This window comes from Ctenopharyngodon idella, chromosome 18 (assembly GCF_019924925.1).
Source record: "Ctenopharyngodon idella isolate HZGC_01 chromosome 18, HZGC01, whole genome shotgun sequence".
NCBI classification, from domain to species: Eukaryota; Metazoa; Chordata; class Actinopteri; order Cypriniformes; family Xenocyprididae; genus Ctenopharyngodon; species Ctenopharyngodon idella.
Window position 1 is genome coordinate 17,364,572 of NC_067237.1, and position 53,347 is coordinate 17,417,918.

At 36.9% G+C, this 53,347-nt stretch overlaps 3 protein-coding genes across 4 annotated transcripts; 2 read left to right on the forward strand and 1 right to left on the reverse strand.

Moving 5' to 3' along the window:
- Positions 1 to 6,661: 6,661 nt before the first annotated feature.
- On the forward strand, positions 6,662 to 36,203 carry tmem91 (transmembrane protein 91). 2 transcript variants are annotated; one of them, XM_051869946.1, is made up of 5 exons: positions 6,662 to 6,884; positions 7,031 to 7,195; positions 22,728 to 24,143; positions 29,647 to 29,793; positions 32,403 to 36,203. In XM_051869946.1, exons 3-5 carry the CDS (start codon positions 23,730 to 23,732, stop codon positions 32,556 to 32,558), a joined length of 717 nt encoding a protein of 238 aa, XP_051725906.1. In that variant the 5' UTR covers positions 6,662 to 6,884; positions 7,031 to 7,195; positions 22,728 to 23,729; the 3' UTR covers positions 32,559 to 36,203. The 2 variants fall into 2 exon arrangements, with proteins under 2 accessions (XP_051725906.1, XP_051725905.1); XM_051869945.1 differs by having other exon boundaries at positions 6,662 to 7,195.
- Positions 36,204 to 38,067: 1,864 nt separating this feature from the next.
- Positions 38,068 to 41,267, reverse strand: exosc5 (exosome component 5). The gene is made up of 6 exons (XM_051869947.1): positions 41,101 to 41,267; positions 40,854 to 40,967; positions 39,037 to 39,158; positions 38,509 to 38,649; positions 38,329 to 38,418; positions 38,068 to 38,185 (listed from the first exon to the last, which is right to left on the reverse strand). The coding sequence occupies exons 1-6, from the start codon at positions 41,237 to 41,239 to the stop codon at positions 38,090 to 38,092; spliced, it is 702 nt and encodes a 233-aa protein (XP_051725907.1). The 5' UTR covers positions 41,240 to 41,267; the 3' UTR covers positions 38,068 to 38,089.
- Positions 41,268 to 41,508: 241 nt separating this feature from the next.
- Positions 41,509 to 51,656, forward strand: bckdha (branched chain keto acid dehydrogenase E1 subunit alpha). Its single transcript, XM_051869935.1, has 8 exons — positions 41,509 to 41,676; positions 44,390 to 44,566; positions 44,674 to 44,760; positions 44,859 to 44,967; positions 46,151 to 46,312; positions 48,024 to 48,230; positions 48,316 to 48,457; positions 50,526 to 51,656. Exons 1-8 carry the CDS (start codon positions 41,563 to 41,565, stop codon positions 50,866 to 50,868), a joined length of 1,341 nt encoding a protein of 446 aa, XP_051725895.1. The 5' UTR covers positions 41,509 to 41,562; the 3' UTR covers positions 50,869 to 51,656.
- The last annotated feature ends 1,691 nt before the right edge of the window (positions 51,657 to 53,347 follow it).

The following is a 53,347-nucleotide window of genomic DNA, read 5'->3' on the forward strand; positions in this document are numbered from 1 at the left end:
TATGTGTTGAGTAAGTTGGTTCAGCTGCTGATTCGGTAATGAGCTTGGTGAGGTTGGACGGTCTTTGTGCTGCTGAGGTCGCTGTTTGTGTGTGTGTGGGTGTAACGCTAGACAACAGGGTCAGGAAATCAGTGGGAAACGAGCCGGATTCGGCTCAGCTTCCTTAAGAGGATTGTAATGTGACAAGTCATTAACTGGAGCTACTCTGAGCTGCAGCATGTGCTGACTAAGAGACGGCACTGTACTCTTAAAAGCAATGATGAACTGGTACAGAGCACTGTGTACGCTGTCAGAAATTCATTTTAAATTCTAAAGTCTTGTTTCTTTCATTTGAGAGGTTAATTGAGGTGAATGGTCAGCTATTAGCAGGCCCACAACTCCATGGATAGAAGATTTTTTTAAATGCATGCCATTCAAAAGATAGCAAATATCCTGTGTTCATTTTTTAAATATTTTGGCTAATTTGATAAGGCTTTCAGTTGTCCATACAGCCCTGTTCACACTCTCAGAGGGTATTTTTATCATTGTATGTTGCTGGCTTGCCGAACTGTTGTTCACTAGTAGGTGTTTATACAGAAGCCCATTTCCACCACATAAGAGAAAAAGAATGTCATAATTATGAGATAATTCGAAATGAGATTTGAGTCAAATTTGAAATTGACAAAAAAATCTAAATTATAGATATAAGATAAAAAGTGGAAATTAAGAAAAAAAAGTTCTAAGAAATTTTGAGATACTAGGTCATATTATGAGGTAAAAAGACCAAAATTTGTGATATAAAAATCCATAATTGACATATGACATATGACATAAAAAGTCAGACTTATCATAATTTTGTCCTTTTCTTCTTTGTCATAATTTTGACTCTATGTCATGAACTTTATTTTTAACTTAATCTCAGAAATATGACTTTTAACATTTATGCTAAAATTTTGACTTTTTATGTCAATTTTTTATATCCAATCTAAATACAAAGCATGTTTTTTTTTTTTCTTAAGTGGCGGAAATGGGCTTACATGTTCCTGCTGTTTGATACCATAACTATGATAACTGGTCATAGCTTTTGAAAATCTGATCACAAATGAGATGTATGCGTTGATGCAAATTTTTTTTAATGTTTCTATAAATTACAGCAGTGCATAATACATCATATCATGAACAAGATGAATGATTGTCAAATTATAAATCAAACTCAACATACCAACAATATCTGATTTCTGGTTGTCAATGCATCATTGCAGTTTATTGGCATAAATTTAAACTTTTCTCAACTTGACAAGATGCTGGACACTCTCAAATCTCATCACTTACAGCAATAATCATCAGCTGTCGTTGAAAATGAATAATGCTTGGTCGCTTTGGCGTTGTCAAAAAGGCTTAAAGGTGCAGTAAGCAATTTCTGAGAAACGCTGTTGATAGTGGATCGGACCTTGTAGCTAATCAGCAGTAAGGGGTGTGTCCACTCATTAGAGGGGAGGTGCCTGTGTTGCATAGCGTGTTCATGAATTTGGGGGCGGAGCTATAAAGGTAGGGGTGTGATCCTTTTGGGTAGGGGCGTGTTTGTTTTGGTGATTACAAATATCAACAGCGTTTCTCTGAAATCACTTACTGCACCTTTAAGTTACATAGATTTATGTCCAAAATAGTGCAGAAAATGTGACATTAATGTTGCAGTATAAAGAGAATATTTTGTGCTTTTCGCCATCCTTTGGCTCTTGATGTCCTGTTTTTTTTATTCAATTTAATTAGATTTTACAGAAAAACACAAAGTGTACTGATCATATTATTATTTCATTTTCTGCGTTCCAAGAATTTCCACATTTTCATACGCATTCACAGTTTTTCATGTGCATATTATAGTCTTTTTTAGGCTTGTGCGTGCGGTTCTGTGTGTCCAAATGTAATGAGCAGGAGCGGAGCTGAGCGCTGAGCTCATTTGTCTGGGTGTTGTCAGGTGCGTGAGCTCTCTCTGCTGTCACTGGGGATTATTTCAGGCTTTCTGCTCTCTGTGTGCCCGAATAAACAGCATGTGCACTCACATATGCCAACGCCATACATTTCAATATATGCAGGCTGTGCGTGTGTATATGTGTGTGCGTGATCTTTTGCGTTTGAGAGTGAGGTCAATTAATTTGAACCCCTCTATTCCCCATGATCCTCCTGCATATAAAAACATCAGAGATTTCCCATATGGATTACTGCTTTAATCACCTGAATAAATGGCCTTGACCTCTTCAGATGGGTGGGTGAGATGGGTCAGCGTTCCACCGCATACGTCATGACATTGACCTTCTGCTGCAGGATGGATTAGAGTTCAGTGTGATCTTTGCACTTTGCTGCTTTGCATGATGGGAATCCTGGACTAGGAGTACCATTCTAGGTTTACTAGACTGGTTTGACCTGTTAGCACTTGCCGAGCTACAAGCTACTAATAATTTAATGTAAGTAAACTATACTTAGGCTCATTTGAAAATGTAGTTTCAGTATTAGGCACACATTTATTATTCATTGGACATTGGATTGCATATTTAAAAATATGCTTCAGGTAGTATTCAAATCTTTTATCAAATATTTTTTTTAAATTGTTTTGATTAGTGTGCTTTTATTTGTTTGTTTAATGGTTTTAACACAATTAAATTATGACATAAAAGTTGAAATTCTAAGATAAAAAGTGGAAATTGAGACAGTCAAAAGAAAGATGAAAAGAACAATGAACAAAGAATGAGATGAAAGTCATTATTATGAAAAAATTGATGAGATACTATGTCATATTAAGAGATGCTAAGTCATATTATGAGATAAAAAGACAAAAAATTACCAAAAGTAATAATAATATATATATATTAGAGATACACCGATATTAAATTTCTCTGCCGATACCGATAGCCGATTATTCAGAATGATATTGGCCAATGCCAATATATATATATATATATATATATATATATATATATATAAATATACTGTATATAAATATGTGTGTGTGTGTGTATAAATATGTGAACACGCACACATATATACACACACATACACGAAAACAAACTTTTATGTTAAATGTGATTTATTGCGGTTAATCGATTTGACTAATTTGAACTAATTTGCACTAATTAAATATTAAATAAATTAGTGGAATAAAATACAACCATATTTTTCTGGCACCAAATTTCTGAATGAATAAACAAAAATTAATCTCAGTTAGGGTGACAGCATTAAACATAATAAATTTATATGAAATACAACAGCAACAATTAGACTACACCCTTCTACCCATATATTCTTTTATTAAGTGAAAATATAGTAAAAAAGAAAAGAAAGTTGTATTTAGGAATACAGCTTATTTAGGAATTAAAATAACATGCAGGGATTTGAATCAGTGACTTTTTTTTTAATTGATTCAATTCACTTTGAGAGAGATTTTGATTTACTGGCTCAGTTGGCTTGGCTATAAAATGCATGTATCAAAAGCAGCAATGTAGCATTTTTGCTCGTTGAACTTCTGCAACTGAAAATTGTAGTTAAGTAGCATTGATACTTTTAGTTAATTGCTCTCCAACACTATCTATCATACATGATACACGTCACATATTTTTAACAGGAGTCTATCTCTCTGTCTTTCTCTCTGCCATTTTGAATTTCTATATGTTGCTCTCTAGTTCTATTTTGTTTCCCCCAGTGATCTGCACCTCTTCATCTGTCTGCCCTTGTCCTCCTGATTTGTGTGTGAGGTAAATGGTGTGCGTGTTTGTTGTCAGCAAGGGTGCAGCGAGCAAGAGGAAAGGCTATTGATCCATGCTGACCATACACTCAACCAAACGGCTGTCGTCCTGACAGCACAAGACAAATGAAGCATCAGATTCACCGTGTTGACTGACCTATTCCCATCAACAACACCGCCACATGAAAGACTCCAGCGGCGGAGGGAGGGGGTTGGAGCACACCTCATGAAACAGACCGCATAAGCCCAGAGGATTTTTATTGATTACTAATGTCCATCCCCTGCACTCGGCTTTATCTCAGTCGGGGTCCCATGAGGTCCTTCGTATTAATGTTAAAATCCAGGACAGAACACAATGTTTTTCTCCTGCTTCTTTCTCTATATTGAACAGAAATCCTAATTTCACAAAACGAAGAAGTGGGTCAGATGGCTGAAAACAACACGATGAGCTTACTGCCACAGATTAAACAATTCTGGCTGGATTTTCAATATGAACATGAATAATAGCACGGTACAGCACTGTTCACTTATAGTCTACATCAAATCCAAATTGACCCTGTTTACTTACCTAAGGTTTTGATTTTGTACACTGGGATTTGATTGCATTGTAAAAAAAACGAGCGTTTTACCAAAATGGTGCTAAAACTGAGTTTGAGTTTGCTAAAGCAATGCTTAAATATCTGTTAGTTATTAGCTTATATTATTCAATAGCCACTAGCTATGTTTCCATTTACATATTTTTATGGGCATTTTGGGATATTGCATTAAAAACACTGGATGGAAATGGCAAGATGTGCATAAATTCTAAAAAAAAAAAATTGAGATGGATCAATTTTTTTATCCGATAAGAAGGCATGTGCATAGACTACGATGGGAACACATTTATCGAATAAATCCCTCAATGCACAACGAAACACTCACGTGACTTTGCCTCAACAGTGGATGTGATTGGATAACTGGAGTAACCAGCAGACCAATCACATCGCACAGCAGCTCAAATGTTGGTTTGGTCTTTCTGAAATGCCTGAGCCAGAGTCTGTCATCAGAATGATTTGGTTTAATTCCCTCTCAGAAGCGTCTCACATGATTGTGTTCCCAAACACCAGCATCCGAACGCAAGATAACGACAGCGTTTATTGCATTTCATCTGCGAGCTCTGAAACGCAAGTCATTTATGACTTTAATTTGATTCAGTTCTGATTCATTATAGTATGTTTCTGTTGTAGTCCATTTTGCTTACATATGAAAGAAATTCTCTGCTCAGACTCATCTTTTTGAACTATTCATAAAAAAAATTGGATCATACGATTAGTTCGGGATTTGGGCTGCATTGGTCACACTGTTGAAAACGCATGCTGTGTAGTAGGTACTACATTTGGTTTGAAACTTACTTTGCGACCGTTAAAAAAGTATGTTCTTATCTAGTATGAATACAACCCTCTGCTTTATTAGTACTATGAATTCAGAAATATTACTTGTCTCATACTGTGTTTCGCCTTATATAGTAGGTGAAACACAGTATGAGAAGTAGTATTTCTGAATTCATAGTATTATTATACTTAATATTATATTATAATATTATACTTAATATTTATTTAACAACAATATTTAAATGAACAATAATAGCCATTATAAATGACAATAGGAAATACACAATTGTACAATTCAGTCAAACACACAAAAGCAGTACTCTACAGGATGTAAGTTAAATATAGCCTTAATATTAAATTATTACATTTAACATAGCCCAATTTGATTTGCTCAGGAACAAGTAATAGATTAATAAGACCAAAGATCACCCGTTTTATGTACCCAAAATGAATTATATCTCCTGTTTAACCACTATAAGAGCCAGCGGCAAATCTCCAAATCGCTGTTCTCGGCGGGTACACGAGCACTGAATGGCCGCTGACGGCCTGGAGATCGCATCTCTGAAAACTTCTAAGCAAATTGTAAAATAGGCATATTTCAGGTCTAAACAACTACATTCTCGCTTAAAAAACTCTTTGTTTGTGGTACAACAAGTGTAGTATTTGTAAAAAATATGGTGGATTTGCTCAGCCGCCATGACAGTCGCTTCAAACAGAGTGATAAATAACAGTGAAAAGGTAGGAGTGCTGTTATCAGCCAATCAGATTCGAGAACCAGAAAGAACTGTTGTATAAAATATATTATATTATGTAATTTAAATAATACCATATAAAAAGAACCAGCTGATAAGAGTCAAGAGTTAATGTTTTTGAAAGAAGTCCCTGATGCTCACCAAGGCTGCATTTATTTGATCAGAAATACAATAAAAACAGCAATATTTTGAAATATTATTACAATTTAAAATAACGGTTTTCTATTTTAATATATGTTAAAATGTAATTTATTCCTGTGATCAAAGCTGAATTTTCAGCATCATTACACCAGTCTTAAGTGTCACATGATCCTTCAGAAATCATTCTAATATGCTGCTTTGATTTTTTTTTTGTTCAGGACTCTTTGAATAGACAGTTCAAAGGAACAGCTTTTATTTGAAATAGAATGCATCCTTGAGGCCACTTTTTACAATCCAAACAATTCCTGATTGAGAAAATCAAGGACCACCCGGAATATAGTAGTAGATGTTTTCATGTTGAATTTAAACTTTCTTTGATCAGTTATATTGTCTCTCTGTAGGATCTCTCAGTGACAGTCCACTCTGTCCATATTTTGAGTGAGAACAATGCTTCACAAGAAGACCTCATGCCAACATTCCAACTGTTCTGAAGCACCTTCAGGAAAAAAGAGCAAGAAAGGTAGTGAGAGAGAGCAGGCTTGAGTCATACTGATGTGTTTACAGTAGCAGGGATACACACAAACACGCCACTAAACACCGTCAGGCTCTAGGACCCTGCGATACACTGATGCTCTAATGAGAAGAGCCAAGGAGAGAGGGGGAAATGTGGGGGGTGGATTGGAGCGCAAAAAGACAGTGGAGGAGGGAAAGAGAGATGTGGAGAGAAAAGAGGAGAGGAAGATGCAAAGAGCCGCTTCGCTGCTGTAGTTTGGAAGTCTCGCCAGGGGGACTTAGAAGAGCATTGGTGGTATAAATACCCAGCATAAACAGGATTAAAAGAGCAACTACTGACTCCATCAGAGAAGTGTGAAGTGAGAGAGACAGGCAGAGAGAGAAGTGTAAAGTGTAAGCATCAGCAGCGGTGTGTACTGCAGTGTGTCTCTACACACTACAACGCTCAACTTGGGAGACAACAACTGTCACTTCTCAACCAGCTTCAAGTGAACTCTTTTACTCTAACACCATCCCGTCTCTCTCTCTCTCTCTATCAGACACGCTTGTACACACAAATGGAGAATATATCATGGTGCTAAAGCATTGCTGAAGTTCAATCTGGGCCGCTGGATTCATCTGTGTGTGTTCAGCAGCACTGTGGGACACTAGACACACACACACTTCACGGACACCAGCGCAGAGTTCAGCATCAAATGAAAGAGGTAGGTTTTACTCATCTTTTGTGATTAAAATGCTTTTTAATCAGTATTGTCTAGTGTATTCATACCATACAGTTTCTTTATTTCTGCATTTCTCTTTGGATATATAATATTTTATGTCACATTCTGGACGAACAGATGTGTGGGACGTTTCTTCAGTTTTGCTGTGCTGTTATTCAGACCTTTTGCTGCCCCCCAAAAATTCAATCACAAATTATGGTGCCAAACTCTTCTGTGTCTCTTGCATGGCGTGTGATGATATTCCTGGCAATCATCATAACACACACAAGCTTTGCCGTTATTATTGTGTCACAGACTTCACTGATACGAAAACGATATTGCTCAGCAGTACACGGGCTGGTTTGGCCAAGGACGCACTTTCGGCTATTGTTAAAGAGAACTGCAGCAGTTCCCATTAGAGAGACATTTCTATTGTTAGTCACTGTATCTGCAGTCCTCTGTAGTGATTCATGTAGTAGATGCCCCCAAGAGATTGCGGGAATTAATTAATTCTCATGTTTAGATGTGCATTAAGACAATTACTCAAAGTAAAGGGGACATATAATGCCCAAGATGTAATATAAGTCTCTGGTGTCCCCAGAATGTGTCTGTGAAGTTTCAGCTCAAAATACCCCACAGATCATTTATTATAGTTTGTCAAATTTGCCCCTATTTGGGTGTGAGCAAAAACACGCAGTTTTTGTGTGTGTCCCTTTAAATGTAAATGAGCTGCTGCTCCCGGCCTCCTTTTCAAAAAAGTGCAGAGCTTTAACAGCTCACGCTTCGGTTGCTCAACAACAACAAATCTGGAGAATCTCACGCAGCCAAAATGAGGATTGTCAGTAACGGTGTTCAATTGTGCATAAGAGGGGGGTGCACAGAGACTTTGAGGGATAATAATGCACAAGACCGTATGTCATGAAGTAATCTCCCTTTTATTGTAATCTGGAAGTATGATTTGTAGAGAACGAATTTAATAGTTTGTGTGTGGGTGAAGGGTGTCACGAGGGTGTCACGAGGGTGAGGAGCATTGTAAAATGACGGCATGGCAACAACACTCTACAACAACTCTTCCTCTTCTCTAAAGCAGCCCAACATGGCCTCACCCCCTTTGTTACGTGTTCTCGGGGGCGGGGTTTATGTAAATTTTAGGGTTAGTGATATCACCAACCTGGGAAGAAGCTTGTTGTAGTCCTTAAAAGCGATTTCTGTAAAAGAAAATATCTCCCTTTGCATTGAACTTTGAGCGTCGTAACTTTGCAGATGTTGTTTATGCTCAAACAGCAACATTACACGCTAACTAAAGTTAAAAAAGTGAAATCATAATCAACCACCCCTTTAATAAAAAGCGACACCCTCTTTGCTCCTCACCCTCGTGACACCCTTCACCCACACACAAACTATTAAATTCGTTCTCTACAAATCATACTTCCAGATTACAATAAAAGGGAGATTACTTCATGACATACGGTCTTGTGCATTATTATCCCTCAAAGTCTCTGTGCACCCCCCTCTTATGCACAAATCTCACTACTAATCTAAACTGTCCTGTAGACACACACACACACACGACAGCTCCTCTTGTTTATCAGCACTGTGCTGTCACATGCGGCGTGTTGCCATATTCCCCTGCCTGCTGCATGCTGCTGAGATAACCTTTTACTTAGCATGAGTAATAAACAATTAGCCAGTGATTATGTGCGACATGTGAGAGGAATTCTCATTTGATTAAATGTGTTCTCAGTGATGCAGAGCATCTCACAGACAAGTTGACATATTTGTGTCTGCTGTATTGGTATTATGAAGTGTTTTTTTTTGCATGTATTGAATTGCGTGTCAGTGGGATGGGCGCTCTTTATGGGTGTGTGTGTGTGTTCTCTGATCTCTGACTCAGATGATGGAGGAGAAGGCCAGTAAAGGGTCAGGCCACTGAGAGCTCTTTCATTCTTTCCTCTGGGTCTGTTTCACAACGTTCGCTTAAGAGAAGCTGCTGCAGGCTCGTGTTGTGCTTTCACATTGTGTAACCAAACTGTGTCCTTATACCGCAAACCAAGTGATTTCTAGATCACAGCTTTGAATATTTTGAGTATTTTCAACATTTAATAGTGACTGTGTGGTATAGTATTGTAAGGAACTACATTGCCAATGAATCCTAAAGTATCAGAGAATTTGTTATTATAATATATAGTTTTTATTTCAATATTTTTTTATTTTAAGTTGCTATTGTATACATTTGCATATGACTGCCTCCAGAGCAATACATCGACGAATAGTTATACATCATCGTACCGTAGTCCCCGCCCACTGGCATTCAGTCACTTAACGGCTGACATTTAACGGCTAACGGCTACACTGGATGTGAGCGTCCCGCCAAAAGCAATTAGAACCCATTATAATCACTGACACTGTCTACACTGATACAGTATACAGATGTGCGTTCAGTTTCTGACGTACTCCACACACTCGAGTCTGTCGACAACAGGACAAATTGAAGAGTGAAAGAACGTTCGCTTTGACGCGTCCAGTTTAAACAGCTCGCTTGCGTCTCTGTACAGACTTCAGAGGGATCCCAGTGTCAGAAACAAGTGGATGATTTATTTGAATTGGCATTTCGGCTCATGTTGGAGGACTGTATGTTTGTTTGGAGCATTTTCTTTTGTAAACGAGGCACAGTGTAATGGAGAGTTCACAAAGAAAAGTTTTTTTGTTTAAAGATGAAGCAGCAACTGAATTGGATCTGACAGCAGCTGCATCACAAACCATAAGTAAATGATTGTCTTGGTTGAAAATAATAGTTTTTTCCGCATATTTTTTTTTTTTTTGTACAAAAAAAATTATTAAAGTCCCCCTGTAGTCAATAATTTTATTCCTTAAAACTTATCTTTGATCACCAAAATGACATATTTAAACATTTTTTCCTGTGAAAAAAATTTCTTCATGCCTTAAAATAGATTGAATGTAACTCTACACCCTACACTGTTGAACACAAAAGAAGATATTTTGAAGAATGTTGGTAACCAGACAGTTAATGGTAGCCATTGACTTCCATAGTAGGAAAAAAATACTATGGAAGTCAATAATGGGTTCCATCAATTGTTTGGTTACCGATATTCTTCAAAATATCTTCTCTTGTGTTCAGCAGAAGAAAGAAACTCATACAGGTTTGGAACAACTTTAGGATAAATAAATGATGACAAAATTTTCATTTTTGGGTGAACTATCCCTTTAATAGGTTTATAGTACATTTTCAACACAAAAATATCATTTATTTTGCTGAATTTAGCATACACGCAGTATGCTAAATTCAGCAAAATAAATGATATTTTTGTGTTGAAAATGTACTATAAACCTATTAAAGGGATAGTTCACCCAAAAATGAAAATAACAAACATAGGCTTAGCATTGAAACTCTACTTGCAGCTACACTTCTGCTACCAATGTTGTGCTGGTTACACTGGCAGCATGAGTGCTACAACCTGTTAATATGAGACTGATATAAATGTGTCGCTTATACGAGCAGTGCGAAACAGGCCTATAAGCTAGATCTGAAATATGGTCCCCTACGACATCCAACTCGAGCGTCAGCAAAATGCCTGGAGGCTTGTTTGGTTCCTTGTTTGCACCATAAGACTTTTAATTTTAAAAATTGCCCTCTGGCAATAGAAAGCTGCTTGTGTAGTACAGTACATACACCTCAACTACTTTACCACATAAAGATGGATGTGCCATAAGAGCACAAAACACCAGCAGTTCTGATTGATCGTATTTTGCTCCCTATGCGCAGCACAGCTATCATGTTTTGTAGTCGTCTCGGTTAACAAGCACTGGCATGAGATGAGAAGACCCATCTCACACTAAATGAGAATGAAATGGAGGTCTGAACCAGTGGCTGTGTCTGAAACCCTAGACAGCTGCTTCGCTGCCCAGTCAGTCAGTGATTAATCAGGCAACATTATTTGTATAAAGGTTACTTTGAACTGGAACATCACATGCATTTTGGGAAAGCAATATGTGCCGACCATCTTCCCAATCTTATAATGAGAAGCTCTTATAAACTGGCTGTGGTTTTCAGCCAAAATAAAAGCTGTTTGTTTAATGTTTGAAAATGAATTAAGACAGCCATAAATATTAGTATTGTAATTTTACAGTTGTACTGTAAAATATTTTTTTTCTTAAATACTCCATTTTTATATTTTACATGGAAATACTACTATAGTAATATTTCACTATAAAATAATAATAATGAAATATGAAACAAAATATTTTATTTTATTTTATTTTATTTATGGGCCAAATTGTGCAGCCCTATAAACAAGCACAGCAAACCTAAAGCTTTTTTTTTAATCGCCATCGCAATTTTTATTTATGGAAGCTTGTTTTTGCCATGAAATATTTTTTTTTTTTAACTTTTTCTCACAATTCTGACTTTTTTTCTCACAGTTGAGTTTATATCTCACAATTCTGACTTTTTTTCTCAGAATTGCGAGATATAAACTCAAATAGCGAGTTATAAAGACAGAATTTCATAATATAAAGTCAGAATTGCAACTTATAAAGTCAGAATTGCATGATATAAACTCGCAATTGTGAAGGAAAAAATAAGACGTAATTGTGAAATTATATCATGCAATTCTGACTTTATAACTCGCAATTGTGAGTTTTTTTCTAGGTCAGAATTGTGTGATAAATACTTGCGATTGCTAGAAAAATATATAAAAAGTCAAAAGTATATAAAGTCAGAATTGCGTGTTAGTCAGAATTGCAAGATATAAAGTCGCAATTCTGATTATAACACGCAATTCTGACTTTATATAATGCAATTCTGACTTTATTACTCGCAATTCTGACTTTATAACTCCAATTGCGAGTTTAAATCCCGCAGTTCTGAGAAAAAAAGTCAGAATTGTGAGATAAGTCACAATTACCTTTTTTATTTTTGTATTTAATGGTGGAAACAAGCTTCCTTATTTATCAGACAAATCATGCAGCCCTTGTAGAAAAGTTGAAAAATATACATAAAAATAAACATTATAAGTATTTATTTTACTGAACATCATTTTTATCAATGTTTGTTCAATCATCCCTCGAATTGCATGCCCAGGTTTGTGAGATATCATAGGCAGCGAAGGATATCTGTGTTTCCTTCAACCAGCATTATGAAGGCATCTCTGTCAACAGGATGTTGTGCAAACATTGCATTCGGACATGACTTGATGCCTTCCAACCTCCGGATACTGCCTGCGAAAGCAGCATTTTTCATCCTTTGGACACAACAGCAACTATAGCAACATGCACAAAGATTTCAGACGCACAAACGGAAATCAAACCCAAACAGAAGAAATTCAGTGCAATTAGATGAAAGAAGACTTCCATTCTTTATTGTCACCAGTATAGATCTGTCAAGCCCTGGTGCCCTTTTCTGCACCCAAGTGGATGAACAAGAATAATGAGATGTCCCATTATAAACAGATTATAGATAATGAGAAAGAGTCAGACACATAGACACACAGAGTTCATGGCTCATAGACAAACATGCAAAGTCTCCAACACACACAGCGTGCTAAGGCTCAGTCATACCCCTACAGCGTCTGTATGTTCACTGTCTGTCTCCCTCTCTCAGGCACAGCTGGTGTGAGGCACAATGGGGCCTGAGGGATGAGAGAAATCACCCAGCTAAGATATGTGCAAATGGCTCCTCTGAAACACTGAGTGCTCTCCCCAACTCAAGGGAGAGAATGAGATAGAGAGTGTCGGGGGAGAGAAGCGGAAATGACAGGGAAAAGAATGGAGGAGAGGCAGAGAAAAGGTACTAGTGAAGGCGTTAACACTTTGGGCCCTATGTTAATGATCTAAGCGCAGGTTCACTTAGGGCAGGTACGAATCCACTTTTGCTAGTTTAACGATTGGAAAAAATGGTCCAAAAGGGTTGTATCTAGTCTCTTAATGAGTCATGGGTGTGTTTTGGGCGTAACGTACAATAAACCAATCAGAGTGTCATCTCCCATTCCCTTTAAAAGCAAGTTGCGCTTGATCCATGGCGGATTGATATTTACAGTACATGGCGGAATATAGACACCCTCAACCTGGCGAGTCAGTTTAAATACATGTGTGTATTGCCACGATTGGTCAAATAATTAGCCAATTTCATTCGTCATTACTGCAAATAGGTCATTTTAAAACATGCAATAACTATCCATTATGACATTTAGGCATTTTTATCTTTATGCACACAATAATAATCTTTTACATTGTAATCCTTTTATTTTTAATATTTGGCATGTTTGTGTGCTGCTGCGCATCCCTGTGTGTGTAACAAGCAGAGTGTACGCTCGTTGTACACCCGCCTACAGGCACATATTACTAACGTGCCCTTTAAGTAACAAAAAAAAAAATACCGCGCAGTCGTTTTCAGTTGCCTCAAAATAGCAACACGCCAACAATGCACCTGAACACACCTTGTTTTCAGACCAGCACGCCCATGGGCGAACAGATGGACATGAGTGCATTTGCTATTTAAACAACGTGGGTGCTGGATGTGAAAATGATAACTGCGTCAGGCTGAAACTAGCAAAAAACACTTGCGTCGCGCCTGGCGTCGCATTGCGCCGGGTGTATGATAGGGCCCTTTATTTTGATGGTGCCCTTTAGACTATAAGTAACATTGCACCTACATGTCAACTAACTCTCATTACAGTATTAGTAGACTGTCTGCTTAATATCTGCTTACACTTTAATGTGATGCTCCCCAACAGACAGTAAGTAACTTTTCAAGTAGTTGTGAACTTATTCTCTTAACCCTAACCCTAACCTAACAGTCTAATATACTCAACTAATGCTCTATTGAGAGTTAGATGATATGTCAGTATAAAACTGATTCACTATACCATAGTGCAGCCATAGTACTTTTTGTAACCCTAGTTACAATAACAGCGAGCTAGACAGAAAGAGAAAGAAAGTAGAAACAATTGGACTTGAAAGATGACTGATAAATTAGCTCATTTCTAAACACACACACAGAATGCTGGGATGTAAAAACACCCCTCCCTCAGTGGAGCTGAATTCCTTTTTCCATTATAATGTCATTTAGGAAGGAATTATGTATCTTTCCATCCTGAATATAATGTGACATTGCTGGGCTCAAGGAATTATTGTGCTGGAATTATCAAGCTCACTTATATAAGCAGAGACGTACAGCACAGAAATGACGAATCAGACTTTAGCTCATTAATCTTCGGAAGTACATGTCAATATGTTTTCATTTAGACCTATAGACTGAGTTAATTTCTGCTTTAATTAACAAAACGCAGCTGTTCTCCATCATACTTTATTTCAGTCATGGAGGGTGAATAGTGAAGGGTGAGTGTGTACTGTATACTGCGGTCGGTCTGTGTGCTTGAGATTGCTTTTCCACTCAGCGCGCCTCTCTTGTGCTATCAGTGCAATATCTGTCGTCCATCAGCGTGTTCATTGGCACTTAGCAGCTTCCTCCTGCTGCCGTTTACAGAGTCTGGACTGTATCCTCTTTTGCTTTGTTTGTATGAAAGATTTAAAGACAGAAATACATTAAATATTAGCAAATATGTTTTCTCCTTAGCAGTGGGTTTCCTGTCTGAACTTAATCATGAAAAAATACAAATAATGACAAATTATAAATGATAGTATTGCAGATTTTTTAAAGAAATTTATGTTTTTGTTCAGCAAGGACACATTAAATTGATCAAAAAAGATGTTTATGATGTTATAAAAAATATATATATTTCAAATAAATGCTGTTTATTTGAACTGTCTGTTCATCAAAGAATCCTGTATTAGGTTTTCCACAAAAATATGAAGCTGTTTTCAACATTGATAATAATCATAAATGTTTCTTGAGTATCAAATCAGCATATTAGAATGATTTCTGAAGGATCATGTGACACTGAAGTAATGATGCTGAAAATTCAGCTTTGTGATCACACGAATAAATTACATTTGAAAACATATTTTACATATATATTTTTTTAAATTGTAATAATATTTCACAATATGACTGCATTTTTGATAAAATTAATGCAGCTTTGGTATTAATAAGAGACTTCCTTCAAAAACAGTTTTAAAAAATCTTACCAAGTTTTGATCAGTAAAACAGATTTGAAATATGTATTCAAGCTATATCAAATAGTATATGATTAATAGATTAAATTAATCAACTTTAAAAATGATGATAAAGTCACAGTGGAGACATCAAAACACTGCTGTAAACATTGTTTTGTTCGTCTGACATACACACAGCAACACTGGCTCAACCAACGGCGTGAATTTGGGGCGTGTTTTTTTTTTTTTTTTTGCTATTTTTCTTATTTTTTGATAATAGTGGTGAAGAAATGACTTAAAACAGTTTAAAAGCTACTATAAAACCTCTGTCCCTTTATAAGAAAGCCCATTTACATTAATGCCAAATGTTCATCCACAGTGGACACACATTACTGTCTTATGATAGATTTTTTGGCTTTGGAATCACATTTATAAAAGGACCCTGAGATTGTCGGTTAAGCGGAAATAATGCTGAACCGGCTAAAGGAATCAAATAAAAGACAGAGGTCAGTACTAAACAACGCAAAAAGAAGTAGCCAACGTGTGCAAGAGTTATAGAAAAAGAAAACGGAGCAAAGGAGAGAGAAGTGGTTCTCTATAAAAGTGCTGGTGCTGATTTGCTGTGCTGTCCTTGTAGAGATCTGTCCAACTGACCGGGTGTTTTATGTGTGAGGCAGAATTCAGAAAGGGAGGCAGGCTTATAATGCAGCTGACAGCAGTCCTTTTATGGTGACTGGATGAGGTTGGGGGGTTAGCAATAAAGCTGAGTGCGTCTCCTCTGGAATCAAGCCGTCATAGCTTAAAGGGATAGTTCACCCAAAAATTAAAATAATGCCATCATTTACTCTGATTTACTGACTTTTTTTTTCTTCTATGGAGCACAAAAGAAGATATTTTGGTTACACTTTATTTTAAGGTGACGTATTTACATTGTACTTGATTATATTGTACTGAGTAATATTAATTAACTATATGTACTTACTATAGAGTTACGGTTAGGGTTTGGTATAGGGTTAGTTGTAATTATGCATAACTTACTGTTATTACTATAGTAAGTACATAACATGTAACTACGTCACCTTAAATTAAAGTGTTACCGATATTTTGAATAATGTGCTGGTTCCTCTTTCCATTTAATGACAACAAATGGAGATTTTAAGCTTCAAAAAGCTCCACAAAAACATCATAAAAGTAGTCCATTTAAATCTTGCACTATATTTTGTGTCTTCTGAAGGCATATGATAGAAAAAGATCTATTTAAAGACTGAAAACATGTTATGTGACTCAAAAGAATGATTTAATCAGGAATTAAACATCATGTACACGTCTAGTCAAAAGTTTGGAATAATTAAGTTTTTGAAAGAAGTCTCTTATGCTTACCAAGGTTGCATTTATTTGATAAAAAATACAGTAAAAACACTAATATTTTGAAATATTTTTACAATTTAAAATAACTGGTTTCTATTTAAATATATTGTAAAATGTAATTTATTTCTGTGATCAAAGCTGAATTTTCAGCATCATTACTCCAGTCTTCAGTGTCACATGATCCTTCAGAAATCATTCTAATATGATGATTTGCTGCTCAAGAAATATTTCTCATTATTATCAATGTTGAAAACAGTTGTGAGACTCAATATTTTTGTGGAAACCGTGATAAACTAATATTCAAAAGTAAGAAATCCCAGCAAGGATACATTAAATTGATCTAAAGTGACAGTAAAGACATTTATAATGTCACAAAATATTTCTATTTTTAAACAAATGCTGTTTTTTAAGAAGAATCCAGAAAAAAATGTATCATGATTTCCATACAAAAATTAAGCAGCACAACTGTTTTCATCATTGATAACTCCAGACTTCTCCAGTCATTTAGTCCGCTTAAACCCCACCACTATAAATTGCAAATTATGTCTTTAAATCAAAATGAGTAGAACCAAGTCTCCGCCCTACTGTTTTTTGTTTTGTTTTTTTGTTTTTTCTTGATAATCTGTTGTTGCATTCCATTTCACTGCATATTCCACTTAAGAAAGAAAGTCATGCAGGTTTGGAATGACATGAGGGTGAGTAAATAATGACAGAATTCTCATTTTTTGGTGAACTGTCTCTTTAAGAGCCATACACAGTGTGAATGTGTGTGGGTGTAGGTCTGTCCATATTTTTTTTCTCTGATGTTTGTGGCCCTCTCCATCCTGCCTGTTCTCTTGGTGTCAGTTGTGTTCAGAGGTGCACTGCAGTAATGTTGATGTCAGGGAGAGCAGAATTATCACCCTGCCGTTCTGTCTGAACTCAAGTGCACGACCACAAGTGGAGGAGGAGAAAGACAGGAGAGCAGAGCAAAGCAATATGAAGCAGAGTAATGCAGGCTTCAGCACTCGATGCCACTATCCAGACCACCATTATGTTGGCAGATCTGCACTCGACCGGAACAGTCTCATACGGTGCTCCATATATCTTCATGATGCTCTGTACGGTAATGGATAGTGTATAAAATCAGATGCAATTCAATTTTGCTTCTACTTTATTGATCTAAGTGCACCACTATAGAGTCAATTTCTTTCTTTATCATGCCACTCTATGTGCTGCTGAAATCAGATTTCCTTTTTGACTTTATATTTGAAGCAAAGCACATGAATATATGGATAGAAAACTGTTGGCAGGGACTGTTTTTGATTGAAAAATAGTATGAAATATTCCTTGCCAATTAAAATATGCTGTACTGTGGGCGGTTAAATCAAAACAAAAACAGTGTCAAAACCTTTAACCAGAACTGACCATCATCTTTTAAGCCTTCCAAAAAAGGATCTAATGAGGCAACTGTATGAATCAATTTATATATATATATATATATATACCAAATACTAAATGCTACTGTGTGTGTGTATATATATATATATATATATATACACACACACACACACACAGTGTATATATATATATATATATATATTAGTGCTGTCAAATGATTAATCCCATCCAAAATAAATTTGTTTACATAGTATGTGTGTACCTTGTTTAATTATGTATAAATAAATAAACAAACACACAAACATGAATAGAAATAGACACATGTAAGACATATTTACGTGTGTGTATGTGTGTGTATAGCCTACATAATAGTTTTGTTTATAATATATTTTGTGTTTATATATACATAATTATAATGTATTTTATAATATAATATAATATATTTTGTGTAATTATATATACATAATATACACAGTACACACACATATTTTATGTAAACAAAATTTTGTTTTGGATGCAATTAATCGTTTGACAGCACTTTTCAGCAGCCATGATCTCATAATCATTCTAATATGAAACAGACATGCATTTTTTTCAAGATTATTTAATGAATAGAAAGTTCAAAAGAACAGAATTTGTAACGTTGTAAAAGTCTTTACTGTCATTTTAGGTAATTTAATGCATCCTTCTACAAATATTAGGCAGAATGTTCAAGCTGCTCTCTTCAATATAATGAAATGGGGACCAAAAAAAAAAAAAAGTGAATGAAAGAATCTGGAAAGTTATCCGTATGCTTTGTGCACAATATTCACAATATAACTTTGTGTGAGGATGATGCAGAAATTATTCACTGAAAATCTTGCTTGATAGCTTTGGCCATCATTCACTTTCATTATATGGCAAAGAAGAGCATTCGGCTAAACTTCATTTGTGTTCCAAAGAACGTTTCGAAAGCTGAGTAACTGATGGCAGATTGCTTTATAGCATAATCCTTTATATTATATTCACACACACTCTGTAGAGGGCAAATGATTGCCTTGAGCAAATTGTTAAAATCAAAATTTAAATTGAATTTAAATAGCTTTTTTTCTAATGCAGTATTCTTGCATATCATTAATATTAAGTATGCTACCTCGTTTTATCAAAGTTTCAATTAACACTTAGTAGAATCCATTAGCAACTTGTTTAAAGGATGCATCCTAGACCTAAATCCATTTACATACTAAATTACAAAATAATCAACAATGCCTCAGGTAAATCTCTAACAGCTACATATGCCATTGACAGAGATGATGTCAGGTGTGTCAGACTGGTGCAGACAGGCATGTAGAGGACTGATTGAAAACAGCACAAGGTTAGCAATGAGAGACAGACGCTCACCTGCACCAGATGCCTATCATTCTGCGACCGTCATTCTGGTTTTTCAGGGGCTGACTGACTGACAGAGAGGCCCCTGGGAAATGTGACAGCAGACTGTGATCGGACCAAGTTGCTCTCTTTAACACTCACTGACTGAGACTCTTCAGCCAATGAATGATGAAATAAAGAGACTCTTAAAGGGTCCTTGATTATGATTTCACTTTTTTAACTTTAGTTAGTGTGTAATCTGCAAAGTTACGACGCTCAAAGTTCAATGCAAAGGGAGATATTTTCTTTTACAGAAATCGCTTTTTAAGGAAAACAACAAACAGCTGGTAGGGACAACAGCGAGATTCTTTCCAGGTTGGTGACATCACAAACCCCAAAATTTACATAAACCCCGCCCCCAGGAACATGCAACAAAGGGGGTGAGGCCATGTTGGACTGCTTTAGAGAAGAGGAAGAGTTGTTGTAGTAGAGTGTTGTTGCCATGCCATCATTTTACGTCAGACTGCTTCACAAACGAGGGTCAATTCAACGCTGGATTTGCACAAAAGATTAACATGACGGCACATGCTAGTCCATGAGTTGAATCAACTCCACAGCAACTACATAAATTTATCCACTAACCATTCAGAAAAGTCCAGTTTCATTCTAAAAGTTGTAACTTCTTCCTGAGTCTCTCCATCAGTGTCGACTCCGGTTTGAACAATGTAAGGCTGAACACCGTTACTGACAATCCTCATTTTGGCTGCGTGAGATTCTCCCGATTTGTTGTTGTTGAGCAACCGAAGCGCAAGATTCTTCTTTTGGAAAGGGGGCCGGGAGCAGCAGCTCATTTGCATTTAAAGGGACACACACAAAAACGGCGTGTTTTTTCCTCACACCCAAATAGGGGCAAATTTGACAAGCTATAATAAATGATCTGTGGAGTATTTTGAGCTGAAACTTCACAGACACATTCTGGGGACACCAGAGACTTATATTACATCTTGTGAAAAGGGGCATTAAGCCCATAACAAACCAAGCAGACGGTCGGCTGTCGGGCAGTTTATGTTTGTCGGCCAACTAAGTTTTCTCAGTGTGTCGCACCGTCGGCTGAAGTTGGTCCTTGTTGGCTTTTTTTTTTTGGCCGATTCGAATCGGCGTCGGAGCTCGTTGGTCCGTCGGGCCATCTGATCATTCTGATTGGCTGTTCAGCTACTGCCACCTGCTGGTACGGAAAGGCATTTCATCTTGCGCAGGTGCAGAATGGACGTGCTACTTGGCCGTCGGCTGTCGAGCGTTGGTTTGGTGTGTCAGGCCGACTTTGGACCCAGACGCTGCCGACGTGAGCCAACCCCGCAGTCTGCTTTCGTCGCCACTTTTGGTGTGTTCCTGCCTTTACAGGTCCCCTTTAATACAAACTGTCAAATGGCACTTTTTTCACCCTTAAAGGTCACTGCAGTAAGGGGACACTACTCATAAGTGAGCAACTGAAGCTCTTCACGAAGGCTTCTTTCACAAGGCTGTTACTGAAATGTAAAGATGATAGTCATTTTAAGGTAATTGTTGCTTTTATGATCATCATTTTGAATCCTGACCTAATTTTTTTGGCTTTTCTAAACCCTCAATATTTCTTACATCACAATCTTAACCCTATACCTACTGTATCATATTTGATATGCAAATTTCTAAGGCCTCTAAATGATTAACATTATCAAAACTTTGCTGTAAAACATGTTGTACACAATCTACTACATACCTTTTGTCATCTGATTGATTTCATACTTTTTTAGCGTCTAAAAATGTCCCCCTTCAGGTTGTGGTGCACATATAATTTTGCTGTACAATCTTTACTTATTTTTATAAAGTAAATGTTTGAATAACTTTAATGTTGTTATTTCAGGATAAAAATGTACTGAACTAAAGCAACTTAGATTTACTTGATTATCCATACATCATTTTTTTTTTTTTTAGAAAAATCGTGTTAAAATGTGAGTATCAAATACAATACAACAATCATCATTGTATTGCATTCCAGTATGTTTTGAAATAATGACAATAAAAACCAAGCATTTAAATATCAGCTTGCTAAGACATATTATTAGGAGATGATAATATAATATGATAACTGATTTCTGTGCATTTTATGTAAGCAGTGTGCTATACTTTTATAAACATCTCATCTTACATCTTACAAGTATCTTACTTTTTGGCCATATAAATATCAGCTGCACCAAATTGCATATTTTTGCTCAATTTGGGCAATATTTTTTTTCCCTCTTTGAATGTGAGCTCCATATTGTCATATTTTAAAAAGCCTGATATATCAAATATGACACTCAACAAATATGATACTTTTTATTAAGTATATAAGTACGGTCATCTCTATATTTAAACACACTATTGAATATGTTGTTTATAGTGAAACATTAATTGATGTTGGAGCAGCAAGCTTCTCTCCAATTCTTCTGGTTTAATAAAATGTCAAATTTTCAGTAAAAGCCCAAATTTTTTATTTTATTTCTCTTTTATTTGTCAGTACGTGTGAGTGACCATAATTTACTTTGGTCACATTCTGTTCAACATGCAACAATAGATACTGTCACAATAAATGCATGACAATATACACATTACAACATACAATGTATTCAAATGTAGAGGCTATCATGGGGAAAAAAAGCAGTCAGCTGTTGATAAATAATCAAAATGGCTCACATCCTGATTACAAATAATGAGTCTGACTGACAGATTAAACAAGGTGAAGTGAATATCGTCACATCATATGCTCCATTTCACCCTGACGGTCTTATATAACTAGGCATTCGTCCAGGTGTTTACACTGGAAATATCTTTTTATGAATACACCGCCTGGAGCAGCAGACCTCTGCTGGATCTCAATTTCTCTCCGGCGATAGATTCAGATGGCAGTTCTGAGGCTGTTTTTAGGTGAGGGCCACAGAGATTTGTATGCAGAGCGAGTAAGTGGACCAGATGACGTGTAACGCATCATGAGGGTGTGCTGCAGCAGTGGCTCTTGAACCATCATGCCCATCTAACATTTTTAAAGGGAACTTGGGCCGCTGCCCTTTCACTGCAGACCATATTTCCAAACCAACGAGCCTTCTGCTCTCTCACTGATGCTCTTTGCCTTTGAGACAGACGTGCTCCTTGGAATAGACCGCTTAGAAGTGTTCAGAGGCAGATGTCGAGTTCATTAGTGACCGTTCCTTGGCACATACCATCCTGCCACTCAAGCATTACAGCAGACTGGCCTTATAAAATAGAGACACTTGGGGATCACTTATCGAGAGCTTTTCTGTGTGCGCTAAAGCTAAACGCTATTTCTGACTCTGTTTTCTTCTTTTGGCAGCCCAGTCCAAGTGCCAACATGAGAGGTGAGAGGTGCCAGACACGGCTCTGAAAGACTTCATTCGGCTGGGAGAGCGTGGCGCATAAAAAATACAGGTCCCCACAAGAGCTTTCTGGTCTCGGCTAGTGCTATAAATCAATACCCAAGCACTCTGATTTCTTCATCAAGACATTTCTACTCGGCTACAAACGGAATGGGTTTCTTGAGCACTTGCTGACCAGAAGCTGCACTCCAGAGGATACTATTTTTGTGGACGTCTGAAGTCTATTTCACACTGCGGCTCTGAAAACACACCGGGAGACAAAAACGATATATTTATATATAGGTGCATAGCTGTTAAAACTGATACGTCTTTCAACCACCTGTCAATGTTCTTATTTTGAACTTCTTTCCTCAAAGCTTTTGGCACTTCAGAGAATATTCCTATCAGCTTTGGTCTGTCTAAATCGCAGCTATTTTTATTCCACTACATATTTAGATAAAAAGTCTCCCATTACAGAATTTTGTTCAAAACATTTCGGTCCTCTCATCTGAATAGGTGAGAGCAGAAGGGAGGTTCACGCTTAAAATCCTCACAATTTCACAACCTGTCTACAGTGGGTTGCTAATCACGGTGTTCCATCATCAGGAATGACTTCCATCTTTTTTTCATGCAAAATGAAGCACATTAGCATATTTATGGGCTGAGATATAACCAATCGTGTACAGCGTGCTACATGGATCTGGCATTCAGTCATCAAGTGAAGGAACAAATGGCTTCTGACATGTGAAGAAAATGGAATATTCAAGAGCTCCACACATTTAAACACATGCACTAGATGGAGGAGATGGAGGAGCATATGAGTTAATTTCCTCGCTTGTATCTGTGTGAAATCAACCAAAAAGTCTTCAATTTAAACTGCTGTGTTACTGCTTTCATATAAATGACATATTCTTAAGAATACAACTGTGGGCCAGATCAGCCAGAAAGCATTAGTTGATGTCAAATCCAGAACTCTCAAAATGGAGAATTTGGATGAACTAGAACATCCATTATTGGGCGACAGCCCCAAAAACTCAAGAGGAACAGGCACCAGTGGTGGTGGACTGTTCAAAGGCATATTGGTGAGAAATGAGGAGGACAAAAGGCCGCCCCCTCTGGACTGGAGGAATTATTGCAGTTCAACAGATATTCAACAGCAGCAGCTACTGGATCCGTGTTCATTGCCTAGCACTCTAGAGGCTCTTTATCCTCCAACTACCATTTGGGCTGCCGCTGACTCCCTGGGCATCCACAGTAAGGAGTATCTGGAAACCACCTTTGTGGACATTGGTCCTGGTTCACCATTGGAAAGGAAGTTGCTGGCAGAGACAAGAGATGTTCATAGTGTATCCTACAGCATGGAAGATGGGGATGACCTTTTGCCGGACTTCGAGGTAAGGCTTTTCCTCCAGAATACAATACATGGATGTTTCTTAAACTACAGACAGTGCACTTACACTGCCCGGCCAAAAACAAAGTCACTGTTTGGATTTAAATAGGCAAAAGAGTCTATGACTGGATCATTATTGCAGTGATTATTATGTTTCTAGCATGTTATATGATTGGGATCAGTTCTTCTAACCTAGTCATCCTTCTAATTGAAGGAGCGTGTATCTTTTCATTTCTTTAACAACCATGTAAGAAGACACATCATGGCCATATTCCAGGATGAAAATGTCAAGATTCACCAGGCTCAAATTGTGAAAGAAGGTTGGGAGGAAGCATGAAGAATCATTTTCACACATGAATTGGCACCTCTGAGTTCAGACCTTAAATTCATTGAAAGTCTTTGGGATGTGCTGGAGGAGACTTTACAGAGTGCTCACCTCTTGCCTTGTCAATACAAGATCTTGACCAAAAAGATGTCTTCCTAAATAGTTGCTTGTGAAATGAAAAGCTACACACTCCATCAATTGGAGTTAGAAGAACTGTTGCCAAACATATAAAATGCAAGAAACATAATAATCATAGCAATAATGATCCGGTCATAGACTCTTAAAGGTGCAGTAAGCGATTTCTGAGAAACACTATTGAAAGTCGATTGGACCAAGCACCACAACACATTTGTAGCCAATCGGCAGTAAGGGGCGTGTCCACTCATTAGGGGGGAGGTGCCTGTGTTGCATAGAGTGTTTATGAATTTGTGGGCGGAGCTATAAAGATAGGGGTGCGATCCTTTTGGGTAGGGGCGTGTTTGTTTTGGTGATTTTTAAATATCAACTGCATTTCTCAGAAATCGCCTACTGCACCGTTAAGCATTTGCTTATTTAAATCCAAACAGGTTTATTTTATTTATTTATTTATTTTTTTTTGGCTGAACAGTTTATACTGAATGTTTAAATAAATATGGTTTGTGCTCATTTCACTTTAATTTTCAGTTTTAAAATGAAATAATTCATTAGTTTTATAATGCAGATTCATAGTTTTACAAGGGTAAACAATACAATTAATACATTTGAAAAGTAGCAAAAATAAACAACAAAAAATTACAAAAACGTTCCCATATATGCAATACCGTTCAAAAGTTTGGGGTCAGTAAGATTTTTTCTCAAATAATACTTGTACTCAGCAAGGATGCATTAAATTGGTCAACAGTGACAGTAAAGATTTCTATTTCAAATGCTGTTTATTCATCAAAGAATCCTGAAAAAAAATATCACAGTTTCCACAAAAAAAAAAAGATTAGATTTATATAAAATATTTCTGAAGGATCGTGTGACAGGAGACTGGAGTAATTCACCTTTGCCACCTCGGGTATTAATATCATTTTAAGATATATTAAACCAGAAAGGTTATTTTAAATTTGAATAATGTTTTACAATATTACAAAACATGAAAAATCTTACAGACCCCATACTTTTGCCTGTCATTGTTTTCAGCCTGTTGGTTTCCTCTCAATTTGGTCTGTGGTGGCAATGGCTGGTTGTTTGATTGTTCATGTCTTCCCTCATTTCGTCCTTGTTGTTGTAGTTGAACTCTGAAGAGAAGAGTGAACTGAGTTCATGCCAAGTCACTCTCTGTTTACTGGTATCGCAGTTGCTGATTCACAGTCCAAATCCTCATAGCTTCCTGCATTTGAAAAATAGAAAATCACCTAGCCGCTAAGCCCTGCATTTCCTCTAATGCTCTGGATATTGCAGCACAAATGTGGAATTCAAATGCTGTACAGTCAGTGATAGATGAATGAGCTTTTAAATTGAAAAATCAAACGGCATGAATAGCAGTGGGGGATGTGGAGCGCGGACACTGGCCTTCAAACCCAGCGTGATTATTGAAAGCTCTGTGTCTACTGGCGTGTGAATAATAATGCCACTATGCTGATGAGCTCCATGCCAACTTCTATTTCATACACCAGCAAACAAGGTGGAAAAAGCAAAGATTCAGATTACAGATTCAGCTTACCCCCTAATCATTTTGATCGATGGCTTTAAAAAGGTGTTTCTTTACCTTTGACAACCAAGAACATATCAACGCATCAGACCATTTATGTCTGTCAAAAAACTGACACGATTTACTTTGCGCCACCACATGCAGCTCAAACAAAACATGCTCAAATACTTAGCATTCTGCGTCAGAGCACAAAAGCATTCCTCTGAAAAGCGGCTTGTCACATAGCACAAACACTCGGTCCCTTTAAAAGAGCACTTGAGGTTCTCTCTGTCAGCACTGATTACACATGCTGTCATGCCATCAGGGCTTTTCATCAGGAGGTCAAGTGTAAAACTGCTGCCATTAAAATATTTAAAAACCTGTTCTGAGCAGAGGCAGTTCTATCAAAGAGGAGAAACCACTGAGTCCGGCAAGACTGGAGCAAGTGACTGTAGTGTTTCATGAGGACCTGCTTTACTATGACACATCATTAATAAAATATTATTCTATTTAAATACCAGAAGGCGCTTAAAAGTGATGTGGGAGATGGTAACATGATTGCAAGGCTACTCTTTTAAATATTCATAAGCCTTTATTTCAGATGGCTGTGAGGTTTACGTATAATTTAAAATGCCCCGTGAGATCTCAAGCTTTCATTTCTGACCCTTTGACAGGAAACTGACCACTGTTAAAGATACTTTGAAACTGTAGCTAGACTAGTTACAAACAGTGCTAGGAAGTAACTGATTACATGTAATCAGATTCTGTACATTAAAGGATTAGTTCACTTCCTGGAATTTTCTCCATATAGTGGACTTGACTGGGGTTCAACGGGTTGAAGGTCCAAATGTCAGTTTCAGTGCAGCTTCAAAGGGCTTTACACGATCCCAGACGAGGAATAAGTGTCTTGTTTAGCAAAATGATCGGGTTTTTAACCACAAATGCTCATCTTGCACTGCAATCTAACGAAACAATTGGTCATTTTCTAAAAAAAAAAAAATAATGTACTTTTTATCCACTTTTTATCTTGTACTGCTCTGCGATGCGCCACGCATTACGTAATCACGTTGGAAAGGTCACGCGTGACGTAGGTGGAAGTACCACTGTAGGGCGAAAAACATCTCATTTTCTCCTCCAACTTCAAAATCGTCGGACATCGTTTTTTTACCTTTTTTGTAATGGGTGTTTGACTTAGTCTTTGCACGTTTGCTTTGTAAACACTGGATCGGTACTTCCGCCTACGTCACATGTGACCTTTCCAGCGTGATTACGTAATGCGTGGCGCATTACAGATTACAGATTTTTTCGCTAGATAAGACCCTTATTCCTCGTCTGGGATCATGTAGAGCCCTTTGAAGCTGCACTAAAACTGCAATTTATTGATTCTTCCTAATTCATCTTTTCTATTTTTATTTTTTTTAAAATACAAAATGTCAGTGTTTTTCACTCACCACCCGCGTAAAAATCCCCGGCCGAATTACCTACAGTTTTTTGATGAACACCAAGGTCATGTGGTGATTTAATTGCCATCTGAATCCACATCTCTAAGTTTACAAGAAGAGATCAATTCAATATTCACTGTTTAAATCCTTTTTGACCACTGCCGAGCACCGTACGGAAACTGTGCAGTAGGCTACACTTTTATTACTGAAATGCTGTAAAGTATTTACAAGAACAATACTTCATAACCGCTGTTAAGAACAAAAATGAGAAAGAGAAGAAAAGCATGTAAACATTTCAAATGGGTCATTATTATGGCAGCAACAGGTATGCAATACAATTTTAAAATATGTATTATGCACAATTATATACATTAAGAATATAAACCAAGCAGCATTATATTTACCTTATGTAAATAAGAGGTTGCATTAACTTAATTCTGCTAATTTCCACATTTTTAAAATGACATTCATCATTTTGAAAGATAAAATGCAAGACAGAAAACCATTTTAACTAATGTATAAATAATGATAATCACAAAACTCGCTCCTCCACCATACATAAATCGCCATCTGAATGCATGAGTTTTATCACTGAGGTGCCATGCAAATAATTTTTTTTACAGACGTCCACATGAGAAACAATTACCATCTTAATAGGGCTTTAGACACATTCAGAAATACGTAAATGCCAGACTGACTAGTGTAGTACACCTAATGTTAGTTTTAGTGTTGTGAATTTGCTTCAAAATGTACACAAATATGCTTTTACTTTTGTGAGACTATTAACGTGATTCAGAAATATAACTGATGTATCTAGTGACCTTTACTAATTATTACTGATTCTGGAAGTCTAGACGAATATAATTCAAACCTGGAAGACTCTGGCCGTGTAATGTTCTTGCTATTTTCATGTTAATGAATGCTTGTTCATGTAACAAAATGTTTAATGCACTTAATGTTGTTGACAGAGTAGAATCTATTGTTCCTCTTTGTATTTTTTACAATATTTTCTACTCAGATCTATGTAATAAACGGGTTAGGTCAAAAGTAATCAAGAAGTAGTCAGATTATATTACCAAAAAAGTGTAATCTAATAGATTACGTTACTGACTACAATTTTTGCCATGCAATTTGGAATCAGTAATATCACAAGTTACCCTTTTCAAAATCTGCACTACAGGTCTTTTTCAAGTTGGAGCACAAAAACATTAAAATGGAGGGTTAAAATGAATCAGTAATTCATTTTTTACTCAAATGCATCTGACTTCTCAATGCTACACGGGAGAGAGGATAGAGTGTGTTTTAATATTGCCTCTGCTCACAGCAATGCAATAAAATTTTATGAAAAATACAGCAATATAGCATTTTGTCATGCTACACTGCTTTATATTTGTTGCATCAAGTTAGTTGCATCATGCTTCTAGTAAGTTACTGTTCAAAACTGAACCTGACTGGGTTACTTGGTGTACAGTGGAAAGCTTTAGATGCTTGTAAGTGTCATTTTTTCCTTTTTCCCATACTTTTTTAGTCCATGAATCCTTTTTGTGTAGAGAAGAAGTCAGTGAAGTATAAAATACATGATGTGCATCTGGAGGATGTAAACACTATGGTTGTAGAGAAAGTGAAATGAGCAGAGTTGTCAGACACACAAGACACAAATTGAAAACACAGCTCTTTTTCTGAAACATGAGTCAGAATCTGCCTGTAGGCAGCACGACTAGTGCATATTTGGCATAACCTCATTCAGTCACATTATCTTACAGGAACCAGGAAAACCTGCAACAGATACATTTATACAGCACAGCAAAAGTAAACGCAAGTCATTGCCTTTGTAGGATAAAACATAATTACATTTTGTTAGTAAAGCAATTTATATAATCTACAATTTTAGACTTAGTCATACCCCTGAAACTTCCTTTCACAGGATCCTATGAAGAATTAAGTACAACACACAATAATAAATTAATAAAACTTTTATCCCATGACAGATTCAATTAAATTTCTGACCAGCAAATCATTTCCATTGACATTATATAACATGTAACCTCTCTGGACTTGTGCTGATGATTGTGAAATGTACCCACAGGACTCCTCCAGCGATGACTTCAGTGATACAGACAGTGAGAGCAACTTTCCCATCATGATCCCTCAAGATTACCTAGGCCTGGCTTTCTTCTCCATGCTCTGTTGTTTCTGGCCTCTGGGCATTGCTGCGTTCTATCTTTCCCAAAAGGTACTGGGCCATTCTCTTGGGCTTATGTTGGATTGTGGATATATAACTCTGGTTATAACGCTTTATTTTACAGTACGTGCACTTACAGTGTATTTACCCAAGAAAGCACAGGTAATACAAGGTAACAACATGAGTTAAAGGATTAGCTCACTTCAGAATTCAAATTTCCTGATAATTTACTCACCCCCATGTCATCCAAGATGTTTACGTCTTTCTTTCTTCACTCGAAAAGAAATTATGGTTTTTGAGGAAAACATTCCAGGATTTTTCTCCATTTAGTGGACTTCAACAGTTACCAACGGGTTGAAGGTCCAAATGTCAGTTTCAGTGCAGCTTCAAAGAGCTCTACACGATCCCAGACGAGGAATAAGGGTCTTATCTAGCAAAATGATTGGGCTTTTTAACCACAAATGCTCGTCTTGCACTGCTCTGCGATGCGCCACGCATTATGTAATCATGTTGGAAAGGTCACGCAGAAGTACCACGGTAGTGTGAAAAACTCCATCTCATTTTCTCCTCCAACTTCAAAATCGTCCGACATTATTGTTTTACCTTTTTTTGTAAAGGCCTTTCCATCGCAGAGCAGTGCAAGACGAGCATTTGTGGTTAAAAAGTATATCTTTTTTTTTTTTTTTTTTAGAAAATGACCGATCGTTTCACTAGGTAAGACCCTTGTTCCTCGTCTGGGATCATGTAGAGCCCCTTGAAGTGGCACTGAAACTGACATTTGGACCTTCAACCTGTTGAACCCCAGTGAAGTCCACTATATGGAGAAAAATCCTGGAATGTTTTCCCCTTAAAAACTGTGATTACTGTGATTAAAAAAAAGTGCTACCATAATTCTTGTTATTCATACAACAATGTTTGCATATCAATACTTAAATACAGAAGTAGGAGTCGTATGTGACACTCAAATACCTGTACTTGTCTCTCAACAGACTCTTGATTGACAGCACTATTATCATTATCCTTTACTCTTAACCTTGTATATTTTATGAACATAAGGAATTTTGATGTCATTCATGTCCTTCAATGAAATATTGTAAAAATGGCAGATGATACAAGGGGGAAAACAGATTAGAATGCCAACTAATGGAGAGGACAAGAAAAAAGACAGGAAGAAAGAGGACACAACCCATAAATCATACACTTAGAAGTTAAATAGAGGACTGCATAGTGCCTGATAATAACATCACATCTAGTTTCTTTAAATACATTTTGACTATACAGAATGTGAATATCATCCAAATGTAGTTTAATCTACATTTATATCCATTTGATAGATGGATTCTGTTTGCTGTTGTCACGCCACTCGCGTCCAGTGTAGACTCAGTGTTAGACAGACAGACAGACAGATATAGATAGATAGATAGACTTATAAGCGAAATTAAAGAATGAACTGGTGTGACGTCATTTTGAACAAAACCAGGTCAAAACGAAGTTCGAAACAGCTTGTCAAAGCAAACTTTCTAGAGTGCTTTGCTGGTAAACACCTTCGCACTACCATTGGTCCGTGGCAATTGTGTAATAGGTAGGTGTGGCTCTGAGGCTTTCTTCTTTGACGTATTTGTCTGCGACTAAAAACATGAACACACTGGAGAGCAGCATTATTGTAGAAAATGTAGTTGTGATTCAAATTGAAAGAGACACTGACACTCTGTTTAATACTGTAAAGATGCTTGCTTTTAAACAGTCTATTGTATGAAGTTGTATATAAATAAACGTGACCTGACTTGACTAGAATGCCGAATTGCAGAAGAACTTCGGCGTAAGTATAACAGGGCCTTTAGTTAGTTAGTGGACAGATAATCAGGCAGATAGATTGATATAAAGATGCATATAAAGATGCACTAACAGACAGACAGACTTGTTCATTGTTCTGTGTGTAAAGGGCAAAAGGGCAAATGGACTGAAAGTGGCAGAGATTAGCAGAAAGCTCAGGGCAAGATCTCTTTTGGGAGTGAGTGTGGTCATTATGGAATTACACCTGAGGGTTTAGGCAGGATTACACTGAGATTTGCAGGATTATGCCACCAGTGAATCAAAGTGGCACACATAAGACTAAAACAAGCCAAGGCACTTGTATTATTCAGCTTCCTTGTCTTATCCTCAGGCAGCACCCAAACGGACCATTTGCTGACCGCCTGATGCGTATCACATACAAAACTTGAAAGCTCTAATCTGATTGGTCATCTTTACAAAAGGTGTTTTTGTGTGTTTTGGTATTAGTAAACAACTTGAAGCAACTTTTATTATTCTGTTCAAGCACCTTTTCAATGGCGGCGGCACTCCAGACGTTCAGCCCACATAGCTGACAAGACTCTGATCAATGGATTTCACTCAGACTTTAATTAGTGTCATAATGAGAGGCCGCTGGTGATTGATTTCCAATAGAGCACGGGGTGTTGTCTAAAATGAGGGGATCAAAGGTGAAAGGAGAAGAGGAACGAATAAAAGAGGGGATAGTGTAATGACAGAAAACACATATGCCTTTGACCATTCCTACTCGAAAGCTAATCACTGCAGTCATACGGTAAACAACCTCGAGAGAGCAAAGGGACGTCCATCATTCATTATGATTAATGCTACTGTTTACCTTCTGCCTCCAGACGAACAAAGCATCAGCACAAGGAGATTTCCAGGGTGCCAGCGCAGCATCTCGGCAGGCTTTGTGGCTCTCTATCCTTTCAATCGTCTTCGGCATCATCACTTACACCTGTGCCATTGCTGCCCTGATCTCCTATCTGTCTGGGAAACCACCTTAAAGACTACTGCATTGGTATCCTCTCTCGAATCTTCCAGAAACACACCTCCCTGATTCCTAATCACACAAACCGCTGCTCTTTACATACTCACATTCATCTACACCTGTAATAAGTACATTCGTTCCGCAGAGACGGCGCCTTTGTAACATTTTCTGCAACTTCACCGTGGTCATATTAGAGTCTGAAGCTCAGTAGAACAAAGAGATGTTTCAGATTGTAAATGTTCATTAGATTAGGAAAAAATCAAGTCATTTGGAGAGAGGGTAGATGAGTATTTGGGTAAAAAAAAAATTATTGCGCCACATCAGAAAGAGAGACCTGCACTCTGTCTTGGCGCTTGTGTATAAGTTGGCAGGGGAGGGAGTGACTGAGGCCTAAGGGTTTTTCGAAGGGAACTCGACAAGGACAGCGAGATCAGGAGATCACAACGGACTTGGCTGTGAAGCAGCAGGACTTGCCCTCTGAGGCACATGACTCGAGCAAACTGGGTCATTTTCTATCTGAGCTCTAAAGCTGGTCATTGAACCACTCTCCAAACTGAAAACACCGCCATAAATGACTTTAGAACTCAGTTGGAAATTGTTAGATAGAAAACAGGTTCAAGTTCAAGTAAGGCAAATGTTCATATGCGATGGGAAAAATACACACATATATACTTCAGCTTCCACTGAGTCATACTGTTATGAGAAGCTTCTCCTGCAGGACTCTATTCATAGCTTGATAAATGTAGACTCTCCATTTTTCCACCCACCAACAAAACTGTCACTTCATATGACTCAGCTAAACCATACCTGCAAACTCTGGACTGGCGCAAAAGGTGACGAATCAGTAATTTGTAAATGATTATGTATCTTCTATATAATTGGTCTGAACAAAAATGGCAGAATGAAAATGCAGAGTCACTCTCTGTAGATGGCACTTATAGGAAAAGCAGAAATGCAGTGGTTACCCCTGTACACAAAGCAGCGCTTATAAACACCACTGTGTTTACAGAGGTAGGACAAAAAGAAAATGACATTGAAATGTTTTTGAAGACTGTTCCCTAGAGATACATTCATATAAAGTTTCTCCTGCAGGAATATTCTTAGCTTGACTCTCCATTTTTCTACCTACTGACAAAACACCTATGATTCAGGTAAACCATACCAAACTTTGGACCGGTGAAAAAGGTAACAAATCAGGAATCAGCAGTTGAAATAATTTCGAAAAATTCTCATAATCGAATAGAACTATGTGTTTTGTTTTGTTTTTGGTAGCAATGTTGTTTGAAACAACACTAATGTCTAAATTGTAAAATGACCATAAAAGCAGTGATTTAAACAGTTCTGATGAGTCAAAATTATAAGTAATTATGTATTTTAAATATAAGTGGTCTGAACAAAAAGTGCAGACTAGCTATATGAAAATGCAAATTCACTCCCTGACAGTAGGTGGCGCTTATGGAAAAACAGAAATACCTCGGTAAACAAAGCAGTGATGAGATAACAAATGCCAGTTTGCAATATCAAGCAGCATAACCAGTGTTGGGTATGTTACTGTAAAAAAGTAATTCATTACTAACTATTAAGTACATCTTCAACAGTCCAATTAGATTACTGTACTAATTACTCTCTCTAGAAAGTGTTGCATTACTTATTACTTTCTAAATCCCATATCAAGCTCCACCAGTTGAACAAAGTATTTAAAGGGAGAAGGTTACATTAAAAACATACATTTTACTTTAAATGTTTGTTAAACCCACTATTGTTTTATATAGAATTGTTCTATGTAGTCTATACTGTATTTAATGCAATTACTTCAGAAGTAACTAATTAAATTACAGAAAAGTTAAGAGTAATCTCTTACTTTACTAGGGAAAAGTAATTCAATTACAGTAATCAATTACTTAGTAATGCATTAGCGTAATGGATTGTTTTTGTACAGCTAAAAATAACTGCAAGTGAAAGACACTGAAAGCCAGTAATATTCAAATTCCAAATGGTTCTTACATTAAAAATAAGGTGAATAAACCCCACTGTATTAAGCATTATACGAAGGTTGAATGAAAAGGAAATGCCTCATATAACATTCATATAAAGAATTCCACCCAAAGTGAGAGTTTGCAGGTATGTAAACATGATAGTCATAATTTATATTCATACTGAGCTACTAAGCATATAACATGTACATTTTGTAGATGTGAACTAAAGGTTATTGGCCTGTCTTGGCAGTCATTACCTTGAAGCTGCATTCGTGTGATTGAAGGCATGCACTTGAGGTCATGAAATCCACTTGGCTAAAAGGGGATTCTGGGATATAGGAAGCTCAAAACTGGAGTGGGTGACATTTCTACCGCAGTGAGTCTGCATGGGCACTCTTTATTTTGTTGTAGCACTCTACTAATACTTAAATCCCTTTTGTGGGTCTACATTTCGCCTTGATAACCCTAGAGGCGAGTGATAAGCAGTGCCAAACAACGCTTTGACTGAAGTGCTTTAATCTCGGAGTATAAAACACATTACATCACATTTCTCAAACTTTCAAATCCATCTGCATTCATACACAATTAATGGCACAACCATTTTAAGCAGGATATTTATGTTTGTAAACATTCTGCTCATTAATTTGACTGGTGAACTGTTAACATAATCCATACAACAGATCTGTCTAGACTGATCTAGTATCAGTATACAAATGCACCCAGGATTCCCTAAACTAGACAATATATAAATGCCAGAAATACACTATCATTCAAAAGTCTTTTTAAATAAATGAATACCTTTATTCAGCAAGGATGAGCTAAATTGATCAAAAGTGACCGTAAAGACAATCTACTTCAAATAAATGCTGTTCAAAAGTTTTCAGTTTCCAACAAAATATTAAGCAGCACTATTTTCAACAATTTACAAGGTAATTAATGAATAAGAAATGTTTATTGAGCAGTAAATCAGCATATTAGAATGATTTCTGAAGGATCAAGTGACACTGAAGACTGGACTAATGATGCTGAAAATTCAGCTCTGATCACAGAAATAAATTACATTTTAAAATATATTCACGTAGAAAAATACATTGTAATAATATTTCACAATAATACTTTTACTGTATTTTTGATCAAATAAATGCAGCCTTGCTGAGACTTATTTCAAAAACATTTTTAAAAAACTCTTAAAAAATTGACCCAAACTTTTGAATGGTAGTGCACATTATAGAGAAAGTCAGATATCAAGTGCATGAAACTACAATCAGAAAACAACACTATGTAATTTAAAGGTTGAAATGTGCCCTGCTCCAAAAGATTAAAGCCACAAAACAGCAGTCAGCATAAACTGCCTCGGCAGGTGCCCTTCAAGCTCCCTGCAGTTAGAAATTGGGTCATATCATGGTAGGAAATTATGTACTACTTTTACAACAAGCTGCCCCATCGAGCAGAGGAGAGGAGCGATAGCACAGCCCCCTCCGGTCAGTGATCATTGAAGAGCAACACAAACAGTCCTGCACTTAAATCTCAGTACAGTAAAACAGACCGCAGACATCTGAGAGGAACACAAGTCTCCTCTCCTGTCATTATTTTATTCCTCCTCTACATTAATCGTGTGTAAATGTGTATGTAAATTTCGCTGGTACCTGTTATGAACAAATAAATGCACTTGATTGAAAATTTAATTTGGATTTGCCTTTGGAATGTGTGTGATTGTGTTGTTGTTGTGGAAACTAAGTGCCAACATGTTTTAATGATACTCATTACAACACACATCTCTAGAGAAACTAAATTGAACATCAAGCGCAACTGCGGTGAGCAGCAATTAATGATAATGCATATTAATATACTACGTATTAATTTTCTCACTGGCTATAGTCTTAAATTGCTATTTGAGTTACACACAAATAAAGCAGCATTATGGTCTATTTTACTTAATATGACTCTCCTGAGATCTTTTTTAGACATCCAGCTATTTATTAGCCATTTCAGAACAGAAACTACAACAGCTGGGTAGCAATATGGCTATTTACAGTGCATCTTTATTTTTTTTTATTATTATTAGCTGGGCATAAAAACACTTTGTTTTTCATTATGCCACCAAAAACTAATAGGGTATGAGCTAGAAAATACAAGCTTGAAATGATAAAAATAGCATAAATTTCTCTGTAAAGCTTTGTGGGTGAAAGCACGTAGGCTGGGTCATCATAACACACTCATATATTATGCATACAAGTCAGAAAATCCTTCAGTTTTAGCATACTATAATTCACTGTTATATATACACACCGATCAGGCATAACATTATGAGCACTGACAGGTGAAGTGAATAACACTGATTATCTCTTCATCACGACACCTGTTAGTGGGTGGATATATTAGGCAGCAAGTGAACATTTTGTCCTCAAAATGTTGATGTGTTAGAAGCAGGAAAAATGGGCAAGCGTAAGGATTTGAGCGAGTTTGACAAGGGCCAAATTGTGATGCTAGACGACTGGGTCAGAGCATCTCCAAAACTGCAGCTCTTGTGGGGTGTTCCCGGTCTGCAGCGGTCAGTATCTATCAAAAGTGCTCCAAGGAAGGAACAGTGGTGAACCAGCGACAGGGTCATGGGCGGCCAATGCTCATTGAAGGCTGGCCCGTGTGGTCCGATCCAACAGACGAGCTACTGTAGCTCAAATTGATCAAGAAGTTAATGCTGGTTCTGATAGAAAGGTGTCAGAATACACAGTGCATCGCAGTTTGTTGTGTATGGGGCTGCATAGCTGCAGACCAGTCAGGGTGCCCATGCTGACCCCTGTCCACCGCCGAAAGAACCAACAGTGGGCACGTGAGCATCAGAACTGGACCACGGAGCAATGGAAGAAGGTGGCCTTGTCTGATGAATCACGTTTTCTTTTACATCACGTGGATGGCCGGGTGTGTGTGTGTGTCGCTTACCTGGGGAACACATGGCACCAGGATGCACTTTGGGAAGAAGGCAAGCCGGCGGAGGCAGTGTGATGCTTTGGGCAATGTTCTGCTGGGAAACCTTGGGTCCTGCCATCCATGTGGATGTTACTTTGACACGTACCACCTACCTAAGCATTGTTGCCGACCATGTACACCCTTTCATGGAAACGGTATTTCCTGGTGGCTGTGGTCTCTTCCAGCAGGATAATGCGTCCTGCCACAAAGCAAAAATTGTTCAGGAATGGTTTGAGGAGCACAACAACGAGTTTGAGGTGTTGACTTGACCGCCAAATTCCCCAGATCTCAATCCAATCGAGCATCTGTGGGATGTGCTGAACAAACAAGTCCGATCCATGGAGGCTCCACCTCGCAACTTACAGGACTTAAAGGATCTGCTGCTAACATCTTGGTGCAGAAACCACAGCACACCTTCAGGGGTCTAGTGGAGTCCATGCCTCGACGGGTCAGGGCTGTTTTGGCAGCAAAAGGGGGACCAACACAATATTATGAAGGTGGTCATAATGTTATACCTGATACATAAAGAATTATATCATATTTAGTGAAAATAAGTAAAGAAATGACAATGCAAACTCAAAGTAAAAATCCTAACAAGCATGTTTTATTGTATCTTTGAATATCGCCGTTTGACAGAATCCCTATAAAACTGGAAGATTTGTTCAGAAGCCTTTTGACTGACTGCGATGCACTGCTGCAGCTGTGTAGGAAGAAAACACATTTATGTCATTGCCTTTTAGAAAATTCGAGCAGGTTATGAAACATACACAAGTACCTATGTATCATCGGCACAAACAGAGCAATGAATCACGAGCAGGAATGAATTGCTGCATCCGAGCTCACCTCGTGGACTGAAAAAGAGCCTGTAGTTGATGACATCAAAACATTGCGCTCGATGCTATCAAGAGCAAATGTTAACAACGCTCGACTCTCCTGGAAAAGAAAACATAAAAGACACGGATCAAGAGCTTAACTTGTGCGGTATGGTTTGTGTCAGCCCTAGGAAACAGAAGTGCAGTCTACCTTCTCCTGCCGAGCCGTGGGGTCTGTCGTTATCTGGCCCTCTTTGCTAATAGCGCAGGTCACACCACAAAACAGGTGGTTCATGGGAAGCCCTGCATCCATTAGAGCCATACAGGCAGCGTTCAGACAGCACGACAGCAGCTGACAGTTAGATAAGGATGGGACACGGTGTGAATGCAAGAAAATGAGACAGAAAACATTAATGTGCACTCGTGTTCAATAGTCTGAGGTCTGAGATTTTTTAAAGATTCTTAAGTTCTCCAAAATACAGTAATATTATTAGAATTTAAAACGGTTTTCTATTTTAATATATTATAAAATGTAATTTATTCCTGTGATTAAAGCTGAATTTTCAGCATCATTACTCCAGTCTTCGGTGTCACATGATCCTTCAGAAATCATTCTTAGCATGTTTCCCACATCTCTGCTATTTGTATGCTTTAGTACAGTCAAAGCAAGTACATATATACGTCAAATATACTCTCTTAATTTAACACAAATTAGAAACATTGCTGGTGTTCAGGATACAGAGCCATCGTCGTGGACGACCTGCAGGATGACTGTGAGAGAGGAGCGAGGATGAAGCGTCAACAGAAGAGCCGCCTCACACGTCTCGCGCACACACTGCTCTCTCGCGCGCTCCCGGACACCTAACAGAACACAACATGAGAAGAGTTTGAGGAGATGCAATGGCGAAACTCGGTCTGTACCAGACAGCCACCTAATGGTGAGAACTGGCAATGCAGGCGTCTGGATTGCGTCTGTTGACAGAAGGGGTGTTTGAATAATGGAATTACTGAATTAAAAGCCACTTATCATTAAACACACTACATGATTATTACTAGTCATGCAATTAAAGTTTGCACGATTATTAATTTTTCAAAAATGTTCAAACAATTTGTTGATGAAACCTTGATAAATAACTTGTTTTTCCATAAGAATGCACATCATAAAATAAATATGACAACTTTTATTAAATGGAATTTTAAAGTCTGCATAAAACAGAAGTTGTGATAGTTTTATTCCGTATTGTGTGATGTATATTGGAGTGAAATGGCTTCTTGAAGAAGAAGAAAAAAAATGTCCTCCATTAGGAATTATAATTGATGTGTTCAAACGGAAATTATTATGCTATTATATCAATCTGATAGTTTCCAAATTTGATTCCACATCAGACTATCTCATAAATATTTAATCATAATTAAAATCAAAGTAATTTCTCTTAAACTAAACCCTTGAAAATACTATCTATCTTGTAAACAGATTTAATAGTGATATTTTTGTACATTTTGTGGTTCACACGCAGAAAAATGCTTTCATTTATTTTGGAGTTGTCCTCATTTAACTAGTTTTTGGTCAGATTTCTGTTCATTTATTAAGGATATTGTTATATAATTTTTTTTCTCCACCTATGACGTGTTTTCATAAGGCATATCATTTAATATGCTACTTCTGCTAAATTTACTGCTAAACTGCTAAATTTAGTACAGTGCATTCATAATTATTAGGCAAAATTCCAATCATATTTTTTTCCAAGCACATTTTACCAATTCCAAATCACATAAATCTGAATAACTACTATTAATTTTGTATATAATCATTTATAAATTACATTATTGTTAATGAGGGCTGGAAGTGAAAAACACCTTATATTTAGATGTGCATAATTACTAAGCAGGTTTTTTTTTTTTTTACAGGTAAAATGGTCCATAAAAAGAGATTTAACTCGCTCTGTAAAGTCAGAAATTATTAAATGATCGTGAGAAGGATGCAATATTATAGAAATTGCAAAATAAAGGTGTGACCACTGGACAGGAAATGCTCATAATAATAAGAAAAAAACTGCCTAATAATTATCTGAATATAAGTTTTTCACTTCAAGACCTCATCAACAATTACATATCGTCAATTAATGATTATATACAATCTTAATAGTAATTATTAAAATTGATGCGGTTTTCAATTGGTAAAATGTGCCTGGAAAAAATATTTTATTTTAAGATAATATCAACTTGCCTAATAATCATGCATGCACTGTATACATAAATGTAAATATGGGGAAAATAAGCCTTTGTTTTTAATTTTAAAGACAGAAGTTCAACAACACCTAAACAATATTAAACAAGACAGCTGTAAAACGTGTAACTATTTGTAAACATTCTAATATTTTTTTATTATATATATATACATTATATATATATATATATATATATATATATATATATATATATATATATATATATATATTTATTATTTACTCATAACTCATGTTTACAGTGTACAAATTATGTCATGATGATTATTACTAATAAAACAATGATATATTCACAATTGAAAATACATACTTGGAAGCCCCATTTTGGGCTGGATAAGAACCTCTACAGTAGCACGATCGTAGATTTCCTTGCTGACTTTAACCTCAGCTGGTCCATAAACTCCAGCCAGGATACTAGTATCTCCTGAAAATACATTTACAAATCCAAAAAGACAGATATGAATGAAACAAAAAGATTGCTGGACATTCTTTGGCTTGACCGGCAACCCGTCGCTCTGAATAAACAAACAAATCAGTTACAAAACTGATGTAAATACCTTGAACAAAAGTAGAAGAGCCGTCAGGTCTTGATAACAAACTCTGCTGACTTCCATATTCCCTTAAAACTGAACAACTTTGATCTAACTCCATCATGGTCCTCACGCACAATCCTCTCGTCGCATTCATACGCGTCATTGTTTTGAGCGCGCACCATAATGACGACGTGGCACACGTTCGCCCTCTAGTGGTAAAAGTGTTGTAATGACCACGATGCCAGAAACCTCTAGACCGGTTTAATCAAAAATGTTTCTGCTACTAATTGTAGTTACAATCATGAATTTATTCTAAATAAAATTTTATATGCAAATAAATATATACATTTCCCAGATATAGACGTAAAAAAACTAAATTAATGTTTGTATTGCATGTCATTGTCCAGCAGGGGGCGCGTTGTGTGGGATTTTCTCAGACTGTCATTAGAGGAGAGAAAAGACGCGAGTCACGCACTTGACGTAAAGATGGCGGCTGTTAGATGTGTTAAGAAATTATACGGCATTGGACTTCATTCAATTCGTCAAAATACTGCGTTGAAAGCAACAACGCTTCTCCAGCAAAGGGCATTCCGCGTCTGTGTAAGTTTAACGTGTATGAATGTTGTATATACTCAGTAAAAGTAGCAAAAGTTGCTAATCAGATGTATGAACTATGTGTAACGTTAGCTGCGCGAGCCTCAAAACATTTGTCGTTGTTTGGATTGTATGGCACAACAAAGCACCTTAATATAAATATATACAATATAAGTCTTAAAATTAGACTTCAGTCTTAGAATAATGTTAATACAAATGTATAGGTATTCCTCATCTGACCTAGAAACCAAAGATTATTGTGTTCGATCTGATTGATCAAGTAATCCAATCCTATAGTAATTGTTTTAATCTAATAACTAGTGGTCAGATCTCTGTTTATTGTTGTGGGTAATGAACTGTTCAACCTTCACAAGGCTGTAGATTTACACTGAGAGCCGATTGGCTGGTTGAGGGGGGTGTGTGGAGGAAAACACAAAGCTAATCCCAGCAGCCATGATTCATTGAAATACTTTTATTTTCAGTTTTAAAAATATAAAACTTTATTGGCATGATTTTATTTGATGTAAAAGAAAAAGAAATACACAATATTATAATAACAACAATAAAATAGTATTAAATTAAGGTGCTAAAATGTGTGTGTGTGTATATATATATATATATATATATATATATATATATTGTTTAAAACTGTAATGTATCATCACACTTTTTCCTCGAGATGATCTTAATTGAAAATGGACATTAAATCTGAGTGTCTCAAGTGCATTAAGATACACTGTGATCCTAAATTGATATGCAAACCATGCACATAAAAAATATTTTGACATTTGTCATAGTATTATACATTCATGTACAGTTGTGTAAACACAACTGAGCCAATCTTCCTTTTCATGCAGCAAAATCCAATTCACATTAATACAGCAATGCTTTACAGTGTGCACATGATATAGAAAATATTTAAAGGGATAGTTCACCCAAAAATGAAAATTTGATGTTTATCTGCTTACCCCCAGGGCATCCAAGATGTAGGTGACTTTGTTTCTTCAGTAGAACACAAATGATGATTTTTAACTCCAACCGTTGCAGTCTGTCGTATAATGCATGTCAATAGGCACAGCTGATGGTTTAAAGGGTTAGTTCACACAAAAATGAAAAAAAATGTAATTTATTACTCACCCTCATGCCGTTCCACACCCTTAAGACCTTCGTTAATCTTCGGAACACAAATTGAGATATTTTTGTTGAAATCCGATGGCTCCGTGAGGCCTCCATAGCCAGCAATGACATTTTTCTCTCTCAAGATCCATAAATGTACTAAAAACATATTTAAATCAGTTCATGTGAGTACAGTGGTTCAATATTAATATTATAAAGAGACGAGAATGTTTTTGGTGCCCCAAAAAAACACAACGACGACTTATATAGTGATGGCCGATTTCAAAACACTGCTTATGAATCACAGCGTTATGAATCAGTGTTATGAATCAGCGGTTCGGAGCGCCAAAGTCACGTGATTTCAGCAGTTTGGCGGTTTGACATGCGATCCGAATCATATATATATATTATCATATATTCAATAAATATTGAATAAATATTACTCCTGTTGAATAAATATTACTCCTATTGGCATAAACATATGAGAATCCATCAATATTTCTCCAAATGTGCATGCTTTTAAGCATATTAAGAAATTGCGGTCAATATAAGATTTTAAGAGTAAAACAGAGGTCAAAATGTGAAGCTTGAGTCTTAGATCTTTTTAATGATGTATAGTTTGTCAACTGCACATTACCATTTAAGCTATATAATATAACAATATAGTAGCCTATATGAAATGCCATAGAGGTAGGAATATTCAGACGCTTTGCATCACAGAAATACATTATACATTATTACACTATACATTATTTAATGTAAGTATGTTAAAATAGAAAACCATTATTTGGTTAGAGACTTAAGACTTCTATTAAAAAAAATGTGTCCAATCTTTTGACTGGTACAGTAATTTAACATAGGGCTATACAAAATTTTCTTCACATGATGTGCAATAATACGTGCATGCATGAGATCACAAAAATCATGTTTTTTTTGTCAAGAGTGGACATTAATCCTGTTATCAGCATGATCACAGAGGGTTTGTTCACATAGCCTACCTGACTGAAAGGCCTCATTATTATGCGGGTCATTATTATGCGGGTCCTTTTGCAGGTCATTATGTGGATCTTTTGTCTTCTCAGGTGTGAATCACAGCATTATTCATAAAGATTCACGCCTCCACGCATACTGTGTTTCTTGACAAAAAGTGTCTTACAAAATTTAAATTAATATATTGTTTTATATGAACGAGTAGGCAGGATAATTTTTACATCATTTTGAAGCAAAAACTCTAGTCTACAACCTCCAATACCCAGAAGTCTTTTGAACACAGATTTAATATTATTTTTTTGGTCTTATTTCAGTGACTTAAGTTTTTTGTTTTTTCAATAACCACGCATAAACGTTATTCCTTCAAAAAAAAAAAAAAACATGTACATACATGTTCCTCACATATTATGGTAGCCTAGTTTGTGCTGAATACAGTGTAATGACACTTTTTCCATTAATATGTTTATGAACAACTGATAAAAGCGCAAATGTCAGGGCATGTCAAAACTTCTCCAGGGCCCCAAAATCCTCAGACCTCAGAGGGTTAAAGTATGTGAATGCATGGACTGCCGCTCTCATACTTTTGTGTTTTACTCCGTTTCTCTGTCTTCAGAGAGCTCTTCGCCAGCAGCCGTTTGATTCCTCAGCGGAGAAGCCGCAGTTTCCCGGAGCCTCGGCAGAGTTCATCGATCACCTAGAGTTTATCCAGCCCAATGTGATCTCAGGAATCCCTGTGTATAGGGTGATGGACAGACAGGGCCAGATCATTAATCCATCAGAGGATCCTAAGGTGTGGAGTCTTTTATTCCATTTAATATGTGTGGAAATAAGCTGGAACCAGGTTATCATTAATAAATGATAATATCAAAACACTTCACAGCATTACTTGTGTTTCAGCTTTCAAAAGAGACGGTTTTGAATTTCTATCAGAAGATGACGTTACTCAACACAATGGATCGTATTCTTTACGAGTCTCAGAGGCAGGTGAGAGATGGAGTGGATTTTAGTGCCATACTGACTCCATCATAAAATGAAATCTGAAAGTTTATAATGCTTAAATTTGGTACGCATTTGTGTTCAAGGGCCGTATCTCATTCTACATGACCAATTACGGTGAGGAGGGCACACATATTGGAAGCGCTGCAGCTCTTGACCCTACTGATTTGGTCTTCGGCCAATACCGGGAAGCTGGTGAGAATGTTTACAACCTGGAGATACAATACTCTCCCAGTTTTGTTATTTATTAAAGGGTTAGTTCACCCAAAAATGAAAATTTTGATATTTTTCTTGAAATCCGACGGCTCAGTGAGGCCTGCATAGCCAGCAATGACATTTCCTCTCTCAAGATCCATTAATGTACTAAAAACATATTTAAATCAGTTCATGTGAGTACAGTGGTTCAAAATTAATATTATAAAGCGACGAGAATATTTTTGGTGCACCAAAAAAAACAAAATAGCGACTTATTTAGTGATGGCCGATTTCAAAACACTGCTTCAGGAAGCTTCGGAGCGTTATGAATCTTTTGTGTTATGGTTGTAAATGAATGGGACGCTAAATATCATTTTGACTTTAATAAGATTTTCCCAGTAAAATGGCAAGAAGAAATCTGGTGTCCTACATGATTCCTGTTCTTTCCGACAACAAAGCACTTGAATGCAACGAGCTGGTAATTATGATTTAATAAGTGGGAAGTAAGAAATTTCCGATAGCACGTGAATGCAGCATAATCTCATTTTATTAACCAATGTCTTTGCTGAAGTAAGAGTGTTGACATTTTCTTGTTCTTCTGCGATCCAGAATGGCAGCACAGCTGAAGGGTTTGTTTGAGCTGTGCCCTCTACTGTACAGATGTGAATTTGCATATCTGAGGCTTATTCATTTCACTTTTGGTGTGAAAGGGTCTTTACATTTGCCAAAAATAGAACTTTTTAGTTATTGAAAACAAACAAGCAAGCCCAGCTCAGGTGAGAAAAAGTAAAGCAAAAGTAACGTAACGCATTGTAATGCATTACTTTTAAAAGTAACTTTCCCCAACACTGATGGAGAAATATTGCAATTTAATTTAGTGTGCATTGATATTTGATTAAGTACATTTTATGTATTAATATTGGACAATGTTTATTTATTATATTTAACACAATTACATATATTAAATGATTTATTTACTGTGGCGGGGTCAGCTCCAGAACACCGAACAGATGTGTGCGTTGGCTCTTTTGACTCAGGCTGCCCATTAAGGCTTTCTCAAGCCAAGATCAAAGTTTGTTTACGAACTTTAGCTTCTAGTTATAAATTAATATATAGTATATTTAATATTATATTAAATTTTGTGTATTAAAAATATAAATGTATTTTTTCTGTATTTCCGTAGGTGTATTGATGTACAGAGGCTTCCCTCTGGATCTGTTTATGGCACAATGCTATGCAAACGCTGATGACCTCGGCAAGGGTCGACAAATGCCAGTTCACTATGGCTCCAAAGACCTCAATTTTGTCACCATCTCCTCACCACTTGCCACTCAGATCCCCCAAGGTAAGAAGTGAGCATGTCTGTTACGCAGAACATGAAGAATGTTTATATACACTATTGTTCAAAAGTTTGGGGTCTGATTTTAATGTTTTTTGAGTGAAGTCTCCTATGGCAATGGTTCTCAACTGGTCTGGCCTGTGACCCACATTTTTGGGAATTTGAACCAAGCAAATTTATTTGTCAAAAATGGTTGACACACACAAGTACCATCCCATTTTAGTTAACATACACATAAATTGTAAGAATATCACTAAACAGTATAAGGTGAGTCTATTAAATAAGCAGTCCCTAACTAGTTATTCTTAATACAATAAAGTTAGTAAGATGGTATTGAGCCACCACTCTCAAAGTTCATTTTTCTGAGGTAAGAGACTTTTTATTTCGTAATCAGTTATGAAAATAACGTTAGAATAATGACGCTGACATATAGCCTGACAGCAGATACTGAATCAAGAAAACATGTTTTTCTCAGGCACTCTTTACTTAAACTGCGTCTGACAGAAGAGTCAACAGCTTTCATGCATGTCTTTCAAAATAAGTCTCTCATCAGAAAAGTATTTTGAATTAAGTTTGTTGTTGTTGTTGTTTCTTTGACTACACACTCCGCAAACCACTCAAAACCATCTTGTGACACACTGGTTGAGAAACTCTTATGCTCACCAAGAATGCATTCGATCAAAAAAAACAGTAATATTGTGAAATATTATTACAATTTAATATAACTGTTTTCTATTTTAATATATAGTACCAGTCAAAAGTTTGGAAACATTACTATTTTTAATGTTTTTGTCTCTTCTGCTCATCAAGCCTGCATTTATTTGATCAAAAATTCAGAAAAAAACAGTAATACTGTGGAATATTATTACAATTTAAATTAATGGTTTTCTATTTCAATATAATTGCTGAATATGAAAATGAATGTAAAATATGCTGAATTATTATCAATTTTGGAAACAGTTGTGCTGCTTAATAATTTTTTTATAACCTTTGATACTTTTTTCAGGATTCTTTGATGAATAAGTTAAAAAAGAACAGCATTTATTTAAAATGTTTAACAATATACACTACCGTTCAAAAGTTTGGGGTCAGTATTTTTTTTTCTTTCTTTTTCGAAAGAAATTAATACTTTTATTCAGCAACGATGTGTTAAATTGATTAAAAAGTGATAGTAAAGACTTATATTGTTTAGAAAAGATTTCTATTTTGAATAAATGCTGTCCTGTCACAGGTTATAAAAAATTATTAAGCAGCTCAACTGTTTCCAACATTGATAATAACGGAGTATCAAATCAGCATATTACAATGATTTCTGAAGGATCATGTGACACTGAAGACTGGAGTAATGATGCTGAACATTCAGCTTTGATCACAGGAATAAATTGCATTTTAAAGTATATCAAGATATTATTTTAAATTGTAATAATATTTCACAATATATCTTTTTTTTTCTGTATGTTTGATCAAATGAATGCAGGCTTGATGAGCAGAGACTTCTTTCAAAAACATTAAAAAGAGTAATGACTGGTACTGTACAATAGTTAAGATATGATTTCAGCAGACATTACTCTTCACTCTTATTTTTGCTCAGTTGAATGCATCTTTGCTGAATAAAAGTATTAATTTCTTTTAAAAAAAACAAACACTTAATGGCCTCAAACATTTAAACAGAAGTGTAAACCTCAATAAGAAGTTTGATCTGTTCCTCCCGCTGTAGCGGCCGGGGCGGCGTACGCAGTAAAGCGGGAGAACACAAACCGTGTGGTGATCTGTTACTTTGGAGAAGGGGCGGCCAGTGAGGGAGACGCACATGCTGGATTTAATTTCTCCGCCACCCTTGAGTGTCCTCTCATATTCTTCTGCCGTAATAACGGTTATGCTATCTCCACGCCGACCAATGAGCAGTATAGAGGAGACGGTATTGGTAAGTAAGTCTTTCCGGCATAGACTCCCATGTGAATCTCTGCGTTTCATTTGTCTTATTTGTTTTTTGTTTTTTTTGTCCAAAGCTGCTCGAGGTCCAGGATATGGACTGATGTCGATCCGTGTAGATGGAAATGATGTTTTTGCAGTATACAACGCTACAAAGGAGGCACGACGCAGAGCGGTGGCTGAAAACCAGCCCTTCCTTATTGAAGCCATGACCTACAGGTAGAGTTTATATACATGAATCAGCTGAATATCAGGAAGTAGAACTTCCACAGCATTCTATTACTTATAAACAGCCTATGTGGAACAATGTAGACCTGGAGGAGACCACAACGCTGCCATTTGGGGTTGGACCTATTTTTTTTTACTGTATGTAGAGTGTCAAACTCAGCAGAAAACACTATGAGATGCACTGTAAACCTATTTGTCAACACAATATTTTGCAATGTAGGCTTTTATGAAGCAGCATAAAATATGTAGGAGAGAACTAGCCTATTGCTTGGGGGAAAAAAAAAAACGTGCCTGTCAAGTTTCTTACACAGACATACAAACAGCTTTTTCGAGATTTCTTTTGTCCATATTGCCCAACCCTAATTAATAGTATTGTAATATTGTTGTAGCATTCATATCCTTGACAGGACGATTGTTTTTTATACTGTAAGACCACAAATCAAGTGTGATACGAGAGACATGAAAGTGCCGGTGTTGTGCTGAATTCTGACCCCCCCTGCCAGATTATTACCCCCCTGAGTCCCCAGTATAGGTAGGTTTAGGGTTAGGTATTGGGTTAGGATTAGGCAACCAGGTAGCGGAATCAACAAGGGAGGGTAATAATTTGGCAGAGAGTTAAAATTCAGCACAACACCGGCTTCAGGTCCCAGGATGAGCGGTCTGTAATCAGGGTTCTTCCTGTAGCCGCAACCAAATATTTGGTCATTTTAAGGGTTAGTTCACCCAAAAATAAAAATTCTGTCATTAATTACTCACCCTCGAGTTCCACACCTGTAAGACTTTAGTTCATCTTCGGAACACAAATTAAGATATTTTTAATGAAATCTGAGAGCTTTCTGTTCCTCCATTGACAGCCTACGCAACTACCACTTTCAAGCCCAGAAAGGTAGTAAAGACATCATTAAAGTAATCCATGTGACTCCAGTGAGTTTAACCTCAATGTTATGTGCACAAGAGTGCTTTGTTTGCACAAAAAAACATAATTTACCACTTTATTTACAAAATATTAATCTCCAGTGCGCGTTCACATAATGCATGCGTGTTGTTGACGTTTTTGGAGATTAATGTTTTTTTGTAAATAAAATTTTTTTTTTTTTTTTTGTGCAAATAAAGCACTCATGCTGGAGTCACATGGATTACTTTACTACTTTTCTGGGGCTTGAAAGTAGGGCTGCAACAACTGATAGATAATAATCGATGATCGAAATTGTAGACAACAAATGTCATTATCGATTAGTTGCGTCTGCCCACCGTGCATGGTAAACTTCAGCCAATCCTGTCAAATTACAGCACTAAATTATATTCATTTCTATGAAAAAAAAAATGCATCTAAAAATAGCGGGGGGGAAAAGAGTGAGCTGCTGCAGGAAAGGTACGTAATCCAAGCTGCCCAAAACATGAGAATTATTTATTTTAAGCTCGGTAGCGTATTGTTTGACATGGCTTGCCCTGTCAGGCACTTTGACAGATGCGTGTGCTATTTAATGTTTGATATGTTTCCTCAGTGCAAAACTTTAATTTTACTGTTATGTCTTTATCTGGAAGTGTTATAAATTCACACAAGTATTTCCATTTTGCATTAAGGCTCATCCTGACAGTCTGCGTTGAACTTCAGACTTTACTGAATGAATGCCGGCGTGATCGATTAATCAAAGAAATATACTTCCAACTAATCGATTATCAAAATAATCATTAGTTGCAGCCCTACTTGAAAGTGGTAGTTGTGTAGACTGTCAATGGATGGACAGAAAGTTCTGATTTCATTAAAAAGACCTTCATTTGTGTCTTACGGGTGTGGAACGACATGAGGGTGAGTAATTAATGACAGAATTTCCATTTTTGGGTGAACTGACCCTTTAATGTGATGATACTGATGATTTGACGAACACAATAACTCTCAAACTCTCACACATCTTCACCCTACAATATATTACATAAGAGTTGTAAGTTGTAGTTTCTGCACATACTACCTTTCGGGTTAAACATTTTTACTGATATTTTAGTGCATCCCTAGTGTTGTGAAATGAGCGAAACCTTTCATTTCCTCTTCCCGCTCCAGGATCGGTCATCACAGCACCAGTGACGACAGTTCTGCCTACCGCTCAGTCGACGAGGTGAACTACTGGGACAAGCAGGACCACCCCATCTCTCGCCTACGGCACTACATGACCGCCCGAGACTGGTGGGGCGAGGACGAGGAACGGGCCTGGAGGAAGCAGTCCCGCAAACTCGTCATGGAGGCCTTCGAAAGAGCCGAGAAACGTCTGAAACCCCACCCTGACCTGCTGTTCACTGACGTCTATGATGAGATGACTCCTCAAATAGCCAAGCAGAAAGACGCCATGTGGCGGCACGTCCAGCAGTATAAAGAGCATTACCCACTTGATCTCTATGAGAAATAATCCATGAGCCGTGGACACAACTGCGAAAAGTCTTGCACATGTCAGATGGTTTGAATTCTCTTTTTTCCCCCCCATTTCTTTATATTCATGTTGCTTTAGAAAGCACAAATACTGAAAGATGAATTGTTATCCTCCATTTTTGCCACTAGAGGCCTCTGTTTTGTAATTTTGTGCCTTGGATAATGGTGTAAAAGAAGGAGTGGTGAAAATCGGTTGAAGATCTTTTACTGTACACTGGCCTAATGTAGCAAATACTCTCATTGTTCTAACAACCCATGAATACAATATCATTATATCGGCATAGTGTTATCAGTACAGTCACTACTGTTTCTTCATGAATATCTTGAGTAATTCCTGTGGTATAAGAACTTCATTCAGTATCTTTTGGAATATGGGTTTCTAAATCACTGTAAATGATCATCATTGATTTCTCATTTCTCCACAAACAACACTAATACTCACTGAAGGTGATGTGATTGTGACATGTTTATTTTTGTGTGTATTATTACCTTCAGACTTTCCACTCCAAACTGAGCCATTAATAAGTATATATACAACATGTTACTGGTTTGTGTGCTGTTAATTCCCACCCCCGCAGATGATGTTAATAATAACTTCCTGTTTAGCTGTGATTGTTAATGAACTGAACAAACTTTCTGTGTGAGACTCACTCAACTGTTACATGACATGATGATGTCAACATGATGACAACGTTTGAGATATATTCTGATTAGCTTTAGGGGATTATAAATTGTATTTTAAACAATAAAAATGCTCATAAAATGTAATTGCTCATATAGTGAAGTGGTTACTGTATATAGCCTTGTTGTATAGTCGTAGCCCCTATTTTATAGAGACCACAGTGGGTTTTAAAGGGAACCCCTGTGGCCTGTTGCATGAAGCTAGTTGAACAAACTCTGAGTTTCAGAGTAGGTTTAGAGTTGACAAATCCAGATAAATCCAAACTGGTTAAGATCAGGATCAGATGTTGCACAACGCTCGGTATAAACTTTCTCTGTCAACTCAGGTTTAATCCAGAGTTTGCGATTAACTCTGAAGCGCGTGCACCTGAAAGTGTGACACGTGCGGCAAACAGCCAATCACATGGAACATACAGAGCGTCCGTTTGATTCACTTCTCACGAGAGAGCCACGCAATTCACTTCTCTTCTGAAGATTAAGAGATTGTTATGAAAAATATCATGAAATTAAATGCATTTACAAGGCAGGAATAAACACTGCTGCAGTGAAAGTTTGAGAAGACAGCTGAAAGAAAATATCTGACTATGTCAATGCATGTGAATCAAAGAAATATGCCTAATAATTTATAATGTAATAATTTATATTAGATTCACAAAGAGCTCAAATGAATACACATAAGCTTAATTTGTTTAAAAGCTTTATATATCGATGCATGTATTATATTTATATCAATTTAAAAGCAAAGTTAAATATTAATTGTCAAATAATATAATAGTTATATGAATATACTATTATATGAATTATACATAATTCATATAATATAAATATAATAAATAATTAGCAGCAAAAGATGAGTAATTTTGTCTCTAAAATGTTTTCACTATAAACTGCTTTAATTTGGAGCGAGAGATACAGGGGGAGTGGCTTTATTGCGTCAGATATATGTCACTTTACTCACAGCTGATTGGTCCAGTTTGGGTTTGCGATCTCTAACCCAGAATAAAACCTGTTCCGGAGCAGGTTAGCCGTGTAGCGTAAGTTACCATAGCAATGAAACCCGCTAAAAACCAATCCACCTTCATAAGCCCGAAAAACCAGAGTTTACTCAAACTAATCTTGAACTTACCTGGGTAGAAACAAACCGGCTTCAACCGGCAACAGGCCATTGGTGTTAAGACTTGTATGGCTTAATATAACGTAAATGATGTCTCTTACTTAGAAAACCCATGAAAGATTTACGTTATTTAAAAAATCCATGACATATTTGGACTGATTTGGACGGCGCCATTTTGTTTAGGTGCACAGCACTTTAATGCAGAGGAAGGCAAAGTAAACCGTAAGTCATTGTAAATCTATCTCAGGCATAACATTATGACCACCTACCTAATATTGTGTTGGCCCTTTTGCTGCCAAAACAGCCCTGACCCGTCGAGGCATGGACTCCACTAGACCCCTGAAGGTGTGCTGTGGTTTCTGGCACCAAGATGTTAGCAGCAGATCCTTTAAGTCCTGTCAGTTGCGAGGTGGAGCCTCCATGGATCGGACTTGTTTGTTCAGCACATCCCACAGATGCTTGATTGGATTGAGATCTTGGGAATTTGGAGGCCAAGTCAACACCTCAAACTCGTTGTTGTGCTCCTCAAACCATTCCTGAACCATTTTTGTGGCAGGGCGCATTATCCAGCTGAAAGAGGCCACAGCCACCGTTTCCATGAAAGGGTGTACGTGGTCTGCAACAATGCTTAGGTAGGTGGTACGCGTCAAAGTATCATCCACAT

Bases quoted from the DNA above. Each gene is read 5' to 3' on its own strand.
- tmem91 (XM_051869945.1), top strand. From the start codon at position 23,730: ATGGAGAATTTGGATGAACTAGAACATCCATTATTGGGCGACAGCCCC. The intron at 24,144-29,646 runs GTAAGGCTTTTC...ATGTACCCACAG, and splicing joins ACCTTTTGCCGGACTTCGAG to GACTCCTCCAGCGATGACTT. The intron at 29,794-32,402 runs GTACTGGGCCAT...TTCTGCCTCCAG, and splicing joins CGTTCTATCTTTCCCAAAAG to ACGAACAAAGCATCAGCACA.
- exosc5 (XM_051869947.1), bottom strand. From the start codon at position 41,239: ATGACGCGTATGAATGCGACGAGAGGATTGTGCGTGAGGACCATGATG. The intron at 40,968-41,100 runs GTATTTACATCA...ATGTATTTTCAG, and splicing joins CTCTTCTACTTTTGTTCAAG to GAGATACTAGTATCCTGGCT. The intron at 38,419-38,508 runs GTAGACTGCACT...TTTCTTTTCCAG, and splicing joins CCACGGCTCGGCAGGAGAAG to GAGAGTCGAGCGTTGTTAAC.
- bckdha (XM_051869935.1), top strand. From the start codon at position 41,563: ATGGCGGCTGTTAGATGTGTTAAGAAATTATACGGCATTGGACTTCAT. The intron at 41,677-44,389 runs GTAAGTTTAACG...CTCTGTCTTCAG, and splicing joins AAAGGGCATTCCGCGTCTGT to AGAGCTCTTCGCCAGCAGCC. The intron at 44,968-46,150 runs GTGAGAATGTTT...GTATTTCCGTAG, and splicing joins CGGCCAATACCGGGAAGCTG to GTGTATTGATGTACAGAGGC.